This window comes from Bubalus bubalis, chromosome 4, assembly GCF_019923935.1.
Source record: "Bubalus bubalis isolate 160015118507 breed Murrah chromosome 4, NDDB_SH_1, whole genome shotgun sequence".
NCBI lineage: Eukaryota > Metazoa > Chordata > Mammalia > Artiodactyla > Bovidae > Bubalus > Bubalus bubalis.
The window spans coordinates 144,581,668-144,653,756 of NC_059160.1; the positions used below are offsets into that span (position 1 = coordinate 144,581,668).

Consider the following 72,089-nt stretch of genomic DNA (forward strand, 5'->3'; position numbering starts at 1 on the left):
TTCTTTCCAATGGGGGCAGGGGATGGAAATAACTGTATGATTATTTTGGCATCCTTGGAGGAGATCAAGGAAGTGTCTTGACCCCAATGTGCTGGTGTCTGAAACATTCAAGTCACTAGACCACATTTTTGAAAGAAACTTCCCATTTAGATGGGGTTGGAGGGGAAGCGCAATGGCAGCCCACTCCAGTGCTCTTGCCTGGAAAGTCCTATGGACGAAGGAGCCTGGTGGGCTGCAGTCCACAGGGTTGCAGAGAGTCGGATACAACTGAGTGACTTCACTTTCACTTTTCACTTTCATGCATTGGAGAAGGAGACGGCTACCCACTCCAGCGTTCTTGCCTGGAGATTCCCAGGGATGGCAGAGCCTGGTGGGCTGCCGTCTATGGGGCCGCACATAGTCGGACACGACTGAAGTGACTTATCAGTAGCAGGGGGGAAGTGCTGGGCTCAGAAGGGATTATCTGCAGTGCTGTTATACCGCCTAATGATTTAATCTCATATTATCTCTATCCTGCATGTAAGGAAATGGAGACTCAGAGAAGTAAAAATAAAAATTTGCTCAAAGTCACAGAGCTAGAAAGTGGCAGGAGTCCAACTTCAAAATTCAGGCCACTGCAAAGTCCAGCTCTTGCTCTGCCACTTTCCTTAGGAAAAGGCAATCCAAAGGCATCTACAAGTGGAATCACTAGGAGACTCGATCAGTAGAGGATTCCTGGGCCCTTTTCCCAGAGCTTTGGGTGGAATGAGTCTGGGGCCCACGCACCTACATTTTCGACACTGCCCCCGAGTGTTTCTGATGACCAGCCAGATTTGGGGACCCTTACTGTAAAAGAGTCTTCACTGTAGGTCTGCCCTGGGTTAGGCTGCGAAGGGTTTCTACTGGGAGCCTCCCTTCAGGCGGCAGGGTGGAGACTCACAGATGATGGCTTTTGATGAGGAAGATGGGGCAAGAGCAAAAAAAGAGGAAGCTGTTCTTTCCGTGGAAACTTGCATGAGAACTGAGATGAGTACAGAAGAACGTGTCACACTTGTCGCGCAAGAAGCTGTGGAAACTACTGCTCACTGACTTCAGTGTCCACTTCCGTCCACTCCCACTGCTGGTGTCATGCCAAGAACCTGAGCTGCCCTCTGGGCAGAGGCCAGGGGGAATGAACAGTCCCAGGCATGGCTTCTAGTCCATGCTGTGTTCGCTGAGTAAGGACCCCCTGCCTCTCTGTTCACAGGCTTCCTGTGCTGCAAAATGAAGACGCTGGACTTGGTCCTTAGCCTATAAAACTGGACCTACTGTGGGAGTTCTTAACCTTTGGCCCAGACTTCTTTGAAAATCTAATAAAACTATCTCCTTAGGAAAAACCTCATGCACTCAAATTTTGGCTAGCAATTTCAGGGAAATTTATGGACTTTCCAAAGCTCATTTGTGAAGCCCATAGGGGTCCACGGCCCCCTTGTTAAACTCTGCCAGTCTGTCTGGAAGCCTCTATGACTGCATTGTCTGGTGTGGCAACCTCTAGCCACACGTGGCCACTGAGTACTTGAAATGTGGCTGATCTGAATTGAGAAGTGCTGTGAGTATAAAATACACACTGGATTTGAAGACTTTGAAAAAAGAGTGACTGTGTCTCAATAATTTTTATATGGATTATATATTAAAAGAGAGGGGCTTCCAAGGTAGCAAAGTGGTAAAGAATCCACCTGCCAATGCAGGACACATGGGTTTGATCCTGGGTCAGGAAGATTCCCTGGAAAAGCTGACTATTTGGGGTTTAAAATATTTTATTAACACTAATTTCACCTATTTCTTTTTACCTTTTTAAAGTGTGGCTAGAACATATGAAATGACCCCTGGGACTGGCATGTGTCTATTGGGAAGCGCTGCCCTTTGATGCAAGCCTGTCAGCAGAGGCTCCCCACCCTTTTCACTCAGTCAGCTCATGGCCTTCAAAATGTATGCTTGCTTCACTGCATCCCATCACTTCCTCTTTCTGGAATCCTGTCAGCAGAGGCTCCCCTCCCTTTTCACTCAATCAGCTGATACCCTTCACAATGTATGCTTGCTTCACTGTATCCCATCACTTCCTCTTTCTGGAAGATGCAGTTAAGAGAATTGGCAGAGAAATCTTGGCAAGCACTAGCTGTAAGTCGTGTCTTCCCAACTAGATAGAAAGCACCTTAAGGGCAGGGGCATGTCTAATGCTGCTGGGTCCCTCCAGGGAGGGGAACCCAGCAAATGGAGTGATTCATCTTTGGCCACTTAAGACACCAGACTCTCAGGTAACGATGATGTATTGTTCTAGGGATGCCCTAATAAAGCACTGCAAACTGATTTAAGATAGCACTTTATTCTTTCTTACTTCTGGAGAGCAGAAGTCAGAAATTAGGTGTTGGCAGGATCATGTTCCCTTTGAAGGCTCTAAGGGAGGATTCTTCTTTCCTTTTTCCTAGCTTCTGGCAGTGGCCAGCAATCCTTGGCTTGTAGATGCATCACTCCAATCTCTGCCACCACAGTCCTGGGCCCTTCTCCCTCTGTCTAGCATCTTCTTCTTCCTTCTGTGTCCAAATTGTCCTCTTCTCATAAGGACAATTGGATTCTCCAGTATGACCTCATTTTAACTAAATTACATCTGCAAAGACTCTATTTTCAAGCAAAGTAACATTCTGAGGTTCTGGTAGACATGAATTTTGGGGAGACACTATTCAACCGAAAACAACTGGTGAGCATTTGTGGTAAAGACATTTCCAAAGAATCTGGTTAGTGATCAGGTATATTTCCCCCAGCATCTTCTAATCTCAAGAAAGGACAGAACACAGACAAAACTCTGCTTTAAAAAGATACATCATACATTGCTGTGTTCATAGCAGCACAGTTCACAATAGGCAAGACATGGAACCAACCTCAGTGTCCATTAACAGAGGAATGGATAAGCAAGATGTGTATATGTGTTGTGCGGTGCTTAGTTGCTCAGTCATGTCCAACTCTTTGCAACCCCATGGACTGTAGCCCGCCAGGCTCCTCTGTCCATGGGGGTTCTCCAGGCAAGACTATTGGAGTGGGTTGGCATTCCCTTCACCAGGGGATCTTCCCAACCCAGGGACTGAACCCAAGTCTCCCATATTGCAGGCACATTCTTTACCATCTGAGCCACCAGGGAAGCCCAAGAATACTAAAGTGGGTATCCTATCCCTTCTCCAGGGGATCTTCCCAACCCAGGAATACAACTGGGGTCTCTAGCATTGGAAGCAGATTCTTTACCAGCTGAGCTTCCAGGGAAGCCCTCCTAGTATGTAGGTATGTGGTTATTGATATTTCTTCCAGCAATCTTGATTCCAGCTTGTGGTTCATCCAGCCCAGCATTTTGCATGGTGTACTCTGCATAAAAGCTAAATAAACAGGATGACAATATACAGCCTTGATGTACTCCTTTCCCGATTTAGAATCAGTCTGTGTTCCATGTCCAGTTCTAACTGTTACTTCTTGATCTGCATACAGATTTCTCAGGAGGCAGGTCAGGTTGTCTGGAATTCCCATCTCTTTCAGAATTTTCCACAGTTTGCTGTGATCCACACAGTCAAAGGTTTTGGTGTAGTCAATAAAGCAGAAGTAGATGTTTTCTGAAACTCTTTTGCTTTTCTGATGATCCAGCAGATGTCAGCAATTTGATCTCTGGTTCTTCTACCTTTTCTGAATCCAACTTGAACATCTGGAAGTTCACGGTTCATGTACTGTTGAAGCATGGCTTGGAGGATTTTGAGCATTACTTTGCTAGCATGTGAGATGAGTGCAATTGTGCAGTAGTTTGAACATTCTTTGGCATTGCCTTTCTTTGGGATTGGAATGAAAACTGACCTTTTCAGTCCTGTGGCCACTGCTGAGTTTTCCAAATTTGCTGTCATGTTGAGTGCACCACTTTCACAGCATCATCTTTTAGGATTTGAATTAGCTCAACTGAAATTTCATCACCTCCACAAGCTTTGTTCGTAGTGATTCTTCCTAAGGCCGACTTGACTTCACATTCCAGGATGTCTGGCTCTAGGTGAGTGATCATACCACTGTGGTTATCTGGATCATGAAGATCTTTTCTGTATAGTTCTTCTGTGTATTCTTGCCACCTCTTCTTAATATCTTTTGCTTCTGTTAGGTCCATACCATTTCTGTCCTTCATTGTGCTCATCTTTGCATAAAATGTTCCCTTGGTATCTCTAATTTTCTTGAAGAGATCTCTAGTCTTTCCCATTCTACTATTTTCCTCTTTTTCTTTGCATTGATCACTGAGGAAGGCTTTCTTATCTCTCCTTGCTATTCTTTGGAACTCTGCATTCAAATGGGTATATCTTTTCTTTTCTCTTTTGCCTTTAGCTTCTCTTCTCTTCTCAGCTATTTGTAAGGCCTCTGCAGACAACCTTTTTGCATTTATTTTCTTGGGGATGGTCTTGATCACTGCCTCCTGTTCAATGTCATAAACCTCTGTCCATAGTTCTTCAGGCACTCTGTCTATCAGATCTAATTCCTTGAATCTATTTGTCACTTCCACTGTATAATCATAAGGGATTTGACTTAGGTCATACCTGAATGGTCTAGTGGCTTTCCCTACTTTCTTCATTTTAAGTCTGAATTTGGTAATAAGGAATTCATGATCTGAAACACAGTCAGCTCCTGGTCTTGTTTTTGCTGACTGTATAGAGCTTCTCCATCTTTGGATGCAAAGAATATAATCAATCTAATTTCAGTATTGACCACCTGGCGATGTCCATGTGTAGCGTCTTCTCTTGTGTTTTTGGAAGAGGGTGTTTGCTATGACCAGTGTGTTCTCTTGGCAAAACTCTGTTAGCCTTTGCCCTACTTCATTTTGTATACCAAGGCCAATTTGCCTGTTACTCCAGGTAGCTCTTGACTTCCTACTTTTGCATTCCAGTCCCCCATGATGAAAAGGACTTCTTTTTTGGGTGTTAGTTCTAGAAGGTCTTGTAGGTCTTCATAGAATCATTCAATTCAGCTTCTTCAGCTTTACTGGTTGGGGCATAGACTTGGATGACTGTGATATTGAATAGTTTGCTTTGGAAATCAACAGAGATCATTCTGTCATTTTTGAGATTGCATCCAAGTACTGCATTTTGGACTCTTTTGTTGACTATGATGGCTACTCCAATTCTTCTAAGGTATTCTTGCCCACAGTAGAAAATATAATAGTCATTTGAATTAAATTCACCCATTCCAGTCCATTTTAGTTCACTGATTCCTAAAATGTCAATGTTCACTCTTGCCATCTCCTGTTTGACCACTTCCAATTTGCCTTGATTCATGGACCTAACATTCCAGGTTCCTACACAATATTGCTCTTTACAGCATCAGACTTTACTTCCATCACCAGTCACATCCACAACTGGGCGTTGTTTTTGCTTTGGCTCCATCTCTTCATTCTTTCTGGAGTTATTTCTCCACTCTTCTCCACGCTTGCTCTTGGAAGAAAAGCTATGACCAACCTAGACAGCATATTAAAAAGCAGAGATATTACTTTACCAACAAAAGTCTGTCTAGTTAAAGCTATGGTTTTTCCAGTAGTCATGTATGGATGTGAGAGTTGGACTATAAAGAAAGCTGAGCACTGAAGAATTGATGCTTTTGAACTGTGGTGTTGGAGAAGACTCTTAAGAGTCCTTTGGACTGCAAGGAGATCCAACCAGACCATCCTAAAGGAAATCAGTCCTGAATATTCACTGGAAGGACTGATGGTGAAGCTTAAATTCCAATACTTTGGCCACCTGATGTGAAGAACTGACTCATTGGAAAAGACCCTGATGCTAGAAAGATTGAAGGCAGGAGGAGAAGGGGATGACAGAGGATGAGATGGTTGGATGGCAACACCAACTTGATGGACATGAGTTTGAGTAGGCTCCAGGAGTTGGTGATGAACAGGGAAGCCTGGCATGCTGCAGCCATGGGGTCTCAAGTGTTGGACATGACTGAGCGACTGAACTGGACTGTTATATATATATATATGAATATTACTCAGTCATCAAAATGAATTGAAATAATGCCATCTGCAGCAACATGGATGAACCTAGAGGTTATTATACTAAGTGAAGTAAGTCAGAAAGAGGAAGACAAATACCATATGATATCATTTACATGTGGAACCTAAAATACAATACAAATCAACATATCTACACAATAAAAACAAACTCACAGATATAGAGAACAAACTTATGGTTGCCAAGGCAGGGGGCAGGGATGGGTTGGGAATTTGGGATTAGCAGAGGCAAACTATTATATATAGGATGGATAAAGAACAAGGTCCTATTGAATAGCATGGGGATCTAGATTCAATATCCTGTAACAAACCATGAAGGAAAGTATATATATTCTTTTTCATGTTCCTTTATATATATCACTGAGTCACTTAGCTGTGTAGAAGAAATCAACACAACATTGTAAATCAACTATATTTAAATAAAATCTTAAAAAATTTAAAGAAGGGCAGAACAGAGTACTTAGCATGTGGTAGGCGCTGGTCTAGACTCTAGGGACACGGTGATGAATATACACCGTCTTTGTCCATGGAACCCACTTTTTAGCGATGGAGACAGACAATCAATGCATCAATACATAATATGGTGTCAGGCTGTAGTAAACAGGGCAGGAGGATAGAGAAAAACAGTGTGGTAGATATGCTGGGATATTTTTATAGGATGGGATGGGCAGGGGAGACCACTCTGAGGTGATATTTGAGAGTAGAACTGAGGTGACTAGGGGCAGAGATTCAGGGCAGAGACAAAAGCGAGTACGAAGCCCCTCAAACAGGACAGTGCTTGATGAGGTCAAGGAACACAGGGAGAGCACAGGTGATGTGGACTGCCCATTAAAGGTGCCAGGACCAACATGGAGCAGTGAGAAGGCCTGGGCTGGAAGCTGGGCATCTGGACCCTCTGTCCAGAGCTGCTGGACTTGCATGGGACTGGCAGTGGGGAGGGGCCTTCCCAGGCTCTGGCTCAAGGGTTCACTTCCTCTAGCCCCTTTTCCTCTGTTGTTTGGCTGGGGTGGAGGCTGGTTTTCTGTGGCTCTCACTGATTCAGTGCAATACCATTGTCACATTGTTTCATTCCAGACAATGAGAACCCGATTGGGTCTTTTTCTTTGCTACTTACTCTGGAAGCTCAAGGTCCTTCCTCCATTTCTTCCTTGCTTCCCCCAGAGGTTACCCTGAGACTTTTGCCTCTGTGTCTCCAAGATGGTTTGAGGCTGACTTCTGCTCTTCTCTGGAAGGAGGCAAGTAGGCCCTGGGCTCCTGCACAGGTGGGTGCTCCACCTGCCTTACTCCTCCACCTTCAAATCTCCACTCAGATACTATCTTCTCAGGAGAGCTCCTTGAATTATTTAAGAAGAGTGCATCCCACCACAAACTGCCTGTCCTCTTTGATTCGTTCATCCCCCTCTGCAGCACACTGTGCAACTTCCCAGGGCATGATGTGTAACTTTGTTCCTCCTCCATGCCCCACCCTGATCCTGTGAAATCGTAAGCTCCATGAGGGCAAAGATTTGTACCTTGTTTTCTCTGATGGAGCCCAAGCCTCTAGTCTAGTGCCTGGCACATGGTAGGTATTCAAATGTTTGTAGATTGAAATGAATAGACAAGTGAATATGTTTGGGAAAGAATCTTAAGTGGCTGAATTACAAGAGCCCAGAGTACGGAAAATCCCATGGATGGAGGAGCCTGGTAGGCTGCAGTCCATGGGGTCGCTAAGAGTCGGACACGACTGAGCAACTTCACTTTCACTTTTCACTTTCATGCATCGGAGAAGGAAATGGCAACCCACTCTAGTGTTCTTGCCTGGAGAATCCCAGGGATGGCGGAGCCTGGTGGGCTGCCAACTGTGGGGTCGCACAGAGTCGGACACGACTGAAGCGACTTAGCAGCAGCAGCAGCAGAGTAATTACTCCTTTGTGCCTTTCCCTACAAGGGAAATGAGATGCAAAAAAACAGGAATTCTTTAGGATACTACTAGAGAATGCCAGGCTTGGTGCCAGAAGCAGAGAGGCAGCAGGGAGAAGAGCTGGACACAGAACCTGCCCTCGGGAGTTCACATTCTAATTGGGGTAAGTAGATCCCCTCCTTGCACACCAGGGGGGCATCATTTTCACAGAACATGATATAAGTGGTACCTATAGTTCTTTCAAGATAGTTGCCTGCGGGTGAGGTAAGTGGGGAGAGGATGGGGTGGGTCATGTTACAGAGCTCACAAGAAAGGGGGGGCACAAATGTACAGGAAGTAACAGCACAGAGGAAAGGCCCAGCCCAAGAATATTACCAGTCTAAGGCCAGGAAGAGTAAAGTTCAAAGACGGCCTGTATGGTGTTCCCTGTGCCCAGCACAAGGCTGAGCCAGGGCCAGTGCCTAGTAGCTGAAGGCTTGATGAGTGAGGAGTGATGTTCAGGCTCCAGTCTTGGGAAAAGAGAGCAGGCTTGCTTTTACACCTGGCCCCCTAACCCAGTAGGGCTTGACTTTCCTTGACTCTGTTCCTCTAGCTGCTGACTCTTCATTCTGCCTGTATGGAGAAGCTTAAACTCAAAAATGAGAAGTTTAAAAAACCCCACCAGATGCTGGAATCCTCTCCTCCGGGATTCTAATTCAGGTGGTCAGGAGTGGGGCCAGGCAGCACCTTACTAGATGCTTCTACCGTGTAGCCAGTTTGAGAACCACTGCCCTAGAAGTCTTGCTGCTGTCCCAGGACTGTGGGAGGATCCGGGTTAAAGATTCTTAACCCTGTAGCTTCACAAACAGAATTAGAAGGAGTCTGTGAACTTGAATGGAAAGAAATCACACCTTAATATTCACCAACCTCTAACTGGAGTTGAGCATTTTCTCTCTTTATGGATGTGGATGTCAAGCAGTAGTGTCAACTATGCCTATGACTTTGTCACCATAAGAGTCCCAGATACTGTCATATCAATTTATGGTTGTTGAGGGTATCTCAACATATAAGGTCATCCCTGCTTCAAAATTAAGGTAAGTACTAGACTTGCCTTAGACTGGGTTATTTAATGTATTCATATAGGTGCACATGTAACACTACATCACAGTGTTAAAAGTATTTTGATTCCTGGTATTCAGTATGATCATTTCCATTGAGACTCGATGTATATTATATGCATTTTTAAACAGTATTCTGAGAAGGGGCCCATAGGGTCTCCCAGATGGCCAAAGGGGTCCTTGATCAAGGCAAACCTTAAGAGGAAGTTTACCTGCTTACCCCAGAGGAGAATCAATTGGCATGTATTAGTGTTCTTGCCTGGAGAATCCCAGGGACGGGGGAGCCTGGTGGGCTGCCGTCTATGGGGTCGCACAGAGTTGGACACAACTGAAGTGACTTAGCAGCAGCAGCAGCAGAAACAGTAACTCGATCTCTTGTTCTCTGTGGGCCCTCCAGCAAAAGTCACACCATTCGTGGTCAGGGCTGTCTGACTGCCCTTGGGCTGGGCACCCCAGCTCATTCACCCCATTTCCCCTCTCTAGGCAAAAGTGCCCCTTTGCCCCACCTTGGCAGCCCTGAAGGAGGCCTGTCTATTGGTGCTGGTCTGAGGCTATTCTTTCTGTCACATTGGCCCACTGTGGAGGGGGCAACCCAGACGTCTAGGCAACAAGAAGAGCTTGGACTGGAGGAGAACGATTGTTCCCTAAGCCTTGCCTAGTGTGGGTTGACCACTGGCTCCCAGATGCCTTCTCACCACTCCTTCTTGCCCCTGTTATTAGTATAGTAATGAGCCAGATGGAGGAAAGGGGAGACCCACTGATGTAGAGCCCTTCTTTACTTCTGCAGACAGAGGGCATCCAAGCCTGAGCCAGAGTTCCTGCCCCTCAGGAGCTCGCAGTCTGGCAAGGGAATCAGAGCAAAGAACTCAGAGTAGGAAGAGATTAAAACCTTACAGCCAACATGGACCTACTGTGTAGCACAGCAAACTCTACTCAATATTCTGTAATAACCTATATGGGAAAACAATCTGAAAAAGAATGAATAAATGTATGTGTATAACTGAATCACTATGCTGTATACCTGAAACTAATACAACTTTGTAAATCAACTATACTGCAATAAAAAATTAAAAAAAAACAAACTTGTAAAGGTTTGGAGGTGAAGTCTGATCTAAGTGAGTGGAACAAATTGGAAACAATTAAGTTAATTTTAAATGGTGCTTCCTGGGCTGTTGGTGGGTTGCTCAGAGGGGCTGAGGTAGTTTAGAGGAAATGAAAAGTAGAGGCACAGACAAGAGCTGGAAAGAGGCGTCTGGGCCCACTTCCTGGGCTGCTCAACTCTTGCTGACAAGACACCATTTCCAGGCAGCCTGGATGCAAAAGCCTTTGGCCTACTTTCCATTCAGATTTCAGCAAAGGCAAACACTCTGGTTCACCGTGCTTTGGTTCTTGTTAAGACCCTGAATATTTTCTCTGCTTGAGGAGGAAGGTGTTGGATGAGAATAGGCTAGAGTGTTAGCTGCTCAGATCACGGCGGTGGTGTGCCTGGGGCGCATGCCCCACCCTGCGGACATGAACACTGTGGACAGCAGTGACCAGTCAGTGGGAGAGGGGCAGTTTCACCCTGGGGGACCTTGACTTCTTGGCTCTGCAGTCAAAAGCAAGGCTTTGTTAAACAAAAAGCATAGTAATTGTGGGTGGCAGGCATGGGGGAGGCGGGGAGATCACTGAGACAAGAGCCTGCATGAAACCCTGTCCAATGGCAAGGCTAGGAAATGGTACCCAGGGCTCCCAGAGTCAGAGAACAGGGCCCTCAGACACAACTTCATCCACATGGGGTCAGGGAATTACTTTAGTCCCTGGAGAAAATTACAGATGTTTCTTCCTAGGAGAATGCACGTGTACCATATAAATCTGCACAGCATTCAGAGGTTCTCAACCAAAAGGTGGAAACCCCCTGTTTTCAGGAGAAAGACATAAGGCCAGAGGAGTGGAGTGACTGCCCCACAACCCATGGCACAGCTGGTGGCAGAGCCAGAACGCCAGGTCTGATGCCCTTTCCCTTCCCTACATTGTCTCCTTTGGAGGATAACTGGGATGGAGGGCAGGCCACACATCTGGTTCCACACTACACCCAGGATGCTACTTGGTAAGAATATACACAGGATACTACGGGCACCAAAGGTGGAAGAGGCTTCTAGTTCCCCCCAGTTCTCATCCTCTCTCTGAATTCTTGATTCTATTGCAAAGGACCATAAGTTTTCTCCCTGAGGCATAATCTGGGGATATTATAAAGAGCCTTCTAGCTTCCTCTGTATTCAATACCTTCCTCCTCAAGCAGAGAAAATTTTCAGAATTTTCACAAGAAGCAAACCATGGTGACCCTACAGTGTTCTCCCTGCTGAAAACTGGAAGGAAAGTAGGCCAGAGGTTTTATACCTAGGGCACCTGGAAGTAGTGTTTTCCTCAGAATGAGCTGAGCAGCAGAGGGCAGACTCCTTTCCCCCACACCCCCAGCAAGGCACAGGGGCTGCTGGTGACAAGGGGAGACTACTGCAAATAAATAGAGGATCACCCACAATCTCTCAACTGCCTCTACCTTCAAACAAGGAGGAAAGGGTAGGTAATGTGCTTCTAGTGAGCTAATCCCTCCCAGGGCTGGGGCTGATCTCCAAACGGTTCAAGAGTGATTCAGGCTACAGGTATCTGAGCCTTGCATTCAAGAATGCTGTGCCCAGAGGCCCTGGATTTTCTGAATCAATGTTCATTTCAAATTTGCTATTTCCCTTCAGTTGTATGTCCTGGTTATTGATTCAGAAAACACGTCATTACAAAGGCTGGGGCAAAGCCTTGTGGTGTCTACTGTGGGCAGGGCTCAGCAGTCTACATAGGAGTCTGGATTTGAGACTTCTGTCTCCAGAGATCACTCTCCAGGTTTTATTGTGTTATGTGTTAGTTGCTTAGTCGTGTCCAACTCTTTGCAACCCCATAGACTGTAGCCCACCAGGCCCCTCTGTCCATGGGATTCTCCAGGCAAGAACACTGGAGTGGGTTGCCATTTCCTACTCCAAAAGGAACTATAGAAAGAAAGAAAGTGAAGTCACTCAGTCATGTCCGACTCTTTGCGACCCTATGGACTGTAGCCTACCAGGCTCCTCCATCCATGGAATTTTCCAGGCAGGAGTACTGGAGTGGGTTGCCATTTCCTGCTCCACCAGGTTTTATTGGTTTCTATTTAATATCAGTTCACTGTGGACCAATTCATTCCTGTTCTCTTTTTCTCTCTTTTCTTCTGTGTTGCCTAATTTTAGCCACTACCAAAGGGAAGTCAACTGTCTCTTCCTGTCACCAACCAATCAGTTTTTTTATTTCATAGTCAAATTGACCAATTTGGGGCAAAATACAGACTGATTCATGAAGAGTCTATCTTAGAGAATATTTAAAAAGAGGACTGTAGGTGAGCCTGGTTTATAATTGGCATGTCTCTTAACTAATCTGGAGTCTTAGAAGAGTTTATTCTCTTTAAGTTTTCTTAAGTCATTAGGAATGCCACTCCAACCACTCCCAACCCTGGATCTACATTTGCACAATTTATTTGCTTTATCTCAGGAGTTTACTAAGTAAAGGGGAATTTCAGGTCCACCCCTGCCAAAATGAGTAAGATTTCTTTGAGTTCAGAATTCTGTTTGGGGGCTCCTTCTGTGCAAAATTCTCCTGGCTGTAAGAGCCTCTGAATTCAAAACAGACATGAAGCAGAAGCTGCCATAGCCCCTTTTCAACCTCCCAGCTACCGTGGTGAGACTCTCAGGAATGATAATCCTCACACAGCTGCTGCCTCTCAAAATTGCCACAGAAAAAAAAAATGGAAAGCCACTTAAAAAAAAAAAGTGTGTGTGTGTATGACTTTTACTTGTGAATTCTTGTTCATTGCAATAGAAAAATTCTGTGACCACTTTTGACACAAATAAACAGCTCATCCTTAATGAAGCCCACCTGAAGAAAAGACACTTTTCAATGGCAAACATGGTATTGTTCCTTGCGTGCTTTTGAAGATCAAATATGGGACGTGCACTGCTGATCTGTGGTCTCCTTGGCAGGGTACCATTGAGTTGGAGGAATTTTTAACTTAATTACACTAATTTAACTAAATTAACTTAATTTACAACTCTGTTGTAACTCTTAAGTAATGTGATAGGAGTTATAGTATTTCTCGGACTTACGGGCTATGGTGCTGGCAGTTTGAGAATTACATAATCTCTGCTCACATGCATTTCTTAAGAAGTCACTGAATGTAGTTAAATGAATACTTCTTGCCCCTGTTGGCACTTTTATAAAAATAGCAAAAGGAGCATCTATGAGATTGGGAAAGGGAAACAGCCCAAATAGCAAATTCTGTTCCACTCAACCCCATGTACATGATAGTGATCAGAGGACATCTCTGATGGCTCATCTTCCTCCTGACGTCTTGGTACTTCCTGTACTCAGCTGCCTCTGCTGGGCGTGCCGCCCCTGCAGGGCTCCAGCTCCTCTGGCAGCACTGCCCTGATGAGACTGCTGGCAAGCATGGGCTGCTCAAGTCTTTCTGGCTGAAACAAGGAACTTCTGCTGCTCACTATAGATCCACTACAGCTCTGAGAAGCCGCTCCCCCACCATACACATACATTTCATAGATGAGACAAGGAGGCTCTGGTTCCAGAGCCTGCACTCCTATAGCCCTACCACCCACTCTATGACTCGGCCTCCGTTTGTTTTCCTCGCCAAAATGTTTTTGAGCAGTGCAGAAGTGAGAAAGCCTGGCTTCAAGAAGCCCACAATCTGGTTAAGGAGAAAAGATGAATAGATGATAAAGCATTTCCTTCTCTGAACTATGAGGAACCTGGTATCCAGGGATTCTAATTGGGGCACCAAACCAGATGAACTGACCTGCAGGACCCTGCAACACAGCACTATGGGGATTCTGCTTAAGCTGTGTGTATGGGCAGGAGGGAAATGGAGTGGGTAACAGAGCAAGTTGGAGGGACCAGAGTTTGTACTCCAGAATGATGGGTAAAGTGTAGACGGTACAATAGTTACTTCAACAGCTAGTATTTCTTTGGGATTTACCAAGGCCAGGTTTTAAGTGCTTTACAGATTTTGATGTACTGAACCTACCTTATACCCTCAGAGTATGTGCTATTACCCTGTCCATTTTCCGCATAAGAAAAGGAGGCATGGGGGTAGGGAACTTGCCCAAGTCCCTCGACTAGTATGTGGAGAGTAGGGATTTGAAACTGGCATGGCTGGCTCCAACCCAAGCTCCTCCTCACTACCCAAAGAACAGGATAAGTTAAGACATACCCTCTCATAGACTTCACTGTGGTGCTTGTCAAAGCTGTAATTATTTTCTGTTTTCTCTACTGGACTATGTCTCTGAGAAAGTGGGGATTCTATCTATCTTGCTTTGAGAGGCAATGTCAGTGCCTAATCTAGTGATTGGCACATAGAAGGAACTCGAAAGTTTTGAAGAATGGGTGAAATGCTTTGGAAAGAGGATTCCTTTTCATGGGCACCCCCGTCCGTCCCCTGGGTCTGCCATTCAATAGCTGGGGGGTATGAGCAAATCACCTCACTTCCTCCCCACCTCAGTTTCCTCATCAACAAAATGAGGATGATGACAAAGGTGAAACTTTAGAGAACAGTCTGGCAGTTCCTCAAAAAGTTCAACATAGAGTTACCATATGACATAGCAAGTCTACTCCTGTGTTTATGCCCAAGAGAACTGAAAATACAGTTCATGTCTACACAAAAATGTGTACATGAATACTCATAGCAGCATTACTATATTAGTGTCAAAATGTGAAAACTCAAATGTCCAACATTCGGATAAAGTATGAACGGCATTTGACTGTAAAAGGGAAAGAAGTGCTGCCGTGTGCTACAACACAGGTAAACTTCAAAATAGGATTCTAAGAAGCCAGTCAAAGAAGGCCACATATTATATGATTCCACGTATATTAAAAGGTCCAGAATAGACAAATCCATAGAGGCAGAAAGTGATTGGCAGGGACTGGGTGGAAGGAGGAGTGGAGAGTGACGGCTAATGGATACAGGGTTTCTTTTTGGATTGATGCAAATGTTCTGGACTTAGTGGTGAGGATACTAACAAACTACTGAATTTTAAAGGGTGAATATTGTGGTCTCTGACTTACATCTCAAAAAAATAATGGAAGTGAAAACAGTATACTAAGTTCTGCATAGATTCAGGTGGGCTACTTATGTATGTTTTGTAGGAATGTGGTGGTCTGAGCATAAGTCTCAAAAATTAAGTTTTTGTTTGTTGTTGTCTTTGATCTAGTTCAGGTATTGACATTAAATAGGAAGGCAAGAAAGGGAGAGGTTTTACATTGGGTTCCCCAGGACTAATATGTAGGGGATGGTGAAAGAGCACTTGGGCTGGGGACCAGCCAGCTCTAGAATTGCTCAGCCTAGCATTCCAGAATTCTTTCTGCCCTTTGCCTCTATTTCCTCTGCTTCCATTCTTTTACAAGACACTGTCATCTTGTGTCTGAACTACTGCAGTTAGTTCAGTTCAGTTGCTCAGTCATGTCCGACTCTTTGCTACCCCATGAATCGCAGCACGCCAGGCCTCCCTGTCCATCACCAACTCCCGGAGTTCACTCAGTCTCACGTCCATCGAGTCAGTGATGCCATCCAGCCATCTCATCCTCTGTCGTCCCCTTCTCCTCCTGCCCCCAATCCCTCCCAGCATCAGAGTCTTTTCCAATGAGTCAACTCTTCGCATGAGGTGGCCAAAGTTTCAGCTTTAGCATCATTCCTTCCAAAGAAATCCCAGGGCTGATCTCCTTCAGAATGGACTGGTTGGATCTCCTTGCAGTCCAAGGGACTCTCAAGAGTCTTCTCCAACACCACAGTTCAAAAGCATCAATTCTTCGGTGCTCAGCTTTCTTCGCAGTCCAACTCTCACATCCATACATGACCACTAGAAAAACTATAGTCTTGACTAGACGGACCTTTGTTGGCAAAGTAATGTCTCTGCTTTTGAATATGCTATCTAGGTTGGTCATAACTTTCCTTCCAAGGAGTAAGTGTTGTTTAATTTCATGAACTACTGCAATTCCCTCTTAATTGTTTCAATCATTCCAGAAATATTTATTGAACACCTACTAGTTTGGCTTTTCTTTCTTTTTTTTTTTTGACCACACTGAGCAGCTTGTGGTATCTTGGGATCTTAAGATCCTAAGATCCCACCAGGGACTGAACCCAGGACTTTGGCAGTGAAAGCTCTGAGTCCTAACCACTGGCCCGCATGGAATTCCCCTGAGCACCTACTAGTGTTGCAGTGTTCAGGTACTGGGGATCAGCAGTGAATAAAACATACAAAAATCCCTCCCCTAAAGCAGCTGACATTTCAACAGAGACAGAAAATAAACAAGTGAATATGCAAATCATTTGACAGATAGAAAGTGGCAAGTACTCTGGAGATAAATAAAACAGAGGATGATATGGGGAGTAGTGGGTTGAAGAGTTAGAGTTTTAAATTTGGAGGTGGGCAAGGCCGCATCAAGAGGATATCATCTGAGCAAAGACTGACAAAGAGGGAGTGAGCCATGCAGCTATCTGGGGGAAAGTGTCTAGGCAGGGGGAACAGCCATTGTGAAGGACTCAAGATAATAGTAGCCTGCAGTGGATGGAAGGCAGAGGCCAGCAGTGAGGCTGGGGGAAGGAAAGGAAGCAATGAGGTCAAAGAGGTAAATGGGGGAGGGGGGAACTATGATCTGAAAGGCATCCACTGAAAGGCTTCCAGTGGATTCTAGCTCCTCGGCTATAAGACTTTTAGACCCTAGTACCCCCTCACTGCTTTGCCAAATTCTTTCCCATCTCAGGATCTTTTCCCTTGCTGTTCCCTCTGCCTGGAAAGTCCTTCCCCCCATCTTCTCCTGGCTGGTTTGTTCTTACCATTCAGGTCTAAGCTCACTTTTTCTGTGGACCTCATGTAAAGTACTCCCCCCGCACATACGCATCCTTTATCCATTCCTGGTTTTATTCTCGTCTTGCTTCCTGATGACCTAAAATGATCTTGTTTTACATGTGAGTTGTCTGTTTTCTGCTCCAGAAAGGACACTCATGAGGTCAGGGTCTTCCTCAGACCTCTGAACAATACCTTGGTATCCCTGCAGCCTTCCTCAATAGTTATTTACTGAATGGATGGGACATTTGATGACCTCATCCTCCTGGAAATTCCTCTGATTAAAGGGGTGGCCTCTGCGTTTCACCATAGCCCTGAAGCTTTCCTGAGGGGTTTATTATTGTCCTATCCAAACAGTCTTTGTCCTTGGGAAAGACTGATTGTAACTCAGGTGGGGCCAGCATTCTTTCCCTCTTATCTCTCTTAAGAACTGTGTTTTGTATCTTCCACATTCTGTGCTGTGCTTAGTTGCTCTGTTGTGTCTGACTCTTTGCTACCCCATGGACTGTAGCCCGCCAGGCTCCTCTGTCCATGGGGATTCTCCAGCCAAGTATACTGGAGTGGGTTGCCATGCCCTTCTCCAGGGGATCTTCCCAACTCAGGGATCGAACACAGGTCTCCCACATTGCAGGCGGATTCTTTACCAGCTGAGCTACCAGGGAAGCAGGAAAATTCCACCTTCTATCCATCCTCAAAAACTTCCAAAGTCACGCATGCTTTCCTCTTTCCAATCTCATTTTAGGTGGCTCACTCTCTAAGAACTAGGGGACTTCTGAAATCACTGATATGTGAGATTTGAGATTGTATGGCCAATAGAGTCTAGCGAATTCATGTTACAGATGGGGAAACTGAGGTCTACAGTCGGGAAGGAATATGTCCAGGAGAAGTGATGGAAGAGTTCAGGTAGAAAACACCAGAATAGAAGGTTTAACTCTAAAATCCCTAAATTTATGTGAATAGTTTTATGGTTACAGTCATTTTTCCAAAAAGAGTGTTCATCAGTTGTCTTAAGGGGTTCCTGTAGTGGCCTTAGGAGTTTACATCAAGAGCATGGACTCCTTCAAGAAAATTATAACTGGACTCCTTGCGCTGTCATGGCACCATTCTACTAAGTACATAGCAGTGCCAGCTCACATCAATGACCCAAAACTACCTATTGAATGAGTGAATGGATAAGGGGTAAAATAGATTAATGGAGTGATAAGTGAAACTACCTTCTCCATTTAATCCCAGTGCTCTTTTTACCAAGTCACAAATGTAAGAAGTCAATCTGAGTCCACAAAGGTCTGAGGTCCTTGGATCCCTGCCTCTCCAGGATGGTCTCTGGGATGGCTGCAGGTGTATGCTTTCAGAGGTGGGCAGACCTTGAGAAGCAATCTCTGACCCTCCCTTGGGGCGGGCTGTCAGTTGACCTGAAGGTGCTCCTATTGTATGCAAAAGACTCAAACTCTATGTCTGACTTTGCCAGGCATCTAGAAACACAACCTCGTGCTCAGCTCTGGCCCTTGGCAGTGCAGCTCGGGCAGGGACAAAGACAGGGACTGGAGCCAGAGGAGGTGAGTGTCTTCAAGTTCAAACTCTCCTGCCTTTCCTGGGCACTAATTAATGATTCTTCTGGGGGTTGTTGGGTTGGGACACAATAAGTTTTATTAAAAGAAAATCACCAGACAGGTTCTTGTTTTTAGACCTCAGTCATGTTGGCTTAGAAATACTCGGACCAAGAGTTTGGGATCAGCTGAGAAGGTGGGCAATGCTGGGGGCTGCTCACTTGGAGACTATTGTCGCTGCCCTGAATCTGAGGACAGGTTGACTCGTGGTCTCTAAGACCTTCCTGCAGCTGCTGTTCTGAGACAAACAGCAGCTATTGGGAAAGAGCAAAAGCCCTGGAGTCTGGAGGCTTGGATCTGAGCTTGACTACTTAGACGCTGCATAAGTCTAGTCTTTGGAGACACATATGGGTTTAGACTCTGGCTCTCTCTTTGCCAACATATGATTGGCAAGTTGCTTCTTTTCTGAGTCTCAGTTTCCTCATCTACAAGAGGAGAACCCTGGTTAATTTTGAACCCCACCACCCTGTAAGCTTCTTTCTTGGTATTTGAGGACACACTCAGGAAGAGGAAACATTGCTTGGTCCATTAGATTGCCCTGGGGCCTAGAGTGCTCTCAACTGCTCTTAGATCAGGCAGAACTCTTTCCCTATTTAATGTTGAGTCTCTCACCTTGCTTGGGGCCTGGGAAAGTGACAAGCTTACTTTGAGGAACATCCCCTCCTCCTTTTGTCTCATTTTCTTCCCTTTCCCATTGTTCCCCACAACATTATTATTATTATTATTTTGGCTACACTGCACATGTTGTGGGATTGTAGTTCCCCCACCAGAGATCAAACCCTTGCCCCCTGCAGTGGAAAAGCAGTGTCCTAACCACTGGATCACCAGTGAAGTCCCTTCACAGCATTTTTTGAGGACATTATTTACCAAATCTTTTTAGACAAGAAGGTGAAAAGGAGTTCCGTGTCAGTCTGGCTTCTCCAACCTCCTTGGTAACCCCAGGGAACAAAGGTAACAATTCCAGAGTAAAGGGCAAGCTGGTGGCAGAGCAAGAAGCAGCTCTACATCTCATGCTTGGATTCCATAAGTATGGCTTGAGATTGATGATTGAGCAAATTAGCAATCACGGAAGCCACAGAACTCCCTTCTCACCTACCCTCTTGAAGTTGGGTGCAGGCCTGGAATGAGGGGAATTGCAGGAGAGATGCAATGATACCAGAGTACGTTTCTCATACTCTACTTATTTGAGAGAAAGTTTTCTGGTATTTTAAATCTCCCAGGTGATCGAAATGTACAGCAAAGTTTGAGAACTAGAAGTAAGGGAGCTAACAAAACCACCTGATTGACATAAACAATGGGTAATATATGGAGGTGGAGAGTGGGGTCAACAGTGGATCAAGGAGCCAGGGAACCTGGCCCTAATCTCCCCAGCGGGCTCAGTTCCTGACTGGCATGAGGAGGGCCTGGGCACAAACTCTGGTTAACATCAGAGTCACTGGGGAGCTTATGAAAAGGAGTATAGGCTCCTAAGGCCTAATTCAGAAGGTCTGAGCCTGGTTCTGAAATCGTGTTGATTACCCCTGCCAAATTCCTTAGATGATCCCAATGTGCAGCCAAGTTTGGAAACCACTAGCCTTAGCTAGCATGCACCAGAAACACTGGAAGGTGTTTCTTAAATAACAATTGTTGGGCCCACCACCTGAGTTTCTGATTCTGTAGATTTGGAATGAAAGTGTCAGTTGCTCAGTCATGTTTGACTCTTTGCAACCCCATGGACTGTAGCCTGCCAGGCTCCTCTGTCCATGGGATTCTCCAGGCAAGAACACTGGAACGGGTAGTCATTCCCTTCTCCAGGCTATCTCCCCAATCCAGGCATCGAGCCCGGGTCTCCTGCACTGCAGGCAGATTCTTTAGCATCTAAGCCACCAGAGAGATTTGGAAAAGGGCCCCAGAATTCACATTTCGAACAGGTTCCCAGTTGATGCTGATTTTGCTGGTCTGAACCACACTTGCCACACAGCAGACAAGGAGAGTCAACCTTGGTGGAGTTCTTACAACTCTTGATGCAAAGGCTGTACCAATTAAGTGCCTCTCTAGGTTGAGACCAGGCGTCAGGATTTTTCTTCCAACAATGCATTATGGAAATTTTCAAACAGATAGTAAAATTGAAAGAACTTTGCAGCGAACAGCCATATACTCACCGCCTAGACTCTGCCATGGCCACCTGACTCTGCTTCCTTAATCACACATCCTCCCATCTACCCCACGCCCTTAACATGAGGGTTTCTTAATGTTCATTATTCAATTTCCAGCTGAGTTTGAGGACCAGGTGCTAGTTATTTCTGGGCTCTTTCTCTGTAAGTCTCTTTCTGGCTATGGCCTGCAGAATCTCTGCCAAGAAAATAGACATGCATTTATTTAGCACCTACTGAGTATCATTGGAGATATGTTTCCCTTGAGCTGAGTCTGGTGGGAGAATTCATTTTCTGAAATGTTTCAAAGCCAGAGAGATACAGACCAAGAAAGCTAGTGAACTTAGTATGTGGCCCTCTACTGGTGAGGAAGGTCCCACTGTTGTCCCATCACCAGGACCTGACTGGATCTGGATGTGACTTGCCTTGGGTGTCCTCTCTAGTGAAGACTGGGATGGGATGAAGCTTCCAGAGAGGGCTCATTAGTCACTGATTACAGAGCACTGACCACGCTGTCATTGTGAGATCTGTGCCTACCCCCAAGCTCATGGCTTTGTAGGGGCAAGTAAACTCCCTTCCTGGAGAAGGAAATGGCAACCCACTCCAGTATTCTTGCCTTGAAAATTCCATAGACAGAGGAGCCTGGTGGGTTACAGTCCACGGGGTCACAAAGGGTCAGCCAGGACTGAGCAACTGAGCACCAACTCCTTTCACAATGAGTGATAAGTGCTCTGCCAAATCCTCCGAGGTTTACCAAGTACTGGAGATAGACTTCGGGGCCAGCCTTGGAGAGGAAAATGATAAAGAGTTTCTGCTGTTCACAAATTCCTAGAAGGGCAGTATCTAACCAGTAACCATTCTTCCTCCCACATCACTGGCCACACAGCTGATCCTGTGGGGCCTGAGTCTAAGGAAGAGGGCAAAACCACAGCTCCCAGGTTGTCTGAGGCCTAGAGTTTCCAGCTGGGCTGTGTACCTTTAGTGTTTCTTCTACACCAATCTCTGGCAGTTGGGTTAGGATAGGGACCGGAGAAGAGGGTTTCACAGGAGAGACAATCTTGGTGGGGTAGAATAAGTGAATGTGAGTTCTTTTATTTCTAAAGAAAGAGTAGAGGGACTTCCCTGGTGGTCCATTGGCTAAGTCTATTCTCCCAATGCAGGGGGCCTGGGTTCAATCCCTGGTCAGGTAATTAGATTCTACATGCTGCAACTAATTAATTGAAGCACAGCCTGATTGATTAATTAATTTAAAGAAGAAAGAGTGAAGGGATTCTCTGGTGGTCAACCCAGTGGTTAGGACTCAGCACTTCCACTGCAGGGGACTCGGGTTTGATTTCTGGTCAGGGAACTAAGATCCTGCTAACTGCACAGCGAGGCCCAAAAACCCCACCAAATCCCCCCTGCCCAAACAGTGGAAAAGTCAAATAACAAGAAAATCCAAGCCACAGGGCTCCTTTCTCACCCTCTGTTTAGAGTGAGAAGTGGAGAGAAGACAGGAAGGTCCAGAGAGAGGCCAGCCTATGCAGTAGCTCCACCGTGCCAGACATGGGCCTAAATTCTCTCTCCTGTGCATTGGCAAGGCGTCTGGGATTTCCTGGCTAGCAACAGGGTTAGGGAATTCATTCTGAAATAAAGGTGGGTTTTCCCTCAGTTGCCAATGAAATCAGAAGACTTGCCGTTTAGAAATACAGCCTTGTGTGGAGGTAGTTTCAAGTCTGCTGGTAAATGAAATTTGGGAGCTGGGACTTCCTCAAACACTTTACTTCAGTCATTCTGAAAATGTAGAATTCTTTTGGGCCCCTCAGACTTCAGTCCCTTTTGCTGGGGCTTTTAGCATGATTCACTCAGTAGGTCTTCCAAGGTATCTTTGCATTTTGCCAAAATGGTTTGCTGGTGTGCTTGGGGACTTTATGGATCAACGGAACCTTGGGCTCTGAGAGGAAGGTGGCTGGTGACTCCTTGGCCTGAAGCTCTCAGCACAGGACCTGGGTGGAAGAGATGCTCCGCAGGCAGTGCTGAGTCCATGAACACTGCACTGTTATCCACACTCCAAGAAAAAAACAGTAGAAGTCCAACAACAGGGAATAGTTTGTAATTCTGGCACAGGAACCAGAATAGAGCAGCGTATAGCTTTTTGAAAGTGTGAATTATGAAAACTAAGCAGGAATATATAAAAATATAAATGGTGGAAAAGTATTCTCTGGTAAGTATGTTGTGATTGCTTCTGCTATAGAACATGATGTGTACGCCATAGTTAGGAATGAAAGGAAAAACAAATGGAGATAGCTGTGCTAAGACAGTGAGATTATGTGCAGTGACTAGTCAAAGTTTTTCTTAAATTTTAATGTTTGCATCATCATTATAATATAAAACCCAGACCTCTGTGGGAGTATTCCTTGGTAGGCATGACCAGAACTCAGGGGCCCAAAGTCCTTTACTTGTCCTGGTTAGATGGAACTCCTCCAAGCAGGGTCTGTGTTTTTCATACCTCACCCTCATGGCCCTGTATCTCACACATAGTAGGTGCTTGATAAACACTTGCTGAATTAGTAGATCAGTGGGCAGCTGATTCCAAAGGTTTGGGCCCATTTTGAAGGTACCTAGAGGTATTTAGATTGGAGGAGAAAAAGACCTGGGAAAAGAATCACTTCTCAACCACATACCACCCATCAAAGGAAAAGTTTGAGCACTGTTACCTCTTGTCTAGATTGCACGTAAGTTAGTTCTTTATAGTTAAAGTGGTTAAGTAAAAGTATAACCAAATGATTTAATTTTTTTAACCTCTAAGGTTTTTTTGTGTATGAATAAGATTACAAAAAGGAGGGAAAAACCCCTGTCCACTTGGGACCCATTCTGAGTTCAGAGAACAGCGAGGTAAAAAAGGCTGGCCCTCAGGGAGGAGGCACTTCCTAACATCCCCTTTTGGCCCAGGACTCAGAGATGAGAATGGCAGGTCGACCTTCCTCATGTTCCAGAGGTTGGCCTCTGTGAAGCTGGGAGGCAGGCATTCACTGCCATCTTTCCCTTCCTGAGGTCCTGGTGTGTATAGGACCCCCAATCTGCCAGTCTTGTGGGGATCTTTGAGTCAGCACATGGTGGAGGACTTGGTTTGGGGACAAGGAACAAGTAGGGTGTTTATGGTTTGGTTTGACATTTGCTAACTAGTAAAGGTCCTGCCCTGAATAATCGCTCACTAACCACTCTTTGGTTGAAAAAAAAACCCATCTATTTCTACTTTATTGGCTATGCCAAAGCCTTTGACTGTGTGGATCACAATAAACTTGGAAAATTCTGAAAGAGATGGGAATACCAGACCACCTGACCTGCCTCTTGAGAAACCTATATGCAGGTCAGGAAGCAACAGTTAGAACTGGACATGGAACAACAGACTGGTTCCAAATAGGAAAAGGAGTACGTCAAGGCTGTATATTGTCACCCTGCTTATTTAACTTATATGCAGAGTACATCATGAGAAACGCTGGGCTGGAAGAAGCACAAGCTGGAATCAAGATTGCCGGGAGAAATATCAATAACCTCAGATATGCAGATGACACCACCCTTATGGCAGAAAGTGAAGAGGAACTCAAAAGCCTCTTGATGAAAGTGAAAGAGGAGAGTAAAAAAGTTGGCTTAAAGCTCAACATTCAGAAGACGAAGATCATGGCATCCGGTCCCATCACTTCATGGGAAATAGAGGGGCAAACAGTGGAAACAGTGTCAGACTTTATTTTTCTGGGCTCCAAAATCACTGCAGATGGTGACTGCAGCCATGAAATTAAAAGACGCTTACTCCTTGGAAGAAAAGTTATAACCAAGCTAGATAGCATATTGAAAAGCAGAGACATTACTTTGCCAACAAAGGTTCGTCTAGTCAAGGCTATGGTTTTTCCAGTGGTCATGTATGCATGTGAGAGTTGGACTGTGAAGAAAGCTGAGCACCGAAGAATTGATGCTTTTGAACTGTGGTGTTGGAGAAGACTCTTGAGAGTCCCTTGGACTGCAAGGAGATCCAACCAGTCCATTCTGAAGGAGATCAGCCCTGGGATTTCTTTGTAGGGAATGATGCTGAAGCTGAAACTCCAGTACTTTGGCCACCTCATGTGAAGAGTTAACTCATTGGAAAAGACTCTGATGCTGGGAGGGATTGGGGGCAGGAGGAGAAGGGGACGACAGAGGATGAGATGGCTGGATGGCATCACCGACTCGATGGACATGAGTTTGAGTGAACTCCGGGAGTTGGTGATGGACAGGGAGGCCTGGCATGCTGCGATTCATGGGGTTGCAAAGAGTTGGACACGACTGAGTGACTGAACTGAACTGAACTGAATCCATCCTTGAGGGTAGGGTTTTGAGGCTCCTGCTCAGGCACAGATCTGGAAATGGAGCCTCTCTGAAACATTTCTCCAATGGAAAGAGGACCACTAGGTGACTCAACACTGGAGGAAATTAACCAGTGAATCAAGTTGATGGATGTTGTATCTGGAAGCTATTCTTGATGTGCCCCCAACAAGGGAGGTCCAGAGTATGTTTATCTTTTCCAGAGTCCACCTGGACTATTAATATATCCAGCCAGTTGTTCACTCAACTAAGAAGACCCTGAAAGACTGGAATCAATTCAGTTCAGTCACTCAGTTGTGTTGAACTCTTTGTGACCCCATGAACTGCAGCATGCCAGGATTCCCTGTATATCATCAACTTCTAGAGCTTGTTCAAACTCACCATCGAGTTAGTGATGCCATCCAACCATCTCATCCTCTACAGCCCCCTTCTCCTCCCACCTTCAATCTTTCCTAGCATCAGGGTCTTTTCCAGTGAGTCTGTTCTTTGCATCAAGTGGCCAAAGTATTGGAGCTTCAGATTCAGCATCAGTCTTTCCAATGATTATTCAGGACTGATTTCCTTTAGGATTGACTGGTTTGATCTCCTTCCTGTACAAGGGACTCTCAAGAATCTTCTCCAACACTACAGTTCAGAAGCATCAACTCTTTGGCATTCAGCTTTCTTTATGATCCAACTCTCACATACATGACTACTGGAAAAACCATAGCTTTTACTAGATGGAACTTTGTCAGTAATGTCTCTGCTTTCTAATATGCTGTCTAGGTTGGTCATAGCTTTTCTTCCAAGGAGCAAGCATCTTTTAATTTCATGGCTGCAGCCACCATCTACAGTGATTTTGGAGCACAGGAAAATAAAGTCTGCCCAACACAGTAAATGGTTGACTTCTTACCCATTGTTTTCCAAGCAGTATACTAAGTCCTCTGTACATGATATTCTCAGTCTTCCCACCTGAGAGGTGGATAATATCACTACTTTACATGAACAAAAACCAAGGCTCAGAGATGTGATTTGCCCAGTATTATGCAGCTAAATATAGTAGTGCTAATTGACAGTTAACAACCATTGAGCACTTACTACTAGCGGGCTTCCTGCTTCAACTCACTTAATTCTCATAACGTCCTTGTGAAGGAAGTAATATTGCCCCATTTTTAACAAGTGCGGAAACTGGAGTACATGCAAGTTAAAGGCTCTCCAAGGCATTCAGCTAGCAGATGTCAGAGCAGGGAAGTGAACATAGGCAGCTTGGTTCAACCGTGCTCTGAACCCTCATGCTGTATACAGTATGCGTTGGATCCAGCTGTGTCTGGTCTACAAAAATATCCTGAGAGCCTCCTCTCTGCTGGCTACCCATATAGAACCAGTCCCTGCCCTTACCAGCTTCCATGCTGGTGTCATGACAGGCCAGAGTGGCGAAAGGGTTGGGACAGCCAGGAAAACGGCATCCAGGGGACACTGGACCTAAGCAGAGCAGGACCCTGCCCCCCATTTCCCCTCTCCTGCAGAAGGCATTAAGGGGTGACACTAACCTCATCCTCTGTGGCTGCTCTGAGATAGTAACTGTCCTCTTTAGGGGACTGAAACAAGGTTGGAGGTCTCTAGAGCCTGCTTATCTCCAGGGCTTGGACCTCTGTGGGGTCTTGCCTCACATGCCCATCATTAGGTTTTCCCTATCTCTGCTTCACATACACACCACAGAAGAGGAGATGCTGCAGATGGATCCTATCAGAGAAGCTCCTTCTAAGGAAACTTTGAGGCCAGGATTAAGAGGTCTTAAATAGAAATTTCTGCAGGGAGAAATTGTGCTTGACTGGGTGGCTCTGCCTTCGGAAGGTCTGGTGGGGTGTGACTTGATCTGATTTGTGTTATAACAAGCTGGCTCTGGCCACTGGGTGGTAATGGGATTAGCGGGGCCTGTGTCTGGGCTCTCCTCTAGGGTCAGCCCTCTGGGAGCCCACCTCAGCCTCAACTCTGGAGGCCTGCTCTGTGTTGGGGAGGTCCCCTCTGCTCTATACTTTTGGACCTTGGCCTCAGCTGATCAAATTCTATCCTCAGCTTCCTCACTACTACCATCCTCAGTGGACTGTGACAGGATTAGTTGTGTTGATATGTGAAAAGTGCTTAGAACAAAGCCTGCTCATCTTTTACAAGGGTGATGATTATTGTAATCATGTGTGGCTGCATGAATAGAGTGGAGAAGGCAATGGCAAACCACTCCAGTACTCTTGCCTGGCAAATCCCATGGATGGAGGAGCCTGGTAGGCTGCAGTCCATGGGATCGCTAGGAGTCGGACATGACTGAGCAACTTCACTTTCACTTTTCACTTTTCACTTTCATGCATTGGAGAAGGAAATGGCAACCCACTCCAGTGTTCTTGCCTGGAGAATCCCAGGGATGGGGGAGCCTGGTGGGCTGCCATCTATGGGGTTGCACAGAGTCGGACATGACTGAAGCGACTTAGCAGCAGCAGCAGCAACACAGACAGAGATGGACAGATGCCTCAGTCCATCCTGGCTCTTTCCCTTTACCAGCCAGCTTGAACTGGTCAGGTCAACCTGGCAGAGTTGTGTGGAGGTCAGATTTCACACCCACACCCTGCCTGGCACCTAGTAGGTTCCTCCTCACCCAAGATTTTAGAAAACAAGTTAACAATTTCTCAGGAAGCTTTAAAATTTTTTTTAAATTAATTTATTTATTATAATTGGAGGCTAATTACCTTACAATATTGTGGTGTTTTTTGCCATACATTGACATGAATCAGCCATGGGTGTACATGTGTCCACCTGTCCCGAACCCCTCCCCCACCTTCCCCTCCATTCCATCCCTCTGGATTGTCCCAGTGCACTGGCTTTGAGTGCCCTGTTTCATGCATCAAACTTAGACTGTTCATCTATTTCACATATGGTAATATTCATGTTTCAGTGCTAGTCTCTCAAATCATACCACCTTTGCCTTCTCCCACAGAGTCCAAAAGTCTCCTTTATATCTGTGTCTCTTTTGCTATCTCATATATAGGGTTGTCATTACCATCTTTCTGAATTCCATATATATACATTAATATACTGTATTGGTGTTTTTCTTTCTGAATTACTTCACTCTGTGTAATAGGCTCCAGTTTCATCCACCTCATTAGAACTGACTCAAATGTGTTCCTTGTAATAGCTGAGTAATATTCCATTGTGTATATATACCACAACTTTCTTATCCATTTGTCTGCCAATGGACATCTAGGTTGTTTCCATGTCCTAGCTATTGTAAACAGTGCTGTGATGAACATTGGGGTACATGTGTCTCTTTCAATTCTGGTTTCCTCAGTGTGTATGCCCAGCAGTGGGATTGCTGGGTCATATGGCAGTTCTATCTCCAGTTTTTTAAGGAATCTCCACGCTGTTCTCCATGGTGGCTGTACTAGTTTGCATACCCATCAATAGTGTAAGAGGGTTCCCTTTTCTCCACACCCTCTCCAGCATTTATTGTTTGTAGACTTTTTGATAGCAGCCATTCTGACTGGCATGAGATGGTACTTCATTGTGGTTTTGATTTGCATTTCTCTGATAATGAGTGATGTTGAGCATCTTTTCATGTGTTTGTTAACCATCTGTATGTCTTCTTTGGAGAAATGTCTGTTTAGTTCTTTGGCCCATTTTTTGATTGGGGAGCTGCATTACCTGCTTGTATATTTTTGAGATCAATTCTTTGTCAGTTGCTTCATTTGCTATTATTTTCTCCCATTCTGAAGGCTGTATTTTCACCTTGCTTATAGTTTCCTTCATTGCACAAAAGCTTTTATGTTTAATTAGGTCCCATTTGTTTATTTTTGCTTTTATTTCCGTTATTCTTGGAGGTGGGTCATAGAGGAGCTTTCTGTGATTTATGTCAGAGAGTGTTCTGCCTAAGTTTTCCTCTAGGAGTTTTATAGTTTCTGGTCTTACGTTTAGATCTTTAATCCATTTTGAGTTTATTTTTGTGTATGGTGTTAGAAAATGTTCTAGTTTCATTCTTTTGTAGGTGGTTGACCACTTGTTAAAGAGGTTATCTTTTCTCCATTGTATATTTTTGCCTCCTTTGTCAAAGATAAGATGTCCATATATGCGTGGATTTATCTCTGGGCTTTCTGTTTTGTTCCATTGATCTATAATTCTTTCTTTGTGCCAGTAGCATACTGTCTTGATGACCATAGCTTTGTAGTATAGTCTGAAGTCAGGCAGGTGGATTCCTCCAGTTCCATTCTTCTTTCTCAAGATTGCTTTGGCTATTCAAGGTTTATTGTATTTCCATACAAATTGTGAAATTATTTTTTCTAGTTCTGTGAAAAATACCACTGTAGCTTGATAGGGTTGAATCTATAGATTGCTTTGGGTAGTATACTCATTTTCACTATATTGATTCTTCTGATCCATGAACATGTATATTTCTCTATTTGTGTCATCTATGATTTCTTTCATCAGTGTTTTATAGTTTTCTATATATAGGTCTTTTGTTTCTTTAGGTAAATTTATTCCTAAGTATTTTACTCTCTTCATTGCAATGGTGAATGAGATTGTCAGGAAGCTTTTGCTCCTGCTTTTTTACCTTCTAGAGTTCCCAGTTGTCCACTCTCTCATAGCCTCCAACCCCCAAGTTTACCACCCTCCAGTTCCCAGATGTAGTGTGTCTCCTTGCAGCTTCTGTTTCCATTAAGATTGCCCTGTGGTCTCTATTCCAGTTTTCCATCTCTACCTTTAAGGACTACTAAATTCACCATGCCCATATGGTAAGAGAGCCTGCTTACTGGGCACTGACTGAGGGCCTGCCTGATTTTGTTCTTTATTGGAAGGTGCCAGATCTTCACAGGAAGGTGAATGCACTTGTCTGATCCTCAGAGGTTGATGCATATCACCCCATTTAAAAGGTAGAAAAACTGAGGCATAACTTGTTAAACAGCTTGCCCAGCATCATAGCTAGGATGTGTCAGGTTTAAACCCAAGCAGTCTAAGTCTAAGCCTCAGCTCCCAGCCATACCATTTTCTTGCCACAATATGACCCTAATGTTTAGAATCCAGAATTGGGAAAAGGAACATCAACTTTGTCGTATGAATGTAAGAATTTTACTTGTTTGCTTTTTTTTTTTTTTAATGTTCTCTCTTTCTTTCTTTCTGGCTGCCTTGCACAGCATGTGGGATCTTAGTTCCCCAGCCAGGGATTGAACCTATGCCCTCTGCAGTAGAAGGGCAGAGTCTTAACTGCTGGCCTGCCAGGGAAGTCTTTACTTTTTTTTAATCAGAAGTTTTTTTACTCCAGAGTTAGGCATCTCGAATTTCCCCTGATCATATTCTGCTGATATTTCATCACCTTCTAAGGCAAGTATTCTCTAAATCTCATTTGAATGCTCTTATAGTCAGAAATGGGCATTTTTCTCTTGCTCTGTCACCTGTAAGTATGGAAAATTGCCCATCAGCATGTTCTTTCTCATGCTTGAAAATAGTCTTATGATGTCTCAAAATCTCTCTGAGGAAGAAGGACTTGGCTTCTTTCCACTGGCCTGGTTTCCTGTCCCCTGCCCTGAGAACAGTGTTTGGAGTTTACAGGCTCTCTCCTTCCACTGGTTACGTGCAGAGACAATGAGGGTCACACCCAGAGAGCACATGGGGTTTTCAGAGTTTTGTTTTAGCTTGATTTGTTATTTTCATATTCCAGACAGGAAATAAAAGTGAAAAGAAGTAGTACTAAAAAAAAATAAGTTATCCATAAGACCTCCTCTCCTGACATTTTTATGCAGATTAGAATTTACATTGATCACAAGGGCTTGCCTATGTGCTGGGCACCGCACTTGTGGGCCTGTGGCAGGGACACAGAGCTTGCCCTGAAGTTCTTACTGGCTGAACTGGTGAGCATCAAGAACAGCTTTGAACAATTTCCATTTCAGCTCAGTGTTTACTGAGCACCTACTGTGACCACAGGTTCTTCTGCACCCTTGGGGAACATCAATGAACAAAAACTGCTGTTCTCATGGAGCTTATATTTTAGAGGAGAAGGAAGACAATTAGTTGATAAATGCTATAGAAAAAAAGAAAAGGAAGGGGGCTGGGAGGCTGCATTGTTGGATAGGAAGCATAAGATCATCATCTGTCTCTTTGTGACCCCATGGACTGTAGTCCATCAAGTTCTTCTGTCAAGGGATTTTCCAGCAAGAATACTGGAGTGGATTGCCATTTCCTACTCCAGTGGATCTTCCCAACCCATGGATCAAGCCCTCATCTCCTGCATTGCAGAAGGATTCTTTACCGCTGATCCACCAGGGATTCCCGGCTTCCCTGCTGACTCAGAGTGAAGAATCTTCCTGCAGTGCAGGAGATGAGGGTTCGATCCGTGGGTTGGGAAGATCTTCTGGAGTAGGAAATGGCAACCCACTCCAGTATTCTTGGGTGGAAAATCCCATGGCCAGAAGAGCCTGGGAGCCCCAGTCCATGGGGTTGCAAAGAGTCAGACAAGACTTAGAAACTAAACCACCACCATCTCCGGGGAAGCCATTAGATGGGAAGCAGGGCCTTCTGAGAAGGTCAGATTTGAGTGAAGACTTGAAAAAGGGAAGGGATTTAGCCTTGAGGGTGTCTGGGAATCCAGCATTTCAGGCAGTGGAAATAGCTAAAGTCTCAAAGAAAAAAATCCAACACAAACATCAGGAAGTGGCCACCCAAAAGATAAGGAATCTGAGAAGAGGCCAGGGGAAGGAGGCAGGAGGCCATGCATGCCTATGCTAATTGCTCTGTGGCTGCCCTGCTAGGGGGGATGATTTATCTGACCCAGGGAACCAGGCTCTGCCCGAACCTCTGGCCCAAGCGAAATTAGCTTCTATCCAGGCTCTTACACAATAGGCCATGGCCTTGACTGCATCACATGCTCCCTGGGCCTCGGCTACCAGGTCTGTCAAAGAAGACAGGGAACATCTGCCCACTCCCCACTCCCCACCATCCCCTGAGTGCACTTTATAATAATAATAATAGTAATAACAATAATAGTTACAATAATTACAACAAAGTTACAAATAAGATGGCAATCGCGGCATCTTTCCAGCAACAGTAAGAAAAGTATTCTTATTTTTGAGCCTTTTTAAAAGCAAAACTATCTAACTTCAGTGGTTTCTGCGGAAACCAAAGGCAAGAATATGGCTTTTGGTCAGGAGAAAAAAAAAAACGAGGTGAAAGAGGCAAAAGGCTTCCTCTCACCAGCATTTAACTGCCATCCCTTTGTGGGAACTGGGCTCTGAGGGCCTCTGGGCTGTTCCCTGAGAATATTTCCTTAGCTGAGCTTCAGAACATTTGCAAGCAGCCAACTGTCAGTTTGGGAAAGTTTGGAAAGTATTATGTAAGGTGAAAAAAACGGTTTCTGACAAATTGAAAACCCGGCAAAACTTCCTAGCCTTTAGGCTGCAGGGTCCAGAAATGCAAAACTGTGTTCTCACAACCTACTGAGTTGCTAAGAGGAGCTTGAGAGCACCATATTTTCGGTACTTGGGTTTGTCCTAACTCCAGGATTCAGAGCCCTAAGGGTAGGGGCTTTCCCTATCCATGACAGACTGGTGTTTGATATTGTAGTGTCAGGGCATAGTTGAGGTGGGCCTGCTGGGGAAACAAGACTAACAAAGAAAAGTACCCCCAGAAACTACACCCAGGAAGGACAGCTTATGTGAGGGGTCGCAGAACAGGTACAAGTCAGCATCTGAAGTCTGACTGCCAAAGTCAAATCCCACGTGCATTTATACCTCTCTGTGCCTCAGTTTCCTCGTCTGTATAATAGATGTAAAAACGATGCTACTATACAGTACAGTTATGATCATCAAGTGAATTAAACAACGAAATCCAATTGTACATATGGCCTAATGAAAAAGTCACCAGTGGGTGTTTTTTCTTTGGGTTATGTGGATTCCTCCTGACCAATGAGTGTTTTTCATTGAGAAGTACCTGTTTAGGGTCATTTTCAGTACAAGCATGCTTGCAGGTCATGAATCTCTCTCTGTCTTTATTTTTCTTAATTTTTTGTTATAGAAATATTTACTTTTAATTGAAGTATACTTGATTTATAGTTGTGTTAATTACTGCTGTACAGCAAAGTAATTCAGCTAGATATATATATTGCTTTTTAAAATAATATTTTCCATTGTGGTTTATCACATGATATTGAATATAGTTCTCTGTGCCTCTCCTCTTTCTAACCAATATGTTTTTTAATCTTAAAAGAGCCTCCATTTTCTAAGCCAAAACTGTCTAATTGAAGCACAGTGCAATCCACAAATGCAGGCCACCATATTTGATTTCAACTTTTCTGGTAGTCACATTTAAAAAAGTAAAATGAAACAGGTGAGATTAACTTTAATAATACATTTTAACCTAATATATCTAAAATAGTATTTTGACATATAATACAAATACATAGAGAAATTATTCATGAGATTTTATATTCATTTCTTCATGCTATTTCTTTGAAATCCAATGTATACTTTACAAATAGAGAACATCTCAATTGAGACTAGTCACATTTCAAGTACTTAATAGCCACATGTGGCTACCCTGATGGACACTACAGTTCTAAATGACAAGAGGATGGTTCTGGGCAGGGAGCTTGGGTGGGTTAGTCATGCTGTGTCCTGACTTTGTCCCAATCACTACTATGATAACCATTATGGCCTCTGGGAAGAGGCGGTCTCCTGGTCATATGGAACAAGGAAGTTCTTGATGCAAGCCCTACAAGTCCAACAGTGTGGTTTTGAACAGAGATAGATTGAGCAAGCTCTTGCTTGCCCCTAACGGTCTATCCCACCCCACTAACCCCATCCTCCGCCTCTGCTTGTCTTGAGGATTAAAATCTAAAATAAGTTTATTAATGGTTATTATCCTCTATTAAAATGCAAATGTTGGGATAATACCTTCATTGAGTATCACCTGAGACTAAGGCAGTTGAGATAGAGATAAAGATGGTAAGTAGAATGTCTTTTTGGGTTCTGTTAGGAAGCTCTGGGAAGTAGCATTGTAGGAAAGTGAGCAGTGATAGGAAAGCCTTGCAGAGCTAATTCTGCAGTGTCCTGCTCTTTACTGAGCCCTTCTAGCACAAGTCACTTAGCTCTAGTGGGAACCCCATTAGCCAAAAGACAGCAGCTATAAGAATGAGAGCAGACACTAACATTCTGAGCAACCTTGGGTTCATATTTTTTTTAGGTGCATGAATCTGAATTTAAAACTATATCCCTTAAAATAAGAATTTTGCAAACTTGACCTACTCATCCATTCCTAGCAGCCCAGAAGAAGGAGAGACCACCCCTTTCCGCCTGGGGAAATGCTCTTTGATTCCATTCAAGGAGATTTCAGTTTGGTCTTTAGAGTAGGATGTGCTTTGGCAAAGGCTAATGTGATTTCTCTCTTTATCTGTCCCTTTCTTCATTCTGTTGTTTTAGGGTGAATTTGTACATCTTTCCTCCAATTCATTATTTGAAGAGGGTCTCATTTTCCTATTTCCAAGTTCTTGGAAAGAGTGAAAGATACCTCATTTCCACCCCCATGTTGTTGCTGTTTAGTTGCTAAGTCATGTCCAACTCTTTTGAGACCCCATGGACTGTAACCCTCCAGGTTTCTCTGTCCATGGGATTCTTGTCCCAGGCAAGAATACTGGAGTGGGTTGCCATTTCCTTCTCCAGGGGATCTTCCTGACCCAGGGATCTAACCCTGTGTCTCCTGCATTGCAGGCAGATTCTTTACCACTGAGCCACCAGGGAAGCCCCCACCCCCATGCACTGGTAGTATTATTATCTCTGTGGATATTCTAAAATCCAAAAAGAAACTCTTCTTGTTTCATCTGTGATGATATTGGACTATTTACCTAACTCACAAATGTTCTTTCCCCTCAGCCTCCCTGACTGCTACTTTCCCTCAGTCTGTGGTATTCCTGGGGCTTCCGAGGTGGCATTAGTGGTATAGAACCTGCCTGTCAATGCAGGAGACATAAGAGATGTGAGTTTGATCCCTGGGTTGGGGAGATCCACTGGAGAAGGAAATGGCTACCCACTCCAGTATTCTTGCCTGGAGAATCCCATGGACAGAGGACCCTGGGGGTTATAGTCCATAGTGTCTCAAAGAGTTGGATGTGACTGAAGCGACTTAGCGCATGGTATTCCCAGCAACATTGCCTTGAGGAAAATTACTTTTATCAGGCAGTTCCTGAGTGCTGATCTCTGACTCAACTTCTTTAGTCTCACTGTGTCTCAAGGGAGGTTATCCAAAGAATGCTTGCCACTAAAAGTGTTGGTTTGTTTTAAGATAACTTTTGTCAACAACCAAAATATTTTTATTGTGTTTTCCTTGATTACTAAGATGATCCATAATTTTATTCTACAAAATTTGGCATAGTCTACAAAGGATAAAGAAGAAACATTTGTCATCCTGCTGTCTAGAAAACACCACTGTTAACTTTTTGGTAAGGAATAGTTATTTGAGCCCATTATATTCTGCTGCTGCTGCTGCTAAGTTGCTTCAGTCGTGTCCGACTCTGTGCGACCCCATAGACGGCGGCCCACCAGGCTCCCCCGTCCCTGGGATTCTCCAGGCAAGAACACTGGAGTGGGTTGCCATTTCCTTCTCCAATGCATGAAAGTGAAAAGTGAAAGTGAAGTCGCTCAGTCGTGTCCAACTCTTCGCGACCCCGTGGTCTGCAGCCTACCAGGCTCCTCCGTCCATGGGATTTTCCAGGCAAGAATACTGGAGTGGGGTGCCATTGCCTTCTCCAATTATATTCTACACCAGTCAAAACTATATCCCTGGAATAATCAAGATGTGAAGACAAGACTAGCACATACAACAAAATAGAAGTATTCAATACAGATTTCATTCATTTATCCATTCATTCATTGCCTTATGGGAAAATACAGAAACATGGTAACCTCATCTAGAAGTTCCGTCTACTTGGGCATGTATGTCATCAAATAAAGGTCATTAAATGCAGCGCATAGTGTTGAGGTCAGAAGAGCAACTATTCCAGCAGTAGATTCTGTCTCTTTGGATGGAGGGTAGGCAGTTTATTTTCATTCTTTAGTGGGGATTAAAAGTTAAGGTTTCCCATGACGAAAACCTTTACTTATCTCAATGTAGTAACTGTGACCAAATGGTGAAGCTTCTAAAAAACATTTAACTAAGAGATTTTGTTCATTTTCATGTTTGTAACAAAAACAACCTCCCCACCCCAACTCCTGCAAAAAAGAAAAAAATGAGCCTAGGGTTTGGGAAAAAAAATAACCAACTAAAATGTAGTAACATTATCGTCAAATGTGGTCAGCCTCAAGAGGATTGAAATCAACAGGCCGTTGAAGATCTGGTTTATGTCCTGTGGTTACAAATTAAGGGGCAAGAATTTCTCTCTTCCTTAATGACCAATAACCTTAAATATAATTGTAGGTGAGTGAGTGGAACTTCAGTATCTCTGTATTTTGGGGAGTAGGAGTGAGGTTGGGTTGTGAAGCCTAGAAAATATTATCACTGTGTGGGAACTTGGATAGTTTGTTAGCTCAGAGTGTTCAGGTGGTGAATGGATAGATTGGTGATAGAATTGACTGGAATCAAGTTAGTTCTGGAAACACGTTAGGTCTGGAGACACTTGTGAGGCCAGGTAGTGCCACAGGTTAAGGTGCAAAATAAAAGCCATAAGAGGAGATAAGCAGGACCCCAGTGAGCAAGAAAGTGGTGTATGCTACTTTGAATTGCCAAAGGCAGGACATAGCAGAGGTACTCTGGATGGAAGGTGATAAGGGATTTGTACTTTTAAGTCCCTTTTTGCCATCCCTCAGCTGCCCACTTTTCCATGGTAAGCATTTATTAATTTATAACAAGGAAATATAATTTAATAAAGATATAAAAATAATTTAGAATAGTATTGATAGACAGTATGTCTTGGGAAAAGATAAGACTTAAGTCAAATAAAGATCTTCTTTCTTGATTCATTTTTAAAGGGTCTTATTCCCCCTAATCATGTGTCCATTCCCATTCCCTCACATCTGAAATATTTTCTAAGAGATTTGTTTCCCATATTTTTGATCCCTGTGAAAATATTCCCAAGAAAAGTAACACATCCCCCTGTTCCTGATTATTTATATCAACAATATTCAACAAGTTCCACTGCAACTTTCGGTTCTTCAAAGCCCTGTAATTTTGGAATTGGAACATCATATTCTACTAGACTCTAGTTAGTATTCGAGAAGTTCTTTTATGCCTCTTAAAAATAGAATTTATTTTTTAGAGCAGTTTTAGATTCATAGCAAAGTTGAGCAGAAGTTATGGAGATTTCCTACCTACCCTCTGTCCCTTTGTTTTTCTTCTTTTTTAATTGGAGGACAATTTCTTTACAATGTTGTGTTAGTTTCTGCTGTACAACAACATGCATCAGCCATAAGTATACATACATCTCCTGTCTCTTGAGCCTCCCTCCCACTCCACCCTGCATCCCACTCCTCTAGGTCATCACAGAGCACCAAGCTGAGCTACCTGTGTTATACAGCAACTTCCCACTAGCTAGCTATGTTACACATGGTAATGTATATACGCCAGTGCTACTCTCTCAGTCAATTCATCCCACCCTCTCCTTCCTCTGCTGTGTCCATAAGTCCATTCTCTACATCTGCATCTCTATTCCTACCCTGCAAATAGGTCCATCAGTACCATTTGTTTTTCTTCTTGTCAAATTATAGACCAAACTATGGGGGCAGGGGAGGCTTTCCCTCCCTTATTCCCAATTCAAGATTAAAACAGTCAAGTTCCCAAGCTTATATACTTGGCAACACCTAGGGCAGCTTCTGGAGTAGGATTGCGGAAACCTTCAACAAGGGGGCACCTGCTCCTGGGAAGCTGGATATGTGGCATCAGTGATGAGAAGGAAGGATCAAGGAAAAGAGCTGCTGGAGATGCCTGTGCCCTCTCCGAGGGCACTCATCCTGTGGGCGCCCATCCACAGATACTTGGTGACAGGACTGAGGACACAATGAGCTGCTCCTGTTGTACCAGAAGCATCCAGATACTTTTCTGTCTTAGCTACGGTCTCCCCATGCACAGAAGGGAGGGGAGGGGAGAATGAGAGTAGAACTGAAAGAATGGGAAATTCAAGGATGATGGAGATCTAAGAATAAAAATATGCTTTTTAAAGAAAAGAATTTTTTTTTTTCTGCAAAGCCATATTTTTACTCAGGAGATGTTTTCTTATTTATGTGGATTCCAAAAAGATAAAGACACCTTTTTAAAAGGTTGATTTTTTTTCTTTAAAAGGTTGATTTTTTAAAAGGTGTTTTATTATGGAAATTCTAAAAACATTTTACGGTAGGAAGACTAGTATAATGAGCTCCCACTTTTCCCATTGCTCATCTTCAGCAATCATCAGCCCACTGATATACCTCTCTTATCCCCTCTCCTCAAACTGGATTATTTAGAAACAAATCCCAGTCATTTTATCATTCTAAACAGGAATATTTCAGTACATACCTCTAAAAAGAAGACTAAAAGGAAGACTTCTGATGATTACAGATCTTAATCTTGTTGCTTCCTTGTTCATCCTCTGTCACTGGACTATGAAGTAGGAAATCTGAGTTCTGACCTGGTATTGACACTTGCCAGCTGTGTGACCAGCTGCAAGTCACATAACCTTTCTGGACTTGTGCTTTTCCCATCTGAGTGGGTGAGGTAGGTGATTTCTAAGGTCTCTTCCAGTTCTAGAAATCAAAAGTTCATGGAAAAATCACTCTTTTATCCTCCAGAAACATAATGCAGATTTGGTACAGTATCTATTTCCTGTTTTCTTGGGTGGTGGGAGTGCCCAGTTCAGAGTCAAGACCTTCTCAGTGAAGAGCCAAGAAAGTCCCAGAGGCTGCTGAATGGCAGAATCTTTATCTTGGAGTTTTTTAGAAGAACTGAGCTCTGGAGCTGTCCCTTGGGACAGTTTTGTGCTGCCTTCAGTATCTCCTTTGACAACCTCAATTTGTCTTTAAACATCATCGCTTTGTCGTAACAAGTGTTCTGCTGAGTTGTGATGCTAGGAAAGTTCAAGTGCTCCAGACTCCCCTTTTCCAAAGACCACCCAGATACCAAGAGCTAGTGAAAGATAGTGTTTATATTGCTCTGGAATGGGGTGGGGGTTAGTTACACTTTAAGACAACAAGGAACTGTTCCAGGATGACTCTTAAGGCATAAAGATACTCATTTTAGAGGTAAATCCAGTAAAGTAGGTGCATTTAAGGTTGCCTGGTGAGGAGCTCCCCTGGTGGCTCAGTGGTAAAGAATGTGCCTGCTAATGCAAGAGACAATGGGTTCGGGTTCAAGGTTTATCGGGGAAGACGCCACATGCCGCAGGGCAGCCTGTGTGCTGTGATTACTAAAGCCCGCATGCCGAGAGCCTGTGCTCTGCAAGAGAAGCCACTGCAACGAGAAGCTTGTGTGCTGCAACAAAGAGTAGTCCCCGCTCGCTGCAGTGAGAGAAAAGCCCTCACAGCAACAAAGACCCAGCACGGTCAAAATTAAATAAATAAATAAATAAACATTAAAAAGAAGAACTCCATTAAAAAAAAAAAAGGTTGCCTGGTGAATGAAGGATTAAATGGAATGGAAGTTGTCTTTTGTAGAGGTTGAGGTTTAGGGAAAGATAGGGGTCCTTTTTGACTAATGGAGGACACTTTGGGCAAGAAGACCATATCCAACCCACAGGACCACTGCCAACATGACTCTCAGAGTCATGGGTGCCCCTCATTGGTGTTCCACATCATCCTTAGAACTAGAATGATGGGCACGCAAGGAGTACGTGGCCCAGCATCTCTCATCTGGTCAGTGAGCTCAGACCCAGGACTTCTGGCTTCTGTAGGCATGTGTCCTGCTCCTGCACAGCTTGAAGAGGACTAGGGAACTGAAGCCGGGGGAAGACTATTTGGAAAAAGAAACTTGGTTGTCAGTGTAGCAGAAACAGGGCAAATGCTAATGAATATTGTGAATACTTTAAAAAAAAAATTACTAAAACCTTGAGAATAAAAAAATACTCAAGAGGAAAAAGGCTCCAAAATTACCATTTTAAAGCACAAGCTCTAATCAGATCTGAGAACTTACTGAAAGGGGACTTATTTAAGCTATTGACAGGGATTATTGTTTTGGTGCCAGGGTTTTAAATTGGGGGATAGAATTAAAAGGGGCCAAAGATGAGGCTTGTTATTTCAATCTGAAACTAGTATTCCACGGTGGGGAACTCACTGGATGTGAGAGTCTGGGGGTTGTTTACTGCACTTGGAGTTGTCCCTGGACACATTTCCAGCTGGTTCTGAGGAGGGTCAAAATGTGCATGCTTTGCAGCCTTTGTGCACTTGCACCGCAGCTGCTCAGCGATTAGTCTGAGGCCCCTCCTTGGCAGGAAATGGTAAAGGAATCAGCAGGAAGCCAAGAACAAGGGAAGGGAAACTCCTCCCTCCTGTCAAAGGACAGGCCAGAGGGAGGATGAAAATGGAAAGTGGGCACTGCATTAGACATGCATTTCAACATTAGACATGTTGTGTGTCTAGAGAGAGTGTGTGTTTCAAGGGCAAGAGTGTGTGATAAACTGTTGTGTGTGACTTTATTATGGAGCCTGTACCTCGTGTTCCTCAGGCTTCAGTCAGCATATGATCCCCAGGATATGGGGGAGATGCTATTCTTTGACTTTGTTTTGTGTTTTCTGAGATCCAGCAGCCCACTGATAGGAAAGCCTCCCCTTGTTTCTGATTTCTGGCTTATTCAAGGCCAGCGCACCTGAAAGTCAAGTTGAAAATTTTTACCAGGAGGAAAAAACAAAAACAGAGTATAAATGGAATCAAATCATAAGAAATGCTTGGTGTGAAGGAGCAGAGGACTGCAAAATCATTTTTGTGTTTTACCCAGTTCTTCATAACCAAAAATCCTCACTAGATTATCGAGGCAGAGGGAGAGCTGGTGGTCCAGTGAGAGAAACTGAATCTGATAAGAAGAAACCAGTTATCTGAAATCCAACAACACTTTCTTGTAGATTAGAACTCAGCTTTGAAGTTTCACTTGTTATGCTTGGCTCTGTGAGTTATGCTACTCCTGATGAAAAATAAAATCAAGAATATTTTACTTTGAAGGGCCTCAGTGATGAAAAGGCAACATCCAACTTCCTTATCTCATCAGCTGTGCAGTGGGCTAGCAAACTTGTGTTTAGATCGTTACCTGAAGAAAGAAAAAACAAAGTGTCCTGAATGCTGATTCTACTGTTTCATTGGGAAACAATTTCTAACAGGCAAGTGGCAAACAACAAAACTTTTGAGAAAGCAGACCTGGGGAGAGTTCACTGCAGTTTCATAACGGGTATGAAACTGCCTTTTTCTTTTTTTTCTAAATCTTTCTGGGGTTGATGTAGATCTCTATTTGTTCAGGAAACTGTGACGTGTGTTCTGGGCAGGGTTTGAGGTTTTGGAACCTTTTCAAAAAGGGACAGAGAGCACCCGGCTACACTTCCCTGCTGTGAGGTTGGTGTGTGAGTGGTGGAGCTAAAGCAAGCTGGTCACCATGCAGGTGCTCCTCCAGTGCGCTAGGCTTGTTCTGGCTCTTGCCTTCATCCTGTTTTCATCTTCAGTTCAAGGTAAGACCCAGTAATCTTGTCACCTTATAATCTTCTTGTATGCCCCAGGGTCCACACAAATGATTATATTCACTCTAAGGTATAGAATATAGTATATTATGGGAAAGTAGGCCAAGAAAAAAAAAAGAATTTGGGGTAGCTGAACTCCTTAGAGTGAAGTTGGTTAAGTTTGGTACAAAAAAAAAAAAGTTAAACTCTGAGGCAGCTACGGCTTTGTAAGTTCTTAAAATGATTGAAATGTATTATTTTATTGTCAGGTGAAAATGGCTTACAAATTTTTAAAGGCTCAAGAAAGGAATAGAGAAAATGGTTTACCTCTAAGTGCCCACATCTATCCCAAGTTTTAATAATTAGTGGTGTTATAATTATTTTGACACTGGGAAATACTATTTTTAAAATCAGAGTAAATTTGCTTGTATTTTCTCTTTTAAAAACCTGGTTCTTAGTGAAAATTCAATTATGTTTAGACACAGCTAATGAATACCCTCTCAGATTTTAAAGAAAGGCCAAAGAATTTTAGTAATTGTGTCGTTGCTCAGAGAAACAGCATATTTGGAAAATTCTTGTTAGGTCTATCATTTAGGATTGTTTAGTCAGAATGAAACAACTTAAAACCTTTAATGACTAAGAAAATGAAAATGATCAGTTTGTAAGAAAAACACAGTTTCTTCTCCTTTGGTAAATAAGGGATTATAGTCATGGCCTGATAAGTAGAAGGGAGAATTTATAGTGGGAAAACACTAAGTTCCTCCACATCGTAAAGGAACTATTGAGTCATAGAGATGCACACATCTAGATGTGTTTCTTCGAGGTGACTTCTAGTTGTCTTGTTTTTACTTCTGGCGGAAATGAAATTGTACACATAACCTCAGATACATTCATTATATACTGGAAATTTATAAAATCACTTTCTTCTTGTTATGCAGTTATTGAAGAAAACCCAGCAAATAATGTTGATGAAACCTTTCCATTAATCTATTTATTTTTTTAAAGGATAAAACATTGTCAATTGTAAGGAACAGGCTTTACTCCAATCTTTCAGGGAACCCTTCAGCCAATGAAATAATTCCCTAATGTGTTCTGCCAAGATCCAGGCAGTCAAGTCCATGTTTGTAGAACAGACCTGAGTGACCTGTTGGTTGTTGGGTCTACTCTGGCCAGAGCTTGATGAATCTTTACATCTTCAAAATCTCCCAGAAATGTCACATTTCCCACTAAGATTCAATAGGGAAAACCAAAAACAAAAGTGTTCTTTATATAATAGGTATTTTCCAGAAAGTAGTGAAGAAACCGTTATAAAATTTTATAAAGTACTAATATTTATGCCATCACTGGGTACGTTTTGCTCTGTGTTGGGAAGGGAACCAAAAATGAGAGAATGAATAGACTGAAAAACTAGGGAGTTTCCAAAGGAGAAGTGCGGTTGGTATTGGAATTAAGGGTTTGCGCCTACATTTGAATAAGAAGGGAAATAGACGCCCACCCACTGGCTCTGTGCGTGTGCACGCGAGTGACATCAACTCAAGGCTGCGAAGAGGTCTCTATTTCCTAATATTCTATGTGATGCCAGATAGGATTCTGTAGCACTCTTTCCCCACTTAAAAATAATTTTTTTTCTTAACCCATTGATTTAACTGAATGGTCAATTCCACTAGGCTTTTGGCTTGCTTTTACTGAAACGAAACATCTCAGGTTACTGTATTAATTGGCTAGGGCTGCCATAACAAAGTACCACAGGCTGGGTGGCTTAAACAACAGGAATTTATTTCCTTACAGTTCTGGAGACTAGAGGTCCAAGATCAAAGTGTCGGCTGGGTTAGTTTCATCCTGAAGCTTTTCTCCTCAGCTTGTAGATAGCCATCTTATCTCTGTCTTCACATGGTCCTTTGTGTGTTTCTGTGTCCTGGTCTCATCTTCTTATAAGGACAACAGCCATACTGGATTAGGGCTCATCCATGTAAACTCATTATATCTCAACTATCTCTTTTAAGTCCCTATCTCCAAATACAGTCCTATTCTGAGGTACTAGGGGTTAGCACTTCAATACATTGAGTTGGAGTGACACAATTCAGTCCACATCAGTGACTATAAGTGAAGCGGAAATAAAAACATGCTATAAAAGCCCATCTATCAAGTGCAAAGAGACGGAAGTTTGGCAATGTGTGGGAGACCCTGGAGACGACAGATGGCTAATCAATTTAATGTAGAGCTCCAGGAGATTACTGATGAGGCCTGTGAATCCCAAATTCCTTTATTAACTCTCTCTTTCAAAGATGCCCATAAAGAAGGAAAATGAAAAATTCATGAGCAGGTGTAGCCGGGGGGTCATTGTCAGACCCTATGTCCACTCTACACTGCCTCTGAGTTCACAATAATAATATTGATTCCACCAGTGTTCACTGCTGTTCAATTGTAAAGTGATTTAGCATCCATTCTCAGGTAAATGGTCATCACATTCCCTGCGAGGAGGAATTAATACCAATTTATAGAGACGAAAACTGGATCTTAGATTCATTATCTCATTTCCTCTTTACATCAACCTCTTGCAAAAAATTCGTGAGACTTGCCCTAGACTCATTACAACTAATTAATGGCAGAGGTGGTCACCTGATTTCAAGTTCAAATTAACTTTCTACGGCAATTTAGCTGTTTCCTAGGTAGAGTAGAGATTGTCTTTATTTAAAACAACCTTGCTTTGACTGCAGCTCTTACTACAAAAACCACTGAGTTGAGGGACAGAGAGGGAGAAATTGAAAGTAAACTTGGAACTTTTTATAGCTTGTCAAAAAACCACACAAGAGTGAGGAATCTTGTGCAGCTGATTGGCCAGTAGGAAGCAGCTCCAACTTAGATAGTGGCGTCTGTTTGGATGCCACTAAACAATGAATGAAAATGGTCTTTTTTCTCCCCTAACACGGCAATTTTAAAGTTTTTCTAACAAACCCGCAGCAAGTCTCCATTAAGAATAGGAAATTAGTAAACTATGATGACGTTGGGGAAATATTGATACTACAATATAAAAAGATCCAGAGAGATTACCGGGGTAAGTTATTTGCCCAGTGTCAGAGAGGTTTATTTTTTTAAATGATAATATTTATTCATAGAAAGTGTTTTGCTAAAGTAGAACTAGTAGACTCTGTGTATGAGATGAAGACAGAGACACAGAGAGAAAGGACAGGGGTAGGCAGTGAGGGAAGTGATTCCAAATAAAAAACATTCTTCTTCCTTGCATCCACTACAGAATTAACCAGGAGACCTGTAAGTGGGACCTCTTAGGAAGATCATTTTTCTGTCCATGAGCATCTTTCCTCTTATGTTTTAAATTACGGTAATCACAAGACACTTCTCTCAAGCAGAAGAGAATCAAGATCCTCCCACACATTGCGGGGCTGGAACTGTTGAATTTTCACATCCTGCCAACACTCTTGAATAAATATATCAGGAACTTGGTATCTGTAACCATGTTCTTTATTTTAAAGCAGATTTAAGATCCCCAGTCTGTGTTAATCATTTTGTAATGTATAATAATGGAGGATCACTATCTTATGCATCTGAAAGAAATATAGTGTGACAGGCCAGTTATACTTAAAAAAGAAACCCACCTCATATTATTTTATTTATATAAAATGTCCAATTTGGTAAAAAATACAGAGACAAAAAGTAGATTGATTACTGGTTACTTAGGGATGAGACGCATAAGATACAGGAGTTGGATAGCTAAAGGACAGAGGATTTCTCTGTGATGATAAAATTGTTTTAAATTTGTGCACATACCTATGAACATGCTAAAAAAAAAACCCACTGAAATGTACATATTAGAAGAGTGAATTGTGTGCCGGGTTAAATATGTTAAATACCAATAAAACTTTTTAAAATTAAAACAAATGAAGTAAAATCATCAGTCTCAAGTTGTTGTTGTTTAGTCGCTAAGTCGTGTCTGATCCTTTGCGACCCCATGGACTGTAGTCTGCCAGGCTCCTCTGTCCATAGGATTTCCCAGGCAAGAATACTGGAATGGGTAGTCATTTCCTTCTCCAGAGGATCTTTCTGACCCAGGGATCAAACCCGTGTCTCCTGCATTGTAGGATTCCTTACTGCTGAACCACCAGGGAAGCCCCAATCTCAAATTAGATAAACATTTTTGGGGGGAAGATGGACTTCTCCTTTTGATTTCTTATAAATTTTGGAACATCTTTATTGAGACAGAGTTCATATACCATACAATTCACCCATTTAAAGTGTACATCAATGGTTTTTTAGTATATTCACAGATATGTGCAACCATCACCATAGTCAATTTTAGAACATTTTCATTACCCAAAAAAGGAAATCCCTCTTGGGGACTTCCCTGGCAGTCCAGTGGTGAAGACTCCACACTTCCAGTGCAGGGGGCATGGGTTCGATCCCTGGTCAGGGAATTAAGATCCTACGTGCTGTGCCATGCAGCTAATAATAATAAAAGTTGGAAAGAAATGTCTTGCCTTAAAGAGAATTTTCACATTCTCTCTCTCTCTCAAAAAAAGAAGCTCGTTATAAATTTTAAAAGCTGAGATGCCAAACTCTAGAAAGAATTTGTATTTTAGTTTTCTAATTTATCAAAGTTATGTTTTTTTAGCTAGTGAAAAGATACACTCTTTCACTTGGATTCTTCTTCCTAAACTATTAGTTTTACTTTTGTGTTTAACTTCCTGTCTATGCAAGCACTTTCTTGGTGTGATACTCAGTCATCATTGGCAGTAGAGGAGAATGTCTAGACCTGCTCTATCCAAAATGCTGGCCAGGAGCCTCGTGTGGCTACTAAGCACTTGAAATGTGTTAAATGTGGCAAGTCCAAACAGACCTGATATAAGTGCAAAATGCACACCAGATTTAAAATCCTAGTATGAAAAAAAGTGTAAAATATCCATTAATAACTTACATTGTTTATTGGATATATTGGTTTAAGCAAAATGTTTTAAAATTAAGGTCACTTATTTCTTTACTTTTTAAAATATGACTATCCTAATATTGAAAATTTCATACATGTACGGATGGTTCCTCTTGTTTCTACTGGACTGCACTGGTCTAGATGGCATAGGGTGTGAAGACATTGCCCTCTGCTGGAGGGGATGTTGAATTTTCACCCGACTTCACATGATGAAGCGTCTAAGCAGCAATTCATTAGATGGCAAAGTTCTTCAAGAAAGAATCAGAGGGAGAAAGAGCTAAAATGTATTAAATACCTACTGTCCACAAAGGCTGGTGCTGGATGTGTCACCTACTTCTATCTTGTTTAAACTGGAACTCTTTGAAAGTGAAAGCTGCTCAATCCTGTCCCACTCTTTGCGACCCCATAAACTATACAGTCAGTCCATGGAATTCTCCAGGCCAGAATACTGGAATGGGTAGCCTTTCCCTTCTCCAGGGGATCTTCCTAACCCAGGGATAAAACCCAGGTCTCCTGCACTTCAGGCAGTTTCTTTACCAGCTGAGCCACCAGGGAAGCCCAAGAATACTGGAGTGGGTAGCCTATCCCTTCTCCAGTGGATCTTCCCAACTTAGGAATCAAACCTGAGTCTCCTGCATTGTAGGTGGATTCTTTACCAGCTGAGCTACCAGAAACTCTTTGAGATACTATTATTCCCATTTCAAAGATGAGAAATTGAGAATCAGAGAGGTGCTCAATGGTGGGACAGGAATTTAAATTTGGTTTATCTCTATCAGAGATAGGTCAATAGGTCATTGTCATCCTCTTCATCACAGAAAATAGCATTTAAAGAGCTCTGACCATGGTGCCAGGTACTATTCTAAGAACCTAATATTTGTATCTTATTATTAGATCTACTACCGTCCCCATTTTATGGATGAGGAAACTGAGGTACAGGGAGGTTACGGTTATATAGCTAGTAAGGGTCGGCCATTGTGATGTCATCTGGCAACCTTACCTTCAGCCTCTAAGCGGTAACAAAGCTAACCCATTCTGGATGACTAGTGTCCCAGACCAGAAATTTGTAAGCTATATTCAGGAACTATGGGGAAGAGTATAACAGAGTAGTAGTCCTAAAAGAAAGAAAAAAATGAAAGCAAGACAGAAAGAAAGAAGAAAAACAATGGGAGAACATTTCTACATTAGAGTCTTTGCTTTGTTTATATTTTAAAAGGATATTGTTTATTACAGTAATTTAGAAAACAGTGAGAAAAAAATCACCAGAGCCTACCACTACAGCTATTTCTGTGTATTTCCTCCCATCCCCCATATCTATATATATAGTTGTATTAACAACTGTTATGCAGAGAATGGCATTCTGCTATTTTTAACTCATTTTTTAATATAAATTTTCCTATGATGCTATATAGTCTTTTCCATAGCTACTACTTTTTTCCATTTGGTTAATATTCTCTCATATTAATGCCTCGTAATTAATCTCAGAGTTTTCTCTTGTTTGATTAATTATTTAGTTAGTTACTTTTCCTATTTTAAATAATACTAGGGTGAACAGCATCATGAATTCTTTATATGTTCCCCTCCATATATATGTATATCTTAATGAAACCTGACAAAGCTATATTTATAAAATTAATCAGAAATATTAACTAGGACAAAGTTGAGTATAAATAGACATAATAGAGGTTCATAAGGAAAGAGAACATTTTGCAAAATTCTCTGGGTCTGCAGTCTTTTAGGAACAAAGTCCTTGGCCATCCCATTGAGATACAAAGTGAATTTGACCTTGGTAGAGGCTCCGCTTTTCAACCTCTGATAGTTGAGAAGGGAAACAACTTGTGCATACTCTCTGAGAAATACTGACACCCAGAAGGAAAGAAAACTCTAAAATTTATAGTCTCTAGGGGTTTGGGTAATGAGATTAGGAGTAATTTTTTTTTCTTTGTTTGCTACATTTTTCAAAGTTTTAAGGAATATCTAAATAAACTCTCCACTTTTAGGAGAGAGTACTATAAAAGGTAGAGAGCCCTCTAGACCCAGAGTTAATGTCAGAAAACTTTTGACAAGTAGCTGTATGAGTCCATTTACATAAAATCTAGAAAATGCAAACTAATTTATAATGACAGAAAGCAGACTGATGATTGAGGGGGTTTGGGGGGAGTCAGGAGAAGGGAGGGAGAAGGGCAGGATCACAGAGGGGCACAAGAAAACTCTGGGGGATGTTGGATATGTTCATACCCTTGATTGTGTGGTATGCTGTATCCACTTGTCGAAACATTAAATTGTACACTTTAAATATGCACAGCTTATTGAATGTCAAATCCACCTTAATAAAGCTATTAAAAATAAAAATAATTAATTTTGAAAGATAATACATAAGTATAACTCAAGAATCTAAAAGTTCAAAAGGATATGCAGTGAAAAGTCAGTGTTCTTCCTTCCACTCTCTTCTAGCCACCAATTCCCTCCACTAAGATGATCAGTTAGTTGTGTATCTTTTAAGAGGTGTTCTGTGCATGTAAGCTTGTATGTAAATATATTCCAAAAAACCAAAACACACACAAATGGTAACACACAATGCATAGTGTTCTTTACTTTTTTTAACCTTGGAGGGAGTTCCCTCGAAGTCCAGTGGTTAAGACTCCATGCTTTAACTACTGAGGACATGTTCAAATCTCTGTTCGGGGAACTAAATTCTTTCAAGTCACATAGCATGGCCAAAAATATATATATATGTACACACACACACACACATACATATACATATATGTACTATGTATACACACACACTTGGAGATTATTATGTATCAGTACCCAGAGAACTGCCACATTATTTTAATAGCTGCATAGTATTGTAGGCTGCACCTTAATTCATTAACATTTAATTTTATAGTCTTTGGTACTGCAAAAAATATTGCAGTGATTATCCACAACACTGTTCTTCATTTTATTTTGTTTTCTTAAATATGTGTTACCAATTGCATCTCAGTCTGTACAGAACAATACTGTACTGGGCTTTCAAACTGTTGCAGGAAGGGGGACCCCTTCCACGGCCTGAGAGTGTATTCTTGTCTAACACTCAGAAATAAATTGTCCAAGAAGACACATGTACTGAAAAAGCAAGAGACTTTATTGGGAAGGGACACCTGGGTAGAGAGCAGCAGGGTAGGGCACCCAGGAGAACTGCTCTTCCATGTAATTCGCAGTCTCAGGATTTTTGGTAATGTGGTTAGTTTTCAGGTTGTCTCTGGCTAGTTATTCTGACTCAGGGTCTTTCCTGGTAGCATGCACATCACTCAGCTAGATGGATTCTAGTGAGGAGGGTTCTGGGAGGTTTGTAGGACATATGGACTGTCATCTCCTCTTTCCTTTTGACCTTTCCTAAATGCTTCCGAATGGTAGCTTGTTGGTCTGCATTCTTTACCAGGACCTCCTATTGTATGATAGATAACTCGAGCAAGTGGTTACAATGGTGCTTGGCCAGGACAAGGTAGCTTTAGTCTGTGGTGCCCCTAACAAAATCTCCTTTTCTGCTTTTCAGGAGTTTTAGATGTGCTCCTTCATGTTAGGTGACGATTAACTGTACTTGTGTGAATCAAATATGTACTTGAGGTGGGGAGGAGACGATCCTTTGGCAGGGTAGTGAAGTATTTCTCACCACCAGGGCTCCATCCTTGCTAAACTGAGGAATAAAATTTATTTTGTAAATTAATAAGCGATCTCCTATATAACCTCTTAACACAGGATATGGAGCCTTTATGTAGAAATTAAAAGAGGCTGTGAAAGCCCAGCTTTGGTGAACAAAAGAGCCTTGACTTTTGAAATCTCTGACGAGATATGAGGCCAAAGAAAGAGGTTATGTTTTTAATCTGCTTTTCATTCTCAAGAATACCACATGGCCCCAAAGAACTAGGGTTATGTAATATCTCAGGACTATTTGGTACATTTCTTAACCTTTCTGAACATAATTTGACTCCTCTCTATCAGAAGAGGCAGACTTCGGGGTCAGATAGAAGGTTGAATTCTGAGTGCTTAGTATCTGTGCAGCCTCAGTTTTCCTTTGTATAAAATGGAAATAATAGTGCAGAGACAATAATAGTTAATATTATTAGGTGTTTATTTACTGTGTGCCTGGCACTATGTTAAGATCTTTACATGCATTTTCTCATTTAATTTTTGTGACCAGCTTATGAAAAAGAGACACTCTTAATACCTGAGTTTTCTGGTGGGTACTTGGGGAAGTGAAGGTTTCACAGGTCAGCAGTAGCAGAGGCAGCTAACTGCCAAAGCCTATTCTAATGTTAAACTCTAGGCCACTTTGCACAGGTGTAGTGTGAGAAGCATAAACTACATATAAAGGGCTGAGAAACAGTGAGTGCTCCTGTTATATTAAGTTATAAAACCTGTCCACACCTTACCTACCAAATTTAAAATCTATTTAATTAAAAATTTCTTAGGGAAAGAGTGATTAGAAGCTGTGTAAGAGATACTTATTGACCATGTGGTTTCCTTGTTTGGGCAGGTTCTCCCGTGCAGAGAGCCAGGTACCAGTGGGTACGCTGCAATCCTGACAGTAATTCTGCAAACTGCATTGAAGAAAAGGGAACAGCATTTGATATACTTCCAGGTGAATCCAGCAGAATCCCGCCTCCAAGGACTGACATTTTCCAGTAAGTGGACTTTCTTGATTTTACTTTTGTCAACCTTTGTTGAGATCTTGGCATGGAGGTAGAAGGGTTGCCCAGAGTGTTTTCTTTAGGTTCTTGCTTCCATGGTTCAGTCTTCACTGCATGGTACAGGGTAAAACTGTAGTGTATTTACTGGTATATGAGATGCACAAGAATACATGACTCATACTTTCGCAAGGTCTTTTTCTGGTGGCAGAAACAAAAACTGAATACTTTTCACCAATAGGTATTGAAAATAATTGAACATTATTTTATTAATGTAAATAGAGCACATTATATATTAAAATCCAGTAGGAGTCTATCACCTGAATGGATAAACAAAATGTGACATATACATAAAGTGTAATATTATTTGACCATAAGAAAGAAGTACTGATAAATGCTGCCACATGGCTGAATCTGGAAAACATTATGCAAAGTAAAAGGAACCAGACATAAAAAGCCACATATTATATGATTCCATTTATATGAAGTGTACAGAAATAGGCAAAACCCACAGAAAATAGAGTGGTTGTCAAGGACTGTGGGGGAGGGAGGAATAAAGAGTGACTGCCATTACTGCTGCTAAGTCGCTTCAGTCGTGTCTGACTCTGTGTGACCCCATAGACGGCAGCCCACCAGGCTCTGCCGTCCCTGGGATTCTCCAGGCAAGAACACTGGAGTGGGTTGCCATTTCCTTCTCCAATGCATGAAAGGGAAAAGTGAAAGTGAAGTCGCTCATTGTGTCCGACTCTTAGCGACCCCATGGACTGCAGCCTACCAGGCTCCTCCGTTCATGGGATTTTCCAGGCAAGAGTACTGGAGTGGGGTGCCATTGCCTTCTCTGGTGACTGCCATTAGGTACAGAAGTTTTGAGGGGTAATAAAAATGTTCTGTTTAGATAGCAGTGATTAAAAAAAAAAGAAATTAGGGGAAGGAAGAATAAGTGGCCGTCACTCATAAAAAAGAAAGCCATACCTCTTCTTGATCAAATAAAACCTGCCTTATACTTGCAAAAAGGATCCAATAGGAATTCATAAGTAACAAAAAATTGTATTAGAGCCCATTATTTCACTGAATATCAAAGTTACATGTGGCAAAGATATATTATGAAAAGAATTATCATAAAAGTTTTAATATTCAGGCTTAAATAGAAAATCACTCTCCTGGGACTTCCCTGGTGGTCCAGTAAGAATCCTCCTGCCAATGCAGGGGACACGGGTTCAATCCCTAGTCCAGGAACTGAGATCCCACATGCCGCAGAGCAACTAAGCCTGTCAGCCACAACTACTGAGCCCATGTGCTCTAGAGCCTGTGCTTTGCAATAAGAGAAGCCACTGAAGTGAGAAGCCTGCACATGGCAACTAGAGAATAGCCCAAGAGAGTGGTTTTCTGCTCACTGCCAGTAGAGAAAGCCCACTCACAGCAACAAAGACCCAGCACGGCCAATAAATCAGTCTTTTTTAAAAAAATGAAGTGAATCAATGATGAAAATAGCCAAATCTGAGCATCTGAAGATCTCCTAGTCTACCTGATGTATGATCTCTGTAGTTCTGAGACGCAAAGAATAATTTAAAATAAGGTGTGCATGTGTGTAAAAGTAACAATGGATAACTGAGGACTTACAGGTGAGTGAGTGAGAATTGGCTGCAGGTGTGTGTGTATAAAAGGCTGATCAGTTCTGAGCAATGACGAAAAGGTTTTACTACAGACCTTTATAACTATAAAGATTTCTACACTTGATCTGAGCTCTAAATTAAGGAAAAAAATAATAAATAAAAGAAAATCACCTTCTTAAAGCCACATAAGTCATTGTGCCCAAACCAGGTCAGCCTATTATCACTTTGGGGATGCTGGCAACCCCCTTCATCACTGAAATTATATCATCACCATCCTCACAATACAACTCTGCAAGCCTGTGCTTCTGTTTTAATTCTCCAGCACAAAGTTTGAACCTGATGTTACAACTTCCTCCATTATTTTAAGTCATGGATTTCAATACTAATTCATTTAATCTAAAATATTAGAGGAATAACCTAAATCCTCCAAAACAGCTATTTTATACTATTTCTTCCCTCCTCAAATCTCCATAATCTTCCACACTCTTTGACATAAATTGTAGCAATATTTTTTCTGGATCTGTGTCTCATGGCAAAGGAAACAGAAGCAAAAGTAAGCAAATGGGACCTAACTAAACATAAAAGATTTTGCACAGCAAAGGAAACCATTGACAAAACAAAGAGATGACCTACTGAAATGGGAGAAAATATTTACAAATGATATGACTGATAAGGGGTTAATATCTAAAATATATAAACAGCTCACATGACTCAACAAACAACCTGAAAAGTGGCAGAAGATCTGAACAGACATTTTCCCAAAGAAGAATGGGCAACACGCACATGAAAAGATGCTCAACATCACTAATCACCAGAGAAACACAACTAAAACCCACACAAAATATCACCTCACACCTGTCAAAATGGCTGTCACCGAAAAGACCACAATTAACAAATGTTGGTGAGGATGTAGGAAAAGAGAACTCCTGTACACTGTTAGTGGGAATGTAAATTGGTGCAATCACTGTAGAAAACTCAGAAAACTAGAAATGGAGTTGCCATAGACTCCTGCAATTGCATTCTTAGATATTTATCCAAAGGAAATGAAAACACTAATTTGAAAAGATATATGTACCCCCATGTTCACAGCAGCATTATTTACAATAGCCAAGATGCGGAAGCAACCTAAGTGCCCATCAACAAGATGAATGGATGAAGAAGATGTGATACACACACACACACACACACATTGGAATACTACTCAGCCATAAAAATCCAAGAGATTTTTCCCATTTGTAACAACATGGATGGACTTGGAGGGTATTATACTTAGTGAAATAAGCCAGAGAAAGACAAATACTGCATATTACTTATATGTGGAATCTAAAAAAATAAAACAAATTCATGAATATAACAAAAAAGAGATACACAGATATAGAGCACAAACCAGTGGTTACCAATGGGGACAGGAAAGTGGGGAGGGGCAAGACAGGGGCAAGGGATTAAAAGGTACAAAATACTATGAATAAAACAATCTACAAAGATGTATTATATACAACAGGAAATATGGTCAATATTTTATAATAGGTATAAATAGAACATAACCTTTAAATAGTTTTTTAAAACATCTGTATAATCTTCCCTTTTCTCAGCCAGTAACTTTCCTTCCTGTTCTGAAACTCCTGTCACTAGGGATGCACAGCCTCTCCTTCTGTGTCAGTCTTGGACTCTTTTGCTCTCAGATGCATTTCTTCTCCTTCCCCATCCCTGCTCTGTATTGGGTGGAGGGATGAGGGCTGATCCCTGTGATCTGCATTTCTCATACTCCCAGATCTGTGGCTGAGTTTGGCCAATGGGATGCCCAGAAGGGAGACTGCTCAGCATGGGTGGCAGGGAGAGAGAAGTATGTTTCTTCTCATTCCTGCCTTGGTGGCACCTCTGGCAAGGCTAATATCTCATACATGACTTCAGCTTCCACCAGTGCTCTTGGACCCTGGGCTTAGGTAGTACCACTTCCTCTACTGTCCTTCTAGCCCAGGGAGAGACGTGTTTTCTTGCTGTTGCTCATCTCTGGAGTTCCTCACTGTCACTAGCCACTAGGGAACTATTTGGCTTTCCTTCTTTTCCATCTCATGTGTAAGCAATTCCCTGTCTTAAATATTTCCTGATTGGACTCTGACTGTGGTAGCTTCGAAGGCCACCTTCCTTGTGCTGGGTATCTTATCTGATGCACCTTCTCCAGGACTTTAATTCTGCAGTCCACCCTTTGAAGCCAGCATTAATCTGCAGACACTCTCTAGTATCACCTACTTTTAGGTAAAATCTCTTTGATTCTGCTTCCTCTCCAGCTGTTGTCCCTCTCTCTGCTTACTGTCACCCCTCTCCTCTCCTCAACCCCTTCTGGTTCTACCTTCTACCCAGAGTGCTTGGTGGAAGCACTTACTTTTTTTCTTTTTCTCTTTTTATTTTTTGGCTGCTTGGCATGTGGGATCCAAGTTACCTGACCAGATATCGAACCTGAGCTCTCAGCAGTGAAAGCTTGGAGTCCTAACCACTGAACCACCAGGGAATTCCCAATTTAAGTTCTTTTTTATTTTCCTTCACACTGGCAAAAATTCTGAGGGAATTTAAAACTTTGTAAACATTTAAACTGGGATTCCCTGGTGGCTCAGTCTGTAGAGAATCCACCTGCAATGCAGGAGAACCTGGGTTCGATCCCTGGGTTGGGAAGATCCCCTGATGGAGTATTCTTGGCTGGAGAATCCTCATGAACAGAGAAGCCTGGCGGACTACAGTCCACAGGGTGACAAAGAGTTGGACATAACTAAGCAACTGAGCACACACAAACTGAATTGTTAACATGTTGGTATATATAATTCTTGACTTGTTACAAAGAATTACCCAAGAGTGAGCTTTGTTGAAGTACTGTGAAGTTATTAGAAGTTTTGTAGAAATTTTAAATTAGGAAAAATATCATCTATCTATTGAGTGGGAGAAAGTATAAAAATGGGAACTTTTCTGTTAAAAAACAAAAGAAAGAAATTCCAAATATAGGATTGCCATGTTAGTGATAGCATTTTGTATCCATCTGCAATGAGCAGATGTGGAACTGATAAAGGCAATGAGTTAGTTACACTACGCTATGCTATGCTAAGTCGCTTCAGTCGTGTCCGACTCTGTGCAACCCCATAGACGGCAGCCCAACAGGCTCCCCCGTCCCTGGGATTCTCCAGGCAAGAACACTGGAGTGGGTTGCCATTTCCTTCTCCAATGCCTGAAAGTGAAAAGTGAAAGTGAAGTAGCTCAGTCGTGTCTGACTCTTAGCATCCCCATGGACTGCAGCCTACCAGGCTCCTCCATCCATGGGATTTTCCAGGCAAGAGTACTGGAGTGGGGTGCCATTGCCTTCTCCATTAGTTACACTAAGTATATGGAAACATGTGGAAAGGCTGACTTATTTTTTTGTTTCAAAGCATTAAATAACTGGAAACTTTTAACTTCTAATTTCAGCAACTGAGTCGCTACATTTACTTTCTTACCTTAAAAAATGCTTCATGATTATCTTTTTATGTCTCAAACTTTAATGGTTTTTTCCCTGTTTTTTTCTCTTACTTCAGACTGAAGAATTCCAAGAATTTGAATGAAGTCTTCCCTCTTTCTGAGGACATCTCAGGATCAGGTTCTGGAGAAGAATCTGGAAATGGCTTCCTAAATGAAATAGAACAGGAATACCAACCAGTAGAAGAAAATGATGCTTTTTATTACACCTTTAGATCTAGGAAGAGAAATGCGCCCTCATACAACCAGGACTTGGGGCAGGATGGACCAGAAGAGGATTTTACTATATAAAAGAGAGGGTTTCCCATCTTCACACCAGGCGATGTATTTTGTATACCATGGTTAAATGATTAATTTGAGGACAAAAAGCTTTTTAGGAAACTTAAAAAATCTGAAAAGGAAGTAAGTTTTATCATCTTTTTTTTCTCATGGATTCTTAAAGCCTCCTTTATCTATCCTGTTGTCCTGGAAAATACCTGCATTTCTTATGTATCATATTCAACAACATCACTATGAAATTAGCTAGACTCTCCATATCTATAAATTTGCTTTAAAGAATAAATTATAGTGTTTTTAAAAAAATTAGTTTGAGAAACTAATTGAGAAGCACTATTTCATATCTAAGTCTTCATGAAGCTGACTCTGATTATGAAATCTAGAGATGCCTCTTTTTTGTGAAAAGACACAGACACAACATACCATGAATGTACAGAAGAGGTATTTAACATGTTTTACAGTATGAAGTTAACTGTTCTAATATCACCATCAAATGTGTTTGCGAGCTAGTGGACACTGCTTGCTTAGAAGTGTGATTGCTGCCACATTTAGAAACTTAATGCCTAAATTAAAGCACAGTTGTGCTCTCAATACTTCATGCTGCATTACCTTTTCCCCTGGATATCTATGTATGTGCAAACAGTCTATTAAAGCAGAAGTATTATCAAAGGGTTATGCTGTCTGGGCTCTCTTTTGTTCATGAAAGGATTATTTTTGTTTAAATGTTTCTAGATTCTCATCAAGTGTAAAGTTACTTTACAGTGACACCACATTTTATAACTAGAATCAAATCCTATTAACTAGCAGATGAAGAAAACAATCATTATATAGAAAGAGGGTTATTCTTGTCCAAACACTTCCTCTTCTTGAAGGCTATACTCTACCTGTCCCTGTTCCCCCTAGTTTTGAAAAGCCTGTCATGGATCCTGCACTATCTAGAACCCGTCTTCAAAACTGATACCTTATTGAAATTAACCTCTGTGGAAGAGATGCACCTTGTCTAAGGCCACACCTCTTCCCACAGCAGCCTTTACCCAAGGCCTGGTCCATGTGGGCATATGGATACCAGATTCCTCCCCTGAACCTGGAACAACTTTGCAGGGAAGTCACAGATTCAGAATTCCCTGAGGATTTGGCTGAGGCTTTGTTGGGACTGCTTTGTAGCTCGGTTTCTTCTTCTACTTAGTCTTGCTTCCTTGTGTCCCCCCTGAGAGAGCTCCCTTAGAAACTTTGTGCACACTAGTTTTCATATCAATGTTTCTTCCATGGTGATTCCAATCTGCGAAAGTTGGTGCTAGGACAGGGAGAAAGCAGTTGCTAAAATGAGATTTTGGAGCTGGATCACCTACCGTCTTGGCTGGTAATGAGGACCCTATCCCTGGCTGTAAGTTCAGAAAATACACAAGAGAGCATTGTAATTATTCAAACTTGCACTGATGATGAACTGAGATGGTGTAGCAGTGGAAGGAAGTGCACCAGGGTGCAGTATATGAAACATCTGAGAATATGGAGAAGCAGTAATTATAAAGATGATGGCGTTAGATAGCTCTTGCTGGAGGTAATTAATGAAAGATCAAGGATGATTAATTAAAGACTAACTGTGAAAACCAATGGGTCTCCTCAGCAGCATATTAAGAAACTCTCTTCTGCAGTGGGAGGGCTGGAAAAGTTGAGGCCCAGGCCCAGGCCCAGGATATAATCAGAAGAATAGCAGACTTCAAGAATGTTAAGGTGCCAATCTAACCAAGTCTGTTATACAACATCAGAACCCTGATTTGGAAAGTACTGGACCTCAGAAATGAGGGCATCTGGGTATAAATATATCTGGGTCGATACATTCAGAATTTGAACCCCTAAACTTCTTCAAACCCTTTAGTTTTATAGAATAGGCTCACTCCTTAAAAATTAATGCTTTCCTCTGGCTTGAAGATGGTTAAGAGGCCTCTGCCCTTTAAGACCATATGCACTCTCCCTCAAGGTCTGCACCACCTCTCTGCCTAACCAACAGATCCATAACTAAAGTTACAATAGAAACCAACAGGAGAGTGTTGGGCCTGGCAAGGAGGAAAGGTGAAGGTTCTGCAGAACTTAGTTGTTATGCACCTCAGAACCCAAGAGAGTGTCTATGAGACTTAACTCTATTGTTGTTTGGTTGCTAAGTCATGTCCGACTATTTTGTGATCCCATAGACTATAGCCCGTCAGGCTCCTCTGTCCATGGGATTTCCCAGGCAAGAATACTGGAGTAGGTTGCCATTTCCTTCTCAGGAGATCTTCCCAGCCCAGGGATTGAACTGCATTGGCAGGCAAATTCTTTACCTCTGAGCAACTAGGGAAGCCCAACTTAACTCCAAGAGTGCTAGATCAAGGGATGGAGACAAATCATAAAGTTGGATAAGGAAGTGTTCACCAATACAGAAGTGTTAGGGGAATCACTGACCAAAACTGCCCTACCCTGTTCAAGCAACTCAGTAACCAGTCGTATGAGTTACAGGTGATTAACAACAGTTAACTTGTATGAGTTACCAGTGGTTAACAACAGGTGGTCCAAGCAAGAAATGTGGAACTGACAAGCTACTACCAACTGGAAGGATTTGGGAAAAGTCAAGAGGGAGAGGAGACACAAGTCAATATGTCTTACCAATCTCCCAGGATCTTTCTCACTAGAATCCATCTTGGCTGAGTAATGTGTGCAGCACCAGAAAGGACCCTGAGTCAGAATGATTGGCCAGAGACAACTCGGAAACTTACTCCATTACCATAAAACCTGAGACTGTGAGCCACATGGCAGAACAGTTCTAGGTTCCCTTATCCTGCTGTTCTCTGCCCAGGTGTCCCTTGCCAATAAAGTCTCTTTGTCAGCATGTGTTGTCCCCAGACAATTCATTTCTGAGTGTTAGCCAAGAGGCTACTCTCAGGCCCTGAAAGGGTCCCCATTCTTGCAACAGGAGTACTTATCCAGGAAACAGGTTTTATCATCCTGGTAAGAACCCTGTGAGAAAGTGTTGACATACTCTAGAATGGCCCTTAGAAGCCTGGAGAAAGTAAAAGCTCACCTTGAGTAGAAATGCTAGAACTACTATGGCAGACAATGGAAAAGGGGTCAAAAAGTTTAAGGAAGTGAGCATGCTAGAATGGACAGATTGTGTAAGCTCTAAAAACCTACCAAATGGCTTGGTTCTGTAGGAAAGTCAAAGCAATGAAGAATATACTGCCAAGAGGGACAGCATCTCTGAACTATCAGTGGTAGCTCTCCCCTTACAGGGAAGAGTTGATGGTACAAGGTTGTTAGAGAAGTGGGCTCACTAATAGCAGTGGGAATGATGGGCATCCTAAAATAATAGAGGCCAGGTGAAGCTGTTCAGCCATCGGAAGCCAGGTGGTATGTTTATCATGTAAGCAAGGTCAGAATGGAAAGCAGGGAAACCTGATGGGCAAAGTTATGGAGTGGCGTCTTCAGAGGTAAGATAGTTGGTAACGGTCTGCACCCAATTCCATTGCAGTAGGGGTAGAGTAGTGAGGTAGTAGGGAGGAATTTCCCCACAACAACAATCAAGTTTCTGACATCAGCTAGGTTTCTTACAATTCAACTCAATTCTGACACTACCTGGAGTCAGCATCAGATTCCACAGGGTAAAGGCTCGGCCCCATAAGACTTCTCTTCACCTCAGATGCCTAGGTTGTTTCCTATGCCTCTAACTGATTGGGTATAAATTGGAGCTTCCAGTGGCCCCCTCCTCAGGTTCAGTTAATTTGCTAAGGCAACTTACAAAACTTGGAGAAACATTTTACTTACTCGATCACCAGTTTGTTATAAAAGCTTATAACTTGAGCTAGATGAAGAGATACCCAAGATGAGTTTCCAAATAACCTTGTGGAGTTTAGGGCCTGGTGTTTTGCTGAAAGTTTTAACTTTCAGGTTTGAAGGATTCATTAACAAAAGAAACCACTCATTTTACAGAAATAAACAATTTTAATATTTTTTTAAAAAGTTAACATTATCTTTTAAAATTTTTTAATTAATTTATTTTAATTGGAGGATAATTACAACATTGTGGTGATTATTGCCATACATCATCACGAATCAGACACAGGTGCATAATTTCAATATTTAATAGTGAATTGCCTAACTTATTTTCAACATATGTTCATGAAAAGCAAAGATAAATAGAAACAGCAGAGGAGAGTAACAGTACATATATCACCAAATTGGGCCGACTAACATCCAGGTTGAAATAGCCCTGGGAAGTCCTGAGTAACAGCAATCTGGAGTCCCAGTTGGGAAAAGGTCCTGGGCAGTGTGCCCTGCCATGGGCAAGACTACAAACTGAGTTTGGGGGCTCTTTATAATCCAGGGCCACAAACTGATATCATCATCAGTTTGAGAGCAAATATGCAGCTCTGGTTTCACATAAATCTTTTTATACTGCTGTTTATCTGGTGAGTAATGAGGTTTTTTGAGACCCTGGGAGATTGGCCAGATCTTCAGGGGCTTCCCTATCTTATCTATAGTGCTGCTTGGCTTACTGGTAACAACTGGTGCACTCACAAGCAGGCACATGGTCAGGCAGTGTCTAGGCAGGCCAGAAGCAAGATGAGAGGCTTGCTCTGCTTTCTTGTCTCTGAAGTCTGAACAAGACTTCCTCCTTTTTAATTTCCCCAACACCTGGCACAGTGGCAAGCAGAAGGTTCTGGTTGTCCAATCTGGAAGTTCTCTGAACCCTGTCCTTCAGGTTTTTTTGAAGCCTTCATTATAGAGGTATGATTAATTAAATAAATCATGTTGTTGTTGTTTGATTGTTAAGTCATATCCAACTCTTTGTGACCCTATGAACTGCAGCACGCCAGGCTTCTCTGTCCTTCATAGATTCTTGGAGTTTGCTCAAACTCATGTCCATTGAGTCAGTGATGCCTTCCAGCTGTCTCAGCCTCTGCCAACCCCCTCTCCTTCTGCCCTCAAACTTTCCCAGCATCAGGGTCTTTTCCAATGAGTTGGCTCTGCGCATCAAGTGGCCAAAGTATTGAACTTCAGCTTCGGCACCAGTACTTCCAATGAATAACCAAGGTTGATTTCCTCTGGGATTGATTGGTTTGACCTCCATGCAGTCCAAAGGACTCACAAGAGTCTTTGCCAGCACCACAATTCAAAAGCATCAGTTCTTCAGTGCTCAGCCTTCTTTATGGTCCAGCTCGCACATCCATACATGGAAAAACCAAAGCTTTGACTATATCAACTTCTGTTGGCAAAGTGACATCTCTGCTTTTTAATATGCTGTCTAGGTTTGTCATAGCTTTTCTTCCAAGAAGAAGCGTCTTTTAATTTCATGGCAATAGTCACCATCTGCAGTGATTTCGGAGCCCAAGAAAATAAATCTGTCACTGTTTCCACTTTTCCCTCATCTATTTGCCATGAAGTGATGGGAATGGATGCCATGATCTTAGTTTTTTGAATGTTGAATTTTAAGCCAGATCTTTCACTCTCCTTTTTCACCTTCATCAAGAGGCTCTTTAGTTCCTCTTCGCTTTCTGCCATTAGAGTGATATCATGTGCATATCCAAGGTTGTTGATATTTCTCCCAGCAATCTTGATTCCGGCTTGTGATTCATCCAGCCCAGCATGTCACATGATGTACTCTGGTACTGCTACTGCTGCTAAGTCACTTCAGTCGTGTCCGACCCTGTGCGACCCCATAGACAGCAGCCCACCGGCAGCCCACCAGGCTCCCCCGTCCCTGGGATTCTCCAGGCAAGAACACTGGAGTGGGTTGCCATTTCCTTCTCCAGTGCATGAAAGTGAAAAGTGAAAGTGAAGTCTCTCAGTCGTGTCCGACTCTTATCGACCCCATGGACTGCAGCCTACCAGGCTCCTCCGTCCATGGGATTTTCCAGGCAAGAGTACTGGAGTGGGATGCCATTGCCTTCTCCGATGATGTACTCTGCATATACATTAATAAGCAGGGTGACAATATATAGCCTTGATGTACTCCTTTCCCAGTTTTGAACCCATCTATTGTTCCCTGTCTGGTTCTAACTGTTGCTTCTTGACCTGCATTCAGGCTTCTCAGGAGGCAGGTAAGGTGGCCTGGTATTCCTATCTCTTTAAGAATTTTCCAGTTTGCTGTGATACACACAGTCAAAGGCTTTAGCATAGTAAAAGAAGCAGATGTTTTTCTGGAATTCTCTTGCAATTTGATCTCTGGTTCCTCTGCCTTTTCTAAATCCATCTTGTACATCTGGAAGTTCTCAGTTCACATACTGTTGAAGCCTAACTTGAAGGATTTTGAGCATTACTTGCTGGCATGTGAAATGAGTTCAATTGTGCAGTAGTTTGAACATACTTGGCATTGCCTTTCTTTGGGGTTGGAATGAAAACTTACCTTTTCCAGTCCTATGACCACTGCTGAGTTTTCCAAATTTGCTGACATATTGAGTGTAGCACTTTAATATGATCATCTTTTAGGATTTTGAATAGCTCAGCTGGAATTCCATCACCTCCACTAGCTTTGTTCATGATAATGCTTCCTAAGGTCCACTTGACTTCACACTCCATGTCTGGCTCTAGGTGAGTGGCCACACCATCATAATTATCTGGGTCATTAAGACCTTTGTTATATCTGTGTATTTCTGCCACCTCTTCTTAATCTCTTCTGCTACTGTTAGGTCTTTGCCATTCTGTCCTTTATTGTGCCCGTCTTTGTATGAAATGCTCCCTTGGTATCTCCAATTCTCTTGCAAAAAAAATTGTATTTCCCTTCATATTGCTTTCCTCTACTTCTTTGCATTGCTCATTTAAGAATGCCTTCTTATCTCTCCTTGCTGTTTTCTGGAATTCTGCATTCAGTTGGTTATATCTCTCTCTTTCTCCTTTGCCTTTAGCTTCTCTTTTCTCAATTATTTGTAAGGCCTCCTCAGACAGTCACTTTGTCTTCTTGCATTTCTTTTTTTGGGGATGGTTTTGGTCACTGCCTCCTGTACAATATTATGAACCTCCATCCATAGTTCTTTAGGCACTCTCTCTACCAGATCTAATCTTTCAAATCTATTGGTCACCTCCACTGCATAATCAGGAATTTCCTGGTGGCTCAGAGTTTAAAGCATCTGCCTGCCACGCGGGAGACCAGGGTTTGATCCCTGGGTTGGGAAGATCCCCTGGAGAAGGAAATGGCAACCCACTCCAGTATTCTTGCCTGGAGAATCCCATGGACAGAGGAACCTGGCCGGCTACAGTCCACGGGGTCTCAAAGAGTTGGACACGACTGAGCGAGTTACTTCACTTCTTCACTGTATAATCATAAAGGATTTGATTTAGGTCATACCTGAATGGTATGTGGTTTCCCCTACTTTATTCAATTTAAGCCTGAATTTTACAATAAAGAGCTCATGATCTGAGCCACAGTCAACTCCGGGTCTTGTTTTTGCTGACTATATAGAGCTTCTCCATCTTCAGCTGCAAAGAATGTAACAATCTGATTTCAGCATTGACCATCTGGTGATGTCCATGTGTAGAATCATCTCTTGTGTTGTTGAAAGAAGATGTTTGCTATGACCAGTGTGTTCTCTTGGCAAAACTCTCTTAGCCTTTGCCCTACTTCATTTTGTACTCCAAGGCCAAACTTGCCTGTTACTCCAGGTATCTCTTGACTTCCTACTTTTGCATTCCAATCCCCTGTGATGAAAAGGAAATCTTTATTCTTTGATGTTAGTTCTAGAAGGTCTTGTTGGTCTTCATGGAATCATTCAACTTCAGTTTCTTTAGCATTAGTGATTGGGGCACAGACTAGGATTACTGTGATGTTGAATGGTCTGTCTTGGAAATGAATTGAGATTACTTTCAGTTTTGAGATTGCACCCAAGTACTGCATTTCCAACTCTTTTGTTGACTATGAGGGTTACTCTATTTCTTCTAAGGGATTTTTGCCCATAGTAGTAGATACTGTGGTCATCTGAATTAAATTCACCCATTCTTGTCCACTTTAGTTCACTGATTCCTAAAATGTTAGTGTTCATTCTTGCCATCTCCTGCTTGATGACTGGTAGTTAAACTTAATCTTCAGCCCCTCTCCCATCTCCCTTTCCTGGAGGTCAGGAGGGAGAACACACAGAAGTCACTTGCATTTCTATATACTAACAATGAAAAATCAGAAAGAGAAATTAAGGAATCGATCCCATTCACCATTGCAACAAAAAGAATTCAATATCTAGGAATAAATTTACCTAATGAGACAAAAGAACTATACACAGAAAATTATAACACACTAATGAAAGAAATCAAAGATGACATAAACAGATGGAGAGATCTTCCATGTTCCTGGGTAGGAAGAATCAATACTGTGAAAATGACTATACTACCAAATGCAATCTACAGATTCAATGTGATCCCTATCAAATTACCCGGAGAAGGCAATGGCACCCCACTCCAGTACTCCTGCCTGGAAAATCCCATGGACGGAGGAGCCTGGTAGACTGCAGTCCATGGGGTTGCTAGGAGTCGGACACGACTGTATAACTTTCAAGTAGACAACCTGAGCGACTTCACTTTCACTTTTCACTTTCATGCATTGGAGAAGGAAATGGCAAGCCACTCCAGTGTTCTTGCCTGGAGAATCCCAGGGACGGGGGAGCCTGGTGGGCTGCCGTCTCTGGGGTCGCACAGAGTTGGACATGACTGAAGCAACTTAGCAGCAGCAGCAGCATCAAATTACCAACGACATTTTTCACAAAACTAGAACAAAAACTTTCACAGTTCATATGGAAACACAAAAGATCCCAAATAGCCAAAGCAGTCTTGAGAAAGAAGAATGAAACTGGAGGAATCAACCTTCCTGACTTCAGATTATACTACAAAGCTACAGTCATCAAGACAGTATGGTACTGGCACACAATCAGAAATAGAGACCAATGGAACAAGATAGAAAGCCAAGAAATAAACCCATGCACCTATGGGTACCTTATTTTTGACAAAGGAGGCAAGAACATACAATGGAGCAAAGACAGCCTCTTCAATAAATGGTGCTGGGAAAACTGGACAGCTACATGTAAAAGAATGAAATTAGAACACTTCCTAACACCACACACAAAGATAAACTCAAAATGGATTAAAGACGTAAATGTAAGACCAGAAACTATAAAATTCTTAGAGGAAAACATAGGCAGAACACTCAATGACATAAATCAAAGCAAGATCCTCTATGACCCACCTCCTAGGAAACAAAAGAAAACAAGTGGGACCTGATTAAACTTAAAAGCTTTTGCACAGCAAAGGAAACTATAAGCAAGGTGAAAAGAAGACCAAATCTCTAAATTTCTGTGGAGAAATTAATTGACAACATGGAGTCAGTCAGGCTCTCCTGGCCCACTCTCTCATAGCCTCATATCTTATGTTCTGTAAACAACAATATTGCTGACCTTGGTAGCACTGGGCCTGCATGCCCACTTGGTCAAGGGCCACTTTTGTCTGTCTTAGTATATCAGTAGTCTTTGAAGACTCGCTGCTACTGCTACTGCTGCTGCTGCCCAGAAAGAATAAACATGTCTGCAGTCTCCACAGCTCCTCGAGTCTTCTTCCAGCTTCCCTGGTCATGCCTTATCTACCCTGGGTCCAGTGAAGTGTGTGAGCAGCAAGACAGTGCCTTTCTATAAATCACAGTATCACAGCTGGATAGCCAACAAAGGTATTGCTGAGTATATTCAATCAGAAAAATCGAGGATGAATGATCAGCAGGCTTAGGGCAGCTGCCTCAATAAAAATACATCATCCCTTTGACCAGTTTTTTCTTTACCTGAGCCGGTTTTCAAACCTGGAACCCACTGACTAAAACAGAGGTTAAGTGCTCTGGAATAAGACCCTGTGGCACCATGACAAGTATTTACAGCACTGATTCCTCTAATGCTTACCCAAAGGAACTGATGGCCATTACCTCAGGTTGGGAAAGGAGAGTATCCTGGGGAAAGGAGATTATTCCAATATTTCAAGGCCAGTCAGTTAAAGGGTTTAGTTAACTTTGATACATGGAGATCCACAACATCATCATGGCCTCCCTGTTAGTAGGGCATTAGGTGATCAGGTAATAAATGGAATCTTGACCCAGCTCATAGTGATCATTTTTCCAGTCCCCAAATATACGATTAGAATGGGCATAATTGGTAGCATGACTCCACATTGATTTCTTGACCTGTTGCGATATGAGTTATTTTAATGAGAAGACCAAGTGGAGACTTCTAAATCTACTCACTCTTAACTACCAACAAATCAAAAACATCATATCCTGGGAGGGATGTCAGAGATTGGTAACACCTTTAAGCAACTGAAGAATGCAGGGATACTGGTCCCCAATTTTATCTCCATTTAATTCATCAGTTAGGGTTTTGCAAAAACTGGATGGATCCTGGAGGGTGACAGTAGACTATCACAAATTCAATGAAGTGGTAGTTCTAAATTGCAGCAGCTTTGCCAGATGTAGTACTTTTGCTAGAGAAGAGTTACACAGCTTCAGGTACATGGTAGGCAGGCACTGAGCTGGCAAATGCTTTCTTTACCATCCCTATCAAAAAGGAGAATGAGAAACAGGTTATATTTTTTTGAAACAGGTAAGAGTCATTTAGTCTATTCTCAAGGCTATATTAAATCTTCTACCCTCTGCCATAATATAATCTGAAGACACTTGGACTGGTTGGACATCTCACAGAATTCCACAGTGGTTCAGTGCATTAATAGTTTAAGAGCTTGTATCCAGACCCTCATATCATGGTGGCACTGATGCACTGACATCTCTCCTTCAGTTCATATATATGACCATATGATGGGGGCAGGGAGTGTTCTTTATGACTAATTGACAAAGTAGGAATAAGATCAATCTGGGTTCACAGGTAGATTGGGCTGTTATATAGGTTCACATCAAAACAGGATGATATTCCTTTCCTACTGTTCTTTTCCCCTTGCAGTTAATCTTTAATGTATATAAATCTTCTTTATCTACCTCTATTTAACTTTGCATATCTATTCTTTCTTTTCTTTGTTTCCTTTCTTCTCAAAATTTTTTTAGTTTTATTTTCATTGCTTTATTCCTCAATTAGCACCTTGCTTCAGTTTTGTTTTCCAGTTTGTGCTTTAGTTTTGTTCTGGTAGATATGATTTTTGGTTTCCTTTGTTCACCAGGTCAGTCTATTGTACTTTATTTTTGTTGGACTGTTTTGATTTTGCTTATGGGTGTATATGTATATGTGTATATTCAGTCACACTTTTTATTGTAGTTATAAATCTTTGCCTCTATGTTGGGCTTTTGTAGTTTGGTGGAGTTTTCCTTTTTTCTTTCTTCTTCCATTTTTTTTTCTTTTCTCATTTTTATAATTTTAATTTTTTTAACCCTATTATATTTTTTCTACATTTATCTCTTTGTTTGCCTTCCCTACTGTTCTTTCCCCCTTGCAATTAATCTTTAATGTATATAAATCTTCTTCATCTACCTCAATTTAACTTTGCATATCTATTCTTTCTTTTCTTTCCTCTCAGCATATTTGTTAGTTTTGTTTTCATTATTTTATTCCCCACTTGGCACCTTGCTCTAGTCTTGTTTTCCAGTTTGTGCTTTAGTTAGTTTTGATCTTAACTGGTAAATATAATTTTTGATTTCTTTTGTTTGCTGGGTCAATCTACTCTATTTTTGTTGACTGTTTTGACTTTGCTCATGAGTGTATATGTATATGTGTATATTCCATTATTTGAATTATTATTTGCCTGATTTTGTAACTGCCATTTGTCTGGGGTTTATCTTTGGCTTCTCATTTTTGGATATTTGTTTTAATCTCACTTAATGCCATATCATACCACTTGTAGAATCTTTGTTCCTGACCAGAGATCAAGCCCTGAGACTCTGGAGTGAGAGCACTGACTCCAAGACCCTAGACTACCAGAGAACTAACCCTAGGGGTATCAGATAATGAGAATTCACACAAAGCAAACCACTTAAATACAAGACCACTGAACACCAGTAGCACCCTATGCAGAACGCCTCATCTAAACAACAAACAAAACAAAAACACAAACACAATCATCAACAGACAAGATTACCACCTCACTCAGCCTTACCCATCAGAGGAAAAACAAGCAAACAAACAAAAACTCAGCACAAATCTCACCCTCTACAAAGCTTACACAAACCACTGGACCAACCTTAGAGGGGCAGAAACCAAAAACAAGAAAGAATTCAACCTTGAAGCCTGGGAAAAGGAGATCTCAAACACAATAAGTTAAAAAAAAAATAATAATGAAAAGGCAGAGAAGTACTACACAAATGAAGGAACAAACTAGAAATACAGAAGTCCAAATAAACGAAGAGGAAATAGGCAAACTACCTGAAAAAGAATTCAGAAAAATGATAATAAAGATGATCAAAAATCTTGAAAACAAAATGGAGGAAATGCAAGAATCAGTTAACAAAGACATAGAAGAATTAAAAAATAAACATACAGAGACATACACACAATTACTGAAATTAAACATACACTAGTAATCAATAGCAGAATATCTGAAGCAGAAAAATGAATCAGTGAGTTCGAAGATAAAATGGTGGAAATAACTTCAGAAGAGCAGAATATAGTAAAAAGAATGAAAAGAACTGAGGAGAGTCTCAGAGACCTCTGGGACAATATCAAATGCACCAACATTTGAATTATAGGGATCCCAGAAGAAGAAGAGAAAAAGAAAGGATATGAGAAAATTTTTGAAGAGATTATAGTTGAAAACTTCCCCAACATGGAAAAGGAAACATTCAATCAAATCCAAGAGGTACAAAGAGTCCCATACAGGATAAACCCAAGGAGAAACACACCAAGACACATACCAATCAAACTAACAAAGACTAAACACAAAGAAAGAGTATTAAAATCAGCAAGGGAGAAGCAACAAGTAATATACAAGGGAAACCCCATTCGCTTAACAGCTGATCTTTCAGCAGAAACTCTGCAGGCCAGAGGAAATGGCAGGATATATTTAAGTACTGAAAGGGAAAAATCTACAGCCAAGATTACTGTACCTGGCAAGGATCTCATTCAAAAGTGATGGAGAAATAAAAAGATTTTCAGACAAGCAAAGTTAAGAGAACTCAATACCACCAAACCAGCTTTACAACAAATGTTAAAGGGACTTATATAGCCAAGAAATACAAGAGAGGAAAAAGAGCTAAAAAATCAACCCCAAACAATTAAGAAAATGGTAATGGAAAAGAAATGCAAAAAAGCAAAATGGCTGTCTGGGGAGGCCTTACAAATAGCTGTGAAAAGAAGAGAAGTGAAAAGCAAACAAGAAAAGGAAAGATATAAGCATGTGAATGCAGAGTACCAAAGAATAGCAAGAAGAGATACGAAACCCTTCCTCAGCGATCAATGCAAAGAAATAGAGGAAAACAACAGAACAAGAAAGACTAGAGATCTCTTCAAGAAAATTAGAGATACCAAGGGAACATTTCATGCAAAGATGGGCTCGATAAAGGACAGAAATGGTATGGACCTAACAGAAGCAGAAGATATTAAGAAGAGGTGGCAAGAATACACAGAAGAACTGTACAAAAAAGATCTTCACGACCCAGATAATCACGAGGGTGTGATCACTGATCTAGAGCCAGACATCCTGGAATGTGAAGTCAAGTGGGCCTTAGAAAGCATCACTACAAACAAAGCTAGTGGAGGTGATGGAATTCCAGTTGAGCTATTTCAAATCCTGAAAGATGATGCTGTGAAAGTGCTGCACTCAATATCCCAGCAAATTTGGAAAACTCAGCAGTGGCCATAGGACTGGAAAAGGTCAGTTTTCATTCCAATCCCAAAGAAAGGCAATGCCAAAGAATGCTTAAACTACCACACAATTGCACTCATCTCACATACTAGTAAAGTAATGCTCAAAATTCTCCAAGCCAGGCTTCAGCAATATGTGAACTGTGAACTTCCAGATGTTAAAGCTGGTTTTAGAAAAGGAACAGGAACCAGAGATCAAATTGCCAACATCCACTGGATCATGGAAAAAGCAAGAGAGTTCCAGAAAAACATCTATTTCTGTTTTATTGACTATGCCAAAGCCTTTGACTGTGTGGATCACAATAAACTGTGGAAAATTCTGAAAGAGATGGGAATACCAGACCACCTGATCTGCCTCTTGAGAAATCTGTATGCAGGTCAGGAAGCAACAGTTAGAACTGGACATGGAACAACAGACTGGTTCCAAATAGGAAAAGGAGTACGTCAAGGCTGTATATTGTCACCCTGCTTATTTAACTTAAATGCAGAGTACATCATGAGAAACGCTGGGCTGGAAGAAACACAAGCTGGAATCAAGATTGCCAGGAGAAATATCAATAACCTCAGATATGCAGATGACACCACCCTTATGGCAGAAAGTGAAGAGGAACTCAAAAGCCTCTTGATGAAGGTGAAAGTGGAGAGTGAAAAAGTTGGCTTAAAGCTCAACATTCAGAAGACGAAGATCATGGCATCCGGTCCCATCACTTCATGGGAAATAGATGGGCAAACAGTGGAAACAGTGTCAGACTTTATTTTTCTGGGCTCCAAAATCACTGCAGATGGTGACTGCAGCCATGAAATTAAAAGATGCTTACTCCTTGGAAGGAAAGTTATGACTCAGATAGCATATTGAAAAGCAGAGACATTACTTTGCCAACAAAGGTTCATCTAGTCAAGGCTATGGTTTTTCCTATGGTCATATATGGATGTGAGAGTTGGACTGTGAAGAAGGCTGAGCACCGAAGAATTGATGCTTTGAACTGTGGTGTTGGAGAAGACTCTTGAGAGTCCCTCGGACTGCAAGGAGATCCAACCAGTCCATTCTGAAGGAGATCAGCCCTGGGATTTCTTTGGAAGGAATGATGCTAAAGCTGAAACTCCAGTACTTTGGCCACCTCAGGCGAAGGGTTGACTCATTGGAAAAGACTCTGATGCTGGGAGGGATTGGGGCAGGAGGAGAAGGGGATAACAGAGGATGAGATGGCTGGATGGCATCACTGACTCGATGGACTGAGTGAACTCTGGGAGTTGGTGATGGACAGGGAGGCCTGGCGTGCTGCGATTCATGGGGTCGCAAAGAGTCGGACATGACTGAGCGACTGAACTGAACTGAACTACCCAGTTTTGATGGTAAATGGACAAATTTAGCAGTCAGGTCTGAGAAATGTATGGTAACCAGAGGCTCATATCCTCATGATTAAATGTATACGTCAATCCTCCAACTAAGCCATCTAGACCACTAGTGATGTAAGTAGCTAAGGATAAGAAAAACCTACACTGCTAACAAAGGAGGAATTTGATGAGTATCAATTATATCTTGCTACCAGCTGCAGCAGAAGCAGCTGCAGTTCATTCCATTGAACCTCCCCTCATAAGTTTCCCCAAGAAAAGAAATCTCCAGTGTCCTTAAGAAGCTGCTTCCAGAATTGATATGGAGTAAACGGATCTGAGAGGCACAAGGATGGACTGTG

The 72,089-nt window shown here is 42.2% G+C and overlaps 1 protein-coding gene, 1 long non-coding RNA gene and 2 other non-coding genes across 4 annotated transcripts; 3 read left to right on the forward strand and 1 right to left on the reverse strand.

The window, feature by feature from the left end:
• The first annotated feature begins 41,467 nt into the window (after positions 1 to 41,467).
• SRGN (serglycin) lies at positions 41,468 to 57,281 on the forward strand. Its single transcript, XM_006060321.4, has 3 exons — positions 41,468 to 41,624; positions 51,071 to 51,218; positions 56,392 to 57,281. The coding sequence occupies exons 1-3, from the start codon at positions 41,552 to 41,554 to the stop codon at positions 56,621 to 56,623; spliced, it is 453 nt and encodes a 150-aa protein (XP_006060383.1). The 5' UTR covers positions 41,468 to 41,551; the 3' UTR covers positions 56,624 to 57,281.
• On the reverse strand, positions 51,118 to 56,447 carry LOC123333436. Its single transcript, XR_006550826.1, has 2 exons — positions 56,314 to 56,447; positions 51,118 to 51,334 (listed from the first exon to the last, which is right to left on the reverse strand). It is a non-coding gene; the product is annotated as an uncharacterized LOC123333436 (long non-coding RNA).
• LOC112584822 lies at positions 52,695 to 52,774 on the forward strand. The gene has a single exon (XR_003109220.1). It is a non-coding gene; the product is annotated as a small nucleolar RNA U2-19 (small nucleolar RNA).
• LOC112584821 lies at positions 52,899 to 52,968 on the forward strand. The gene has a single exon (XR_003109219.1). It is a non-coding gene; the product is annotated as a small nucleolar RNA U2-30 (small nucleolar RNA).
• Positions 57,282 to 72,089: the final 14,808 nt, after the last annotated feature.

Coding starts and splice junctions, on each gene's coding strand:
- SRGN (XM_006060321.4), top strand. CDS start 41,552: ATGCAGGTGCTCCTCCAGTGCGCTAGGCTTGTTCTGGCTCTTGCCTTC. Junction 41,625..51,070: donor GTTTTCATCTTCAGTTCAAG/GTAAGACCCAGT, acceptor TTGTTTGGGCAG/GTTCTCCCGTGCAGAGAGCC. Junction 51,219..56,391: donor CCAAGGACTGACATTTTCCA/GTAAGTGGACTT, acceptor CTCTTACTTCAG/ACTGAAGAATTCCAAGAATT.